Consider the following 71,251-nt stretch of genomic DNA (forward strand, 5'->3'; position numbering starts at 1 on the left):
AGCTGTCTCTCTCTCTCTCTGCTAACATCTTCCTCCAAGGCTGACTTCAAAAAAGATCCTGACAAAAGACAAAAATTCTAATGCCAAAAGATACACGCTCCCCAGTACTCACAGCAGCACTATTTACAACAGCCAAGACATGAATGCAACCTAAAATTCCACTGTCAGATGACTGGATAAAGAAGATACAGTCTCTATATACAATGGAATATTACTCAGCTATAAAAAAAGAATGAAATAATGCCAGTTGCAGCAACATGGATGAATCTAGAGACTGCCATACTGAGAGAAGTAAGCCAAACAGAGAAAGACAAATATCATATGATATCACTTACATGTGGAATCTAAAATATGATACAAATAAACTTACTTACAAAACAGAAATAGAGCAAGAGACATAGAAAAAAACTTATAGTAACCAAAGGGGGACAGGGTTAAGAAAAGGATAAATTAGAAGTTTGGGATTAACATATATACACTAAGATATATAAAATAGGTAATTTTACACTAAGGTTTTACTGTATAGCCTAGGGAACGATACTCAATATTTTGTAATAATCTATAAGGGAAAAGAGGAGAAGGCAATGGCACCCCACTCCAGTACTCTTGCCTGGAAAATCCCATGGACAGAGGAGCCTGGTGGGCTGCAATCCATGGGGTCGCTAAGAGTCAGACACGACTTCACTTTCACTTTTCACTTTCATGCATTGGAGAAGGAAATGGCAACCCACTCCAGTGTTCTTGCCTGGAGAATCCCAGGGGTGGGGGAGCCTGGTGGGCTGCCATCTATGGGGTCGCACAGAGTCAGACATGACTGAAGCAACTTAGCAGTAGCAGCAGCATAAGGGAAAAGAATCTGAAAAAGTATACACACACACACACACACACACACACACACACACACACATATGTATGGCTTCCCTGGTGGCTTGGCAATAAAGAATCCACTTGCCAATTCAGGAGCCACAAGTTCTTCCTGGGTCAGGAAGATCCATCCTCTGGAGAAGGAAATGGCAGCCCACTCCAGTATTCTTGTCTGAGAAATCCCATGGACAGAGGAGCCTGGCAGGCTACAGTCAGTCCATGAGGTCGCAGAAGAGTTGGACTTGACTTAGCAACTAAACAATGACAATAACAATATATGTACATATATAACTGATTTACTTTACTGTACAGCTGAAACTAACACAAGGTAAATCAAAAACAAATAAGCAAAAAAAGATCTTGACAAAATTATGATTCTTTTTATTATATTGATGGATATGTATAAAAGACATTTATCATTTTACCATTAGCATTTTTTGTCTGAACACTAAATTTTACTGTCATGTTGCATCTAGTTAATTACGGAAAGAACTGGCCTCTATTCCAAATGAGACTCCAGAATGCTGATCGATCCTATGCGGTGCAGGTTACGGATTTGTTGTTCAGTCGCTAAGTCATGTCTGACTCTTTGCAGCCCCAGAGAATGCAGCCCGCCAGGCTCCCCTGTCCTTCACTAACTCCTGGAGTTTGCTCAAACTAATGTCCATCGAGTCAGTGATGCTATATATACACATCTATGCTGTACATGTACACATGGTATACATACACATCCCCACAAAACCCAAGGCCAGAATGGGAAGACGAGTGCCAAGCTTGAGATGTGAAAGGAAGAAAGGTAAGAGCAGGAGTGAGGAGAGGAAGAGGATGACAGAAACCCTGCCTCAAAGACCTTACAAGAGGAAGAAGAAAGCTTGGAGGAAATCGGGGAAGGGAGCGGCTAAGGGAGCAGCATGCGCGGTACTCAGCACACTCAGGAAAAACAGGTACCTGAAGAAGTAAGCGGGCAAACCCCACAAACTACACACCCTAAAACCTGTCAGTCCCATGGAGGAGACATCACAGGGAGCAAACCAGAGCAGGGACTGGAGGAGCGGGCCTCCCACAAGAAAGAAGCAAGCTTCCTGTCCCATCGACACTACCTGCTTCCTTCTCGCCAGTCCTTCCATCCAGCATCTGTTTGTCCCTTATCCTCGGCTTCTGCACACCAGTGTTAAAGAGAATGATTTGGCCTCCAGCAAAGAGGGATCTTGGTCTTCAACAAGGCAGTCACACCACATTGTATTGGTTGTTTCCTTGTTGGAGTTCCCTGACACACGGTGAATTCCTGGGGGCCAGAGGCCACATCTTACGAGTATCTGTATCTCCACGCCCGGGAAAGCACTGCAAGTAACAGATGCCCAGCAAGCGTTAAGAGAATGTATGGATAAATGAATGGAAGTCACCCAACTACAGAGCTACCCAAACTGCAGAGGCATCCAACCTAAAGAAGAGAGAAGACCCAGGGAAGTGTGGTCCCACTGGGCCTCTGCCCAGCAGAGCGGAAGCCATAGAAACTTCTCCTCATAGAAATAAAAGTCCACGCAGAACAACTGGCTCTCATTCTCCACAGATCCTGGTTCCAATTCCGTGTGACCTCACCCGGCTGTTATGAGCTGGAAGCTGATCGCTTTCCACAATCCAACATGCACTCTTCCTCCAGGAACTTAGACTCATTCTGAATCTTTAAGGAAACTCCTCAAATTGTCAAAATCCTTGCTGTGTGATCCATGGTTCCTCCTTTGTGGACAGTAAAGGATCCTCCCTGAGTCTCGTCTTCCCAGTGTTTTAATTTCAACACCTCGCATCCCCTCCTCTGCCTGCCAAGAGGACAGCAGGCTCCCACAGCCTGGCCCAGGCTTGTTGCCACTGCCACAGCACTGAGGGATTGGAAGGGAGCTCCACCTCCGCCCGTCCAGCCCTTCTTCTGCTCTTCGCCGGGCACCCCAGAGCACCTGGAGCTCCCCAGAGCTGCTTGCCCCTTGTCATCACAGGAGGAAATATGACCCGGCCAAACCTGACCTCTTCCTAACTGCTTCCATCCCATGAAAAACACAATTGTGTGATCAGAGACAATCACACCATTTTTCCAATATCTCCAGGAGATCCAAGAAATAGGTAACTCTAAATGTACCTGTCAGTTCAAGGTCCTTTAGAGACAAAGGTAATTTACAAAATAAGTGCATTTCTAAAAACATTTAATCCAAACAAATTATATATGGCTTACCAGATGGCATTAGTGATAACGAACCTGCCTGCCAGTGCAGGAAATTTAAGAGACTCAGCTTTGACCCTGGATCGGGAAGATCTCCTGGAGGAGGGTATGGCAATCCACTCCAGTATTCTTGCCTGGAGAATCCCACAGACAGAGGAGCCTGGCGGGCTACAGTCCATGGGGTCGCAAAGAGTCAGACATGACTAAAGCAACTTAGCATGCATATATAATTCTTTTCAAATTTTAGTTTGAAAAAGCATTAATTACACCAATATTCTGATAAATATAAGCAGAGAAGCTCACACATCTGATTTAAAGGATTACTCCTGACCCTTACAAAGGTAAAGAATCTCCCTGCAATGCAGGAGACCTGTGTTCAATCCCTGCATTGGGAAGAACCCCTGGAGAAGGAAATGGCAACCCATTACAGTATTCTTGCCTGGAGAATCCCAGGGACAGAGGAACCTGGTGAGCTGCAGTCCATGGGGTTGCAAAGAGTCAGACACGACTGAGCGACTAACACAATAATTTACAAAGTAAGACAAAAGTCCCTCTTGTGTTGGCGCAGAGAGGTGGCTCCAGACTCCTGGAGCCCATGCCGGCCTCTGTCTAGAAAGCGCAGCTGTATGCTGGCGTTCTCATCTCATACTGTTTCTTCCCCCGGGAGCTCAGGAATGAGCCATTCCTAAGACTCTGAGAATGCGGCAGGCCCCGGAGTCTGTGCTGATGAGGAGGTGGGGGAGAGACGTTTGCTCTAAAGCATAAAGCACATATCTGCTTGACGGGCCTGTTAACACAGCCTCCCCACTCTCTGGCTTTGCCCTCGCAACGACTGAGCAAAAGACAGCTTCTAAGGGGTCACATCGCACACACCCCTGCTTCTGACCCAAGTGGCCACACATCTTGTGCCTAATATGCATGGCCAACAAGGCCCCCTGGGAGGGGGGAATCTAGCCCACACCAGCAACAGACAGAAGCTGTCACACTGTTTGATTGCTGCTGCTTCACAAGGCCGATCCTTCCAACAGCGTGACCTATACTCCTGCAGGAGTCCTGTTCCGAAAGTGAGCCACCCCACGAGGCGGCAGAGACACAGGTCTGTTACATTAGACCAGTGAGCAACCTTCACAGGGCATCCCGGGTAGCAGGTAGGCCAACAGCTGCTTTGCCCATTAAGAGAACTGTTCACAGCCTCTGCTCTCTCCCCAGCCATCTGACTGCCGAGCTGTGTGCAGAGGTCGAGACCCCCTTCCTTGCAGCTTCCCTGTAACTCAGGCAGAACCTGGAGGAGTGGGGCAGTGACAGCTCCCCGGACCTCAGTTGGAAGAATGAGCACAAGGAAACACTCAGGCCAAAGACCTCCCTAGAGGAACCCGGTGGTGGGAGGAGAAGGCTGGGAAAGGAGGAAGTTCAGCCCCAGGAAGGGCCCAGCTGTGCCAGCTGGGTCAGTGTGGAAGGCTCCTGCCCCAGCCCTGTGCGCACCAGTTCACCTGCATACAGCAGAGACTCAGGACCCCACAGGTACCCCGAGGGCTCCATGCCATCCCCAGAAGGCTGTGGTTATGACATGAACAAAGCGAGAGCCTGGCACTGATTCAAGCCCCAGCTCCCAGAGTCAGAGGAAGCAGGTCACAGGGACGCCCTCTTCTCTCTCAGTCTCTCACACCTGAGAAATTTCAAGACTCCGACAACACAGCACCCAGTCTATGAATCTAAAATGTCAATAGATCCATAGCACCAAAGGCTTCTCTGATCTGCTATTCTGACCTTTCTAATCCCAAGACTCAGTGTCTTTCCAGCGCTGCAGCTGGGATCTGCGCTCTGTCACTGAGCTGACTCCTTCCGCGCGGCCGGGGGCGGGAGCTGGAGCCCTCACAGGACGTGTCAGTGAGCCTGCTCGGCGGAGCTACCTCAGGGCGCCCACGTCCCCCATCCCCCGACCTGCCAACAGGGATACGGGACAATTCAGCTCAGCTCCGAGCAAAGCTCCACTCAGAGCTCCAGGCTCCGAACTCTCAGACTACTCCACCTGCTCTGAATGGGCCAGAAGCCCCCTCAGAGAGGAGCCAGACCCCGCGCTGCCCGGGGGAGGGAGAAGCAGCAAGGAAGAAGGGAATGCTCCCTGTATTTGAGTCTGTCCTGTCGCTGCAACCCACGAAAAAATCCAAACGAGCCCTCCACCCCAATCCAGACTTCCCAGGCCCAAGACGGACAGAGGACTGCAACGTGCTGCCCTCGAGAAGAACAGCGGGCGCTCAGCTCCCAGGTCCCCGAGCACAAGAAGGAAGCCTGGGAAGGAGGGCCCGGAAGGACTCGGACGCCCCCTTGAAGAAGGGCTGGACTCTCCAACACCATCCTCGGGGCGCCCCCTATCGGCCGTGCAGACCAACCGCGGCTCCGGGGCGGCAACTTCCTGGGTCCCGGCCCCTCGGCGTCATTGGCCGCGCCGGGCCAACACCTTCCGAAGGAGCGGACGTTCCTCCCACCGCCCACGTGCGTCCGCATGCACGCGAGTCAGAGCTCCGCCGTGCCTAGCGGCAGTCTTTCCCCCGAAGAGCCCAAGTGGCAGTCGGAAGAGATCAACGAAATTCAAACTCGGGGGTGAGGCGGTGACTGCGCGGCATAAAGGACATTCGGAGAGTTAAGGGCGGAGACTCCCGCCCCCTCAAAAAATGCGGGCTACCTGGATCCAAAGAGATGACGGGTCGACTCACCTGCCGGGTGAAGAGGATGGCCGTGTCCCAGTACTCCGGGTGCTTGTCACTCACTTTGTTCAGTTTCTTCTGCCACGCGCAGAAGTTGCGCAGCGTCAAGGCCGCATTGCCCGTGACCTTGGGCCCCGTGTCGCGGTCTCCGAGAAGCAGCACCTTGACCACGACGATGTTGATGGGGTTGAGGATGCTGGGGTGGCGGTAGAGCCGCGCCGCCGTGGCCAGCAGCGTCAGCAGATAGTGCTCCAGGTCCGCGCCGTGGAACTTGACCATCGACTCGTCCGCCACCACCAGCGTCTCCACGTATCGCGGAATAGACACGAAGCGCTTGGCGCGCCCGGACCTGCGTCGGCTGCGAGCCTCCCCTAAGCCGATCCGCCGAGGAGTGTAAGGGTCCAGGGCCCGCAGGATGGCGGGGTTCCAGCCTGAGCCCACCCCGCAGCGAGACGTGGAATCTCCGGGAGGCCCGCCGGGGGCGCCCCGGCGCTGGAGGAGGTGTGCGCCCTGGCTGTTGCGCTGCGTCGCCGGCGCGCTGGTGTTGGGCAGCGGGCTAATGACATACTCGGCGCCCCGGTAGCCGAAGGCTCCGCGTAGCCCCCCGCACAGGCTCAGGGCGGCGAACGAGTCTGGCTCGGCATTCACGTCCCCAGAATAGAAGCAACTTCTCAAGTCCGGAGAGCTGCGGATGAGTCCCTGGAGGGGGACGCCCAGGTGCTCAGTGGCGAAGGCGGGTGCCAAGAACTGAGCATCTGGCGTCAGGTGTAGGTAAAAGTCCTCCTGAAACGCTGTGATCTGAAAAATGAGTCCCTGATCCCCGGAGTCCTCGGGACCCTGCCAATAGTAGTGGCGGCCGTTGATGTCCGGGTCTAGTCGGATGGGGACCACCACCTCCCGCTCTGGCTCTGAGCCGCCAGCGGGTGCCCCGGCGAGAACCAGCATTAAGATGCCCAGCAGAAGCATGGCGCCGGGCAGCGCACAGCCGCGCTCTTGGAAGGGCCCGGCCCGGTTCCCCGACCGCCGGCACGGTCTCCTTGCAGCCCGCACACCGGAACCACCGACGCCCCGGGCCGCCCGCAGCTCCCAGAAAGGAGAACCCCAGAGAGGGAGACTCCTCCCAGAGCTGTGAGCGTGCACCGGGCAGCTCGCGCCTCCTACCTGTGCCTTTCCAAGCAGAGCGCGCCCTGGGAGCTTAAGTACAATCGCTGTCAAGTGCAAGGACGAAGATTTGCAGCGGAGAGCTAGAGGGAGGTGCCGGCCGCTTCTCCGAACCCCAGCGGTTCGCAGCGCAGCAAACCAGGCGCTGGGCGAGCCTATTAAAGGCCCCCTCCTCTTTGGACTGCCCAGTCAGCGCTCTCCCTCCCTCCTCTCCCAGCCTCCCAAAGCTTGCAGCCTCCTGGGGCCACCGAAGAACTCGATCCCGCCTCCCGAGCGCAGAGCCACTTGGCGGGGAGGGAGTGGCGTTGCGCTGAAGCAGGAGGCGTGGGCTGGCCAGAGCAACCAGCGGCGGAGTCTGCATTTGCGTCCGGCCCCAGTGCCCAGAGCATCAGTCCGGACCTTCGGCTGGCTGCGCCCTGGGTCTTAGCCTTTATCTCAAGGCAGTTGGGGTCAGGAATGCAATATGAAGACTGGAGGCTAACCACTTCTCCCAGACCCACCTCAGCCCTCCCGTTGCAATTTCCTCATCACTGCTGGTGCTGCTGCTAAGTCGCTTCAGTCGTGTCCGACTCTGTGCGACCCCATAGACGGCAGCCCACCAGGCCCCGCCGTCCCTGGGATTCTCCAGGCAAGAACACTGGAGTGGGTTGCCATTTCCTTCTCCAATGCATGAAAGTGAAAAGTGAAAGTGAAGTCGATCAGTTGTGTCGGACTCTTAGCGACCCCATGGACTGCAGCCTACCAGGCTCCTCCGTCCATGGGATTTTCCAGGCAAGAGTACTGGAGTGGGGTGCCATTGCCTACTCCCTTCCTCATCACAGTGTCCCCTAAAAAATCCAGAACCAAGAATTGCCCCTGTACATGTGCTACTGCTGCCAGAAGGGCACATTCTGGGGCCCATGGAGAGCTTGTTTGGAACCTATGGCTGCCCAGGCCCACCATCTGCCACGAGGGCAGACGGTGGGCAGGATGGGCTGGTACCGATGGTTAGTTTTCAATAACTTTGCTATTACACAGTCATCACTAACATTTTAGTTATGTGAACTTATAAATCATGTGTAATAAGAAGCCCCATCACATCCTAATGATTTGAGCACAATTATCTGTGCTCTGGAGCCTGGGGGATCAACAGTCCTTCAGGACAGACCCCAGCCCGCTGGGGCGGGGAGGTACAGGGAGGAGAGCAGATTGTGAGGGTAGGAGGGCAGGACTGAGTGGTGCCCATCCCACATCCCACATGATGCAGGGGCATCATGACAGAAGCTCAGACCAGGTCCTGTGGGAGTGTTCACACCGCTCAAGGGGGCAAATGCTCAGGACTGGAGAGGGGTTGGGTGATGGAGAGCCATATTTAGCACTGACCAGCACACCAGTGCCCAGGGATGTGGAGAAAAGGGTGGTCTTCCTGCCAAAGAGGGGCTGAGGCACTGGTGGACAGTGGAAGAAACATCAAGAAAAGGTACTTTCTGGGACTTCACTGGTGGTCCAGTGGCTAAGACTCCAGGCTCCCAATGCAGGGGGCCCGGGTTCAATCCCTGGCCAGGGAATGAGATTCCACATGCCACAATGAAGACCCAGAGCAGCCAAATAAATAAATGAAAATAAACATTTTTAAAGGGAGCATCCTCAAAGTATTTCTTAGAAAAGAAAGAAAGAGTACTTCCTCCCTGCCTTTCTCTCCTGTGATCCTTGACCAAGTACAGGAAGGACTCTGGAGTGAGAAGCTGAGGGTGTGCAGTGGTGATGCCATCAAGTCACGAGATCCCACTGACTTTGAGGGGAGTCTGGGAGCCCTGTTTCTGGCTCTGGGCCCCAAGGTCCTTCCTAGCTCTCAGTAAAATCTACGTCTTTCTTCTGAGAAGGAAGGAGGGCAAGTAGAGCAAGGAAGGCTCTCCTGTCTCTCCTGAGACCTAGAAAATCTTTCCAGAACCAAAGGGCTCTGGGTTGAGCTTGTAAGAGGAGGAACATGTAAGAGTGGGACAGTGCGTGAAGATCTGAAGCATGAGAAGGGGGTGTGCGGAAGAAGTTTGGAATTTTCTTAGGAGAGTGGCTGCTGGAGTCAACAACTCAGCTGTGGAAGGGAAGAGAATGCTGGGACTGGTCCCAGAAAGAGCACTTTCTGCCCATTATTCTCTCCCCATAAAGGATCTGGGCGCAAGAGCCCCCTGGGGCTTTGGAACAGGAAGAGTGCTCCGGTGCCCACTATTCTCCTGGGGCCCCACTTCAGCTGAGATGTGTGGGGCTGAAATTCATTATGTGAATGAGTAAGAGATGGTGTTTACGCTCTGGAAATGAAAGGGAGAGTGTGCATGTGGAGATCTGTGGGAGAGAGAGTTCACATTGACAAAGGCCTTCTGTGTCCAAGTGTTTAAAGAGGGGCTGTAATTAAAGAGAAACACAGACAAACAAGGGCGATCATAAGTCACTTCTTTAGGGCAGGCAATTGTTTTCCTACACGCAGCAGTTTTAATGGTGAGTTAGAAGATTTCCAATGACATTTTACATTCACTGTGATCCATGGGGTTTGGTAGGGACTGTGATGTGTCACTAGTGATGATGGGCACAGGAGAAGAAACCCTTCCCCACCTGTTGGCCTCACTTCCCCTTCCCCAGTCACACCTCAAGCACAGAAGTGGGCCATGTGGACATCGCCAAAGGCATTCGCGTACACTGAGCCCTTACTCTGCACTCAGCACTACGCTGATTTCCATGTGCATTGTTTTCTGTGACCCTGGTCTCTCCGCTATTGGGAAGCTGCACTTCTGTCCAGTTGCTCTTTCCAGGGGTTCCTAAACAGGGTTGAGGCTCTAGGAGAATGCGGGTTGAGCACACAGAACACTCAAGTCGAAGTCAGAACTCCACATGGACCCTCCGTTTCCATCACTTATCTGATTCTCTGACTCTGTATACTCTCATCTGTCAAAAGAAGAGGGACCACCCCCCATCAGAGGTCTTCAGTCAGAAGACTGCATTGGAAATCTCAGGTCTAGATCATCTAAGATCACTTCTGGATCAAATACTGAATGACCGCTGGAGGCCTGTGGAAGGCAACAGAGCGCGATGACTGAGAGCCAAAGCTCAGAGGACCCCGTGTGCATCCTGGCTGCACCCCATCTTAGCTGTGCCTGCTTGGGTAAGTTACTGTACCTCCTGAAGCCTCAGTTTCTTCATTATTACAATTAGCATACTGATACAAACCATGTCCTATATTCATTTTGAGGATTGCTGCTGCTACTGCTGCTAAGTCGCTTCAGTCGTGTCCGACTCTGTGTGACCCCCATAGATGGCAGCCCACTAGGCTCCTCTGTCCCTGAGATTCTCCAGGCAAGAACACTGGAGTGGGTTGCCATTTCCTTCTCCAATGCATGAAAGTGAAAAGTGAAAGTGAAGTCCCTCAGTCGTGTCCGGCTCTTAGCCACCCCATGGACTGCAGCCTACCAGGCTCCTCCATCCATGGCATGTTCTAGGCAAGAGTACTGGAGTGGGTTGCCATTGCCTCCTCCACATTTTGAGGATTAAATAAGTGAATTTTTAGAAAGTGCTCAGAAGTGCTTGATGCATCATAAAAAAAAGAATTCTTAAAGTTATCTAGCAGTGCTGTTCGTATTTTTATTGTTGCTGTGTTAGTTGCTCAGTCTTTTTGACTCTTTGTGGCCCCGTGGACTATAGCCTGCCAAGCTCCTCTGTCCATGGGATTCTCCAGGTGAGAATATTGGAATGGGTAGCCATTCCCTTCTCCAGGGGATCCTTCTGACCCAGGGATCAAAGCCAGATCTTGTGAATTTCAGGCAGATTCTTTATTATTATTATTACTACCAAGCCTTACTTGATCCTCCAAGATGCTTCCATCATCACCTTCTGGAGCTTCTGGTATTTCCAGTGGAAAAGAGGAAACCTGGCGGGGCCACCTTGTCCCAGCTCCCCCCAGGGGCCCTCAGGGTCACGCTGGTGGTGGCCCTGCTTTCACACTAGGACACAGCAAGTGTCAACCTCCAAGATCTTAAGATCCTTGGGAAATAAAAAACACCTCTTCCCCAGAGAAAGATGGGGGCCTGCCCTGCTGCCAGATCTGAAGACCTTGGCTTGGCCATCATGCCCTTCACCTGTTGAGCTGACCTATTCCTGGCCTCCTGGCCTCAGCCCAAGTGCCACTCCTTCAGAGAAGTCTTCCTAAACCACCCAACCTAGCAAGCCCAAATCATGATTATGAGCCTGTATTTTATTTTTCTCCACAGCATGTACTTCTATCTAAACCTATTTTGTTCACTTGGATCTTTACTCTTTAATTGACTATGTGCCCCCCAATCCCTCAACTAGGAAAAGTCAGACTTCCTCTGTCTCATGCACTGTTACCCATGCAGGGCCTGGTCCACTGCTTGGCAGTAGGAACTCTCCATAGTGGCTCAGACGGTAAAGAATCAGCCTGCAATGAGGGAGACCCGGGTTCGATCCCTGGGTCAGTCAGGAAGATCCCCTGGAGAAGGGAATGGCTGCCCACCTCCAGTATTCTTGCCTGGAGAATTTCGTGGACAGAGGAGGCTGGTGGGCTAGAGTCCATGAGGTCACAAAGAGTCGGACACGACTGAGGGACTAACACACACATATACATAAATACAGAGTGAATGAATGAATGCACCCAAATCTAACCTCAGCTCAGCCTCTCACAGCAGACAAGGAGCTCCAGATCTAAAATGGGAGTAAGGGACTTCCCTGGCAGTCCAGTGGTTAACTCTCTGCACTTCCAATGCAGGGAGCATGGGTTTGATCTCTGGTTGGGGAATTAAGATCCCACATGCTGTGCAGTGTAGCCAAAATAAAAAGTAGGAAGAAAAATAAATAAAAATTACAAAAATACAATGGGGGTCAGGCTAGCTCCTTAGAGGATTGGGAAATTGGGATTGCCTGAAATACTCCTCCCATAATTATCTGTGTCCCCTCTGTGAGGGGACCTCAGCCCAGCACCCTAGTCTCCCAGCCCAGGACCCTCATATCATAGTGGAGGCCACTGAGGTCCAGAGAAAATTCCTTGTCTAAGGCTGCCTAGAGAGATGCTTTGCTCATCTCATAACTCATTATCTTTACCCTTTTCATGAGAACCTGGCTCTGGCTAAATTAATCAATTTGGCTTCTTCTGCTCCAAAGCTGTTGCTTCAGCTTGCCCCCTCCCCAGCGTGGGGGTGCCCTCTCAACCTCACTTCTGCTCGCCTCTACCTCTGGCCTCCTGTAGGAAACCACTTCATTTAACTCAGAAAGCTTTGATGGCTCCTTTTGTCTTAGCTCCTTCAGCATTTGTGTATTCCATTTCTAGCAAATGAGTGTTTGATTTGAACTTGCTTGTCTTTCATCCAACTCAATGGACATGAGTTTAAGCAAGCTCCGAGAGTTGGTGGTGGACAGGGAAGCCTGGCATGCTGCAGTCCATGGGGTCACAAAGAGTCAGACACGACTGAGTAACTGAACTGAACTGGACTGCTTGCCTTTTGCTAATTAAATGCTACACCTTTTCCTGGGACTGGGCTACAGGCACCCTTGACTGGAAACTCATCAAAACCGGGGCTTCCTTTCCTTTCACATGAGTCTCCATGACAGTCCCCCGAGCAGGTGTGGATGGTATGGCTGAGCCAGGTGGGTGCAGAAGGTTTCAGGTAGAAGATCAGCCCCAGAGGGTGATGCCCTGAAGCTGGAGAGGGGTTCTCTTAGGAGATTCAGAATTCACCCCTTTCAGATTCTATTCACCAACATCAGGACCAAGGGTGACTTCTGCCTCTTGAAAAAATCAAGCATCCTGGCATATCTTCTCAAACAGGAAATAAGAATTAAGGAGAAAAGAGTGGAGGAGAAAGGTGGAAGAAGTTCTATGGTCCAGGCAAGATTTCAGTGGGCAGGGATATCTCTCAACTCCTCAGATCAGGTATTATTAATTCATTGTGGCTCAGATGGTAAAGAATCTGCCTGCAGTGCAGGAGACCTGGGTTCCATTCCTGGATCAGGAAGAGTCCCTGGAGAAGGAAATGGCTACCCACTCCAGTATTCTTGCCTGGAGAATCCCATGGACAGAGGAGCCTGGCGGGCTACAGTCCATGGTATTGCAAAGATTAGGACATGACTGAGCAAATAATACTTACCATGTTCACATTTAGATCAGAAAATACATTTAAGAATGTGCCATTTTTGTGCTGTATATCTGTAGCATTCTCTGGCAAAGATCCCTGAAAGTCCCAAGTATGTTTAATCTGCTTTTCATGGACACCATGCCCCAGAGTTAGGCAAAGCAGACAACATCCACTGAGGCATTTGGGAACTTCTTGGAAGGCTCAGGAAGTGTTAAACTGTGGAGACATCAGCCACGGGCTCCCAGCAGTGCCGGAGCTCTTGGCCTGTCTTCCCCCAGATGTGGAGACAGCTGAAGCAGCTGGAGATTCATCTAAGGCTCCATGAATTATAGCCCTGGGCCTGGGTCCATTCTTCTCTGCTCAGAGGAAATATTTAACTCTATTTTTTCCCTCTCTGCCACCCACTCTGTTTTCTCTCTGGGGCTCAGTATTTAACAGATGTCCCTTTGGTACTTAAGTCCTGTATCTGTTCTCTTGGATGCTAGGGGGCTAGAATAAAGGGTCCTGACTTGGCCTGGGGACACTCACCGGGCAGTTCCAGGCTGCCTGCTTCTTGTACCCTGAATACCTCTCCTACCATCTTGAATAGCAGCCACCACCCTCATATCTCAGGCCCAGCAATTTAGTGACGTATTCCATAGATTTACACACACATATACACATCAGTGTGAATGACTGGGACTCTTAGCTGTTTAGGATCTCACTGGTGTTCGAACTGGTACAGGAGGAATACCTAGACGGAGACAAAACGTGTGCTAAATCCTCAACTCCTGCTTGGGGATTTAGAAAGCAACTTGTTCTTTCTGCCAAGCAAGCTTCTCTCTGCTCTGCTCCTCTCAGTGTACAGTGTTCTCTTTCCCACCACCATCAGCATCCAGAATAGTAGCTTCAAGATCGAGCCTGGACCGGAGCCTTGGGCCCCCTGTGCAGTGGGAAGCACCACCTTTACACAGGATGTCAGGATGTCAGGTGAGGCCCCAAATAAAATTCATCCTTTCTCCCAAGCGCCATGTTTTCTTTCAACAACCCGTTCTCCTTCTTAATAAAAATAGTTTGCATACACAAAAACAGCATACGGTTTGTAAATAAGTTCATATATATTATCTGACTTCATCCTCACAAAACACTGGGGGCAGTGGGGAGACAGGAATTATTAACATCTCCACTTTGGGTAAGAAAAACAATCAACCTGATGGCCCTAATGTATTTGGAGTTTTTACAGAAAGTCACAGAGAACTCCCTAACATAGTAGAGGTGTGTTATTTGATTTGTATTCAAAGGGCATTTTTTTCTGTTGTATTTAAATATTTTCACTTCCTTCTAAGCTACAGCACTAAGGGAACTCAGCTCAGTGGAACTCAGTTAGATTGCAGTTTGCTCTGATGCAGCGATCCTGAGCCACTTCGGGCCCCCAGAGGATGCTGTAAACACTGAGAAACCCGATCCTTGGAAACACCCAGACACAGACACACACTCAGAGCTTTGCCCGTAACTTTGGGAGATTTGTAGACCCCCCCCGATGCGAGTCCTGCCTGTGCCCAAACAGAAGGAAAAGCCTCCTCTCACACCTGTTGTTGGCCAGTCCAGGTTCGATGCACGATACTGGATGCTTGGGGCTGGTGCACTGGGACGACCCAGAGGGATGGAATGGGGAGGGAGGAGGGAGGAGGGTTCAGGATGGGGAACACATGTATACCTGTGGTGGATTCATTTTGATATTTGGCAAAACTAATACAATTATGTAAAGTTTAAAAATAAAATAAAATTAAAAATAAATAAATAAATAAATAAAAATCAAAGGCCACGGGATTAAAAAAAAAAAAAAAACTACATGGAAAAAAAAAAAAAATGCAGAACAGCAGGGAACCTCCCTGGTGGTCAGGTGGCTAAGTCTCTGCACTCCCAATGCAGAAGCCTGGGTTTGACGCCTGGTCAGGGAACTAGATCCCACATGCCACAACTAAAAGCTTGCAAGCCGCAGCTAAAGGTCCCACATGCCTCAGAGAAGATCGAAGATCCTGCATGCTGCAACTAAGACCTGGTCAGCCAAATAAATAAATGTTTTAAATACTTGAACATCAAACATGGGACCTGGGCAGAAAACAGCAGCCCTTATGTGACTGAGAGTAGCTCGCTGCTCCAAACTGCAGATCTGCAAGCTGGAGCCCAGCCCCAGCCCTGCTTGGCTGTGGGTTGTTCGGGGTGCCAGCTAAGTGGCCCCATCTCCTACAGCTTAGAATTCCTTCTGTATGAAAGAGGAGGGCTATTTGTACCGTCATTAGTAAGGACACGCAGAACCTACGAGTGAAGAGCATCATTTAGAACTCTTGCAGTTAGAAAATACAATATGGTTCTCACTTGAGGAGTTTGCAAGAAAAACTGGGGTGAACTGCAGGCTCTGGCTGCCTTCCTATGGATAAAGCCAGGTGGGACATGTGGCCTGTGGAAGCCAGGGCCGTCAGCACCTCATCTTGGTGCCGGGCCCCTCCCTCTTCCCTCTGCTTCCCCATTTGCCTCACCCTCTCTCCAGCTCTTCTCCTGCACCCTCTCCCCATTCTCAAAGTGTGCCGCTGCCAGCGGCTTCATTTCCACTAAGGCCAAAACAACTCATAACCGCATTATAATGTTTCCATTCACGTATATTTACACCTTAAAAGAATCCAAGCCTTTTCCAAAACAAAGTAGACAGTAGACTCTCAGACAGCAGCTACCAAGGCAGGTGCTTATACCAGGAGAAAACCATCATTCAGAAAGACACACACACCCCAGTGCTCACTGCGGCACTATTTACAGTAGCCAGGACATGGAAGCAACCTAGATGTCCATCGACAGAGGAATGGATAAAGAAGCTACGGTACATATATACAATAGAATATTACTCAGCCAGAAAAAAGAATGGAATTGTGCCATTTGCAGAGATGTGAATGGACCTAAAGAGTGTCAGGCAGAGTGAAGTAATCAGAAAGAGAAAAACAAATATCGTACATTAACACACTTATGTGGAATCTAGAAATATGGTCTAGATGATCTTATTTGTAAAACAGAAGTAGAGACACAGACATAGAGAACAAATGCATGGATATCAAGGTGGGAGGGGTGTGGGATGAATTAGGAGATTGGGTTTGACACATATATACACTATGTATAAAACAGATAACTAATGGGAACCTACTGCATAGCTCAGGGATCTCCACTCAATGAGGAAATGCAAAAATGAGGGGATATGTGTATAAGTATGGCTGATTTGGGCTTCCCTCATAGCTCAGCTGATATAGAATCTGCCTGCAATGTGGGAGACCTGGGTTCAGTCCCTGGGTGGGGAAGATCCCCGGAGGAGGGCATGGCAACACACTCCAGTACTCTTGCCTGAGGAATCCCACGCACAGGGGAGCCTGGGGGACGACAGTCCATGCGGTTGCACAGAGTCGGACACGACTGCGTGACAAAGCCCAGCACGGCACGTGACATTCGTTTTGCTGTAGAGCAGAAACTAACACAACGCTGTGAAGCGACTGTACTCTAACAAAAATTGTTTTAAAAGAGGGCAGGAAGGTGAAGGGGTGGCACGAAGACCTTCCCAGGCAGGGCCACAGACCCGCTCTGAGGGCACGGTCCTCACGAACCAGAAATAAACCGCCTGTGCAGCATCTGAACCCGCGTCCCCACACTGCTGTCGCTCATCTCACTGCTCTCCGGGCCCAGCACTGGAAAGCTACCTGCCTCGAGTTTTTTTCTCTGGCACCTCATATAGAAATGCTTTGTGAACTGCTTCTCTGGTCTGTCCGGATCGCTGAGTAACCGAGTCCATGCCCTCTGCCTCAGCCCAGGCTTCAGGAACTCTCTGCCTTACGCTGGAAGTGGAGAAGTGAGGGGAAAGGGGCCAGGTCTGTGGATGGCCAAGCGCAGAGCAGAAGCCAGAGCAGCAGAAACAATGCCCGCCTGAGACCTCCATGCTTACAGGACATCAGAAATTGAAGGGCTGACTGGGAATTTCCTGGCAGTCCAGTGGTTAGGACTCTGTGCTTCCAGGGGTCCAGTCCTTGCTTGGGGAACTAAGATCCACGGTGTTGTGAAGCTTGGCAGAAAGAAAGAAATTAAAAGGCAGAAAACCCTGGTGTTTAACCAGAGAAGAATATAGAATGAGCCCCTGACCAGGCCATCAGGAGAAGAAAAGTTACTCTGGCTCCCCTGGTCCAGGCCCCTTCCCACCAGAGTGAGGGTCCCAGAGCAGAGCCTGCTTGCTCCCACTCTGGGTGCCCCAAAGCTCTTCCGGAGCCAGACGTTCTCTCCTTCATCAGAGCCCTGCATACTCTGCCTGCCCTTGCCTCCTCCCTGCACCTCTGCATGGCCTCCCTTGTCACCACTGAGAGCCAAGAGGTGATGGGATACAGCAATGTCACTGCTTAGCCAACCCGGCAGGAGCAATCCAGCAATGCATCCAGTATTTTCCAGCTGGGGTTGGTAAGACTCCAGAAATCGAGTCACTCCAAGTAGACATCCGCCTTCCTTTCCTGCTCTCTCCAGGCCAGCCAGGAATCCCTTCCCTCACCAGGACATCCCACCCTGATGTCTGAATCAGGAAAGGACCAACCAGGAGACACCTGCAGACTACAGAGCCCAGGTGGGTGCAAATCACCGCATTTCATAAAAGAAGACAGAGGGTTCTGGCTCTTGGGGAAAGACCCCAGACCAGCAGGCTGGCCTTGCCTGTGCTCTGGAGGAGGCGGGGGTTGAGAAGAGAGGACAGTGAAAGAATGGGAGATGCTGAGAAGATGAGTAGAAACTCAGGAGGAAGCGAAGAGAATCCTGGACTGCACATGTACTTGTAGAGCAGGGCACGCACACCGTTTCAGCCACTGTCCCCGCAGCCGGCTCTGCAGCCACATACTGGTGCCATCCCTGCCTGAGCCGCGAGGGTGCGCGTCCATCCACACCAGCCATCCCAGAAGGTGCTCCACAAGCCTGGACACACACGTGCTTCTCCCTCCATGCACGTGCCCAAAGCATCCTGCTTGTACATGTACACCTTCGTCCTTGTACACGGCATCTCCATCCACCTCTCCTCTCCGCAGGCACCTCAGCCCCATCTCCTCTTTCCCCACGGCCCCAGAAGCCCCAGTTCATTCCTGCCCGTCTCCACCGCCCCTTCCCTCAGGCTCATGCCGCCTCTGGAAAGCGTGCACTAACAGGTCCCCGTCACTCCAATCCCTCCCTTAACGCCACCCCGGTTCCATGTAACAGCTGAAAAAGTCATCCTTCTAAAAGAAAAATGCAGCCGTGTCGCTTCCCTGCATACAAGTCTTTAATGAGTCTGCACGGCCTGCTGGAAGAAAAGTCAAGTGCCCAGGTCACAAATACAGCCTCACACCTGTGCCCAGCACCTGCTTCACTGCCCACTCTCCAGCACACCCACCTGCAAGGCACACCCAACTCCATTTCTTCTCAAGTGCAAAAGCTTCCTTAATGTCCTGTGTGTGTGTGTATATATGCTAGAGAGATAGAGTGGGTATATGGGTATGAGTGGGTGTGCGCGTGCGCACGCACACACACACACACACACACACACACACACATATACAAGATGTGGAAAAAAGCCTTTGACGTTTCCAAGCTTCAAAGCTAATCAGAAAGTTTTCCCTCACCAGGGCACCAGCTCTTCGTCCCTGTCCTCTTCCCCTTCCTCTCTGGCCATGCAGCTGCTCTAAGGCCCACTTTCTTCCTAAGTCCCCAGGCCTTTCCTATTTCCCCATCTCCTTTTGAGGCATTCGGAAGACACCTCCACATTCTTAGTATCACTCGGGGTGAAGCCCTCCTTTGTAAATCATTAAATATGGCTAAAGTCTAAATACTTGGAATTCTTCCTCAATGGAAGGCTCTTTCACTGAAGAAAAAGCAAACACCCGTGGAAGATTCCATGTGGAAGGTGGCACGTGGGGTGATGCAGCACATTGAAACCCTCCAGCTGGCCCTGCTGCAGCCCAGGGACCAGGGCTCTGGGGCCACATCCATCTTCTAGAGGGGCTGGGCCTGGCTGGAGTCACGGGAACCGTCCAAGTTCAGGTCTGGCTCTGCAAGACCTGATGGACACACGGCCTCAGATGGACACAGAACACCAGGCTGAGAATGCACCTTCATACCCTGAATTGCCTCTCTGTCAACCAGCAGTGTGACTCAAGGAGAAGGATGGCCTTGCAGGTCTCAACCTCCCCATCTGTCAAGTGGGAGAATGGAGGAAAGACCTCCTGCCATCCTCGTCCAATGTCTACACGCCTCTTTAAATTCTCCAAGGCAGTGAGCTCAATGAGACGGTGAACAGAGAGGACTGCATGGAAGAATATTCTGAAAAAGAAATTAGTCCTGTAGCCTGAGGAAATGGGATCAGTGGACAGTTTGCACTAGGCCCAGATGTCTAAGAGAGAAGAATCTGGATTCTTTAATCCAGAATCAAGAGAATGCTTGTTTCCTCCACTTATCTGAGGACACCCAGAAAGTAGAACAAATGGGGCTCTAACATTCTCATAACATCATTTCTCACCCAATTCAAAAGTCCTCTTTTACCTTGAAAAAGAATGGAACATGTATATGTATAACTGAATCAGTTTGCTGTACACCTGAAACGAGCATCATGTTAATCAACTATGCTCTAATATAAAAGTTTTAAAAATCTTCTTTTAACACCCTTGCAGGTGCCTCCATCTGTCACTTAGGAGCCCTGACGCGTGTCCTTGGCCCCCAGATTTCTCGCTCAGTCTAAGGCAACCACGTCTGAAATTCCACCATTGGTTGTTTATTTCTTTTTGTTTCCCTTAGTCGAGACTCTTAAAAGTCAAACACTCCCAGGAGTACTTGCTATCAAACCAAAGTGTTAACGACTTGGATTCCCTTCCGTGAATGACAGCAAGTCAGGGAAGCACCCCGATGACTCTAAAGAAGAGATACTGAGGATAAGGGGAATGAGGCGAGGTGAACTCCAGAGACTTTATGACTAGTCCACCAGGGTGCAGGTTGCGGGGTAGACGACTATGATGCCGTTGTGAGGGAAAACAGTGACCACTTACGCATGCCTACTGTGAGTCAAACACTCTTCTTGGCACTTCCCATCCTAACTCACTGGGAAGATATTTATAAAAGGTAGATCATTTCTATATGAAGTCCCTTGATGACCTAGAACAAGCACTTCACATGCCCTGAAATCACCCTCCATCCTGAAATCTCCTGCATCCCTCTTTTCTTCCCCCGACACAAGGAGAAATGGTATACAGCTCTGCAAGTTAGTACATTAAAGTATATACTTATACATATGTGTGTGCCTGTGAGTGTATAATTAGAAGTGATTAATTAGGAGCATCCTTTAGAGCGATTTCAGACCCCACATAATCAGCTGTAAAAAGTAAATGTGACAAGACTCCCACCTGGTGGTTCGAGTCAACCATGAAGATATGAAGGAAATGTTCTGTTTTCACTAAAAATTAAAGGATGCACCAGAGCCAAATCATTCTCACGATTAAGGTGGTCCCGGGCCTGAAGACACCTCAGCTTGGCCAACTCTCCAAGACTGCCAGATAATTTGAGTTGAGAGACACTCATCTGATGAAGACACTCATCTAATTCTTTACTAATTACAGTAAAGAAAAGTAAAAATGTTAGTTACTCAGTCATGTCCGACTCTTTGTGACCTCATAGATTGTAGCCCACCAGACTCCTCTGTCCATGGGATTCTCCAGGCAAGAATACTGGAGTGGTGATCCCTGAGACCCCTCAGGGATCGAACCTGGGTCTCCCGCATTGCAGGCAGATTCTTTGGATCACCAGGGAAGCCCCAGTAAAAACTGGACAGTGGAAAAGGGGAAAACACGGGTCATGCCAAGCACAATGACCACAGGACACCTCCTTCAACATTCTCCAGGGACTGGGTGTAAGAAACAGAGTGAACACTCGGATTTATATGTATAATTTTGAAAGATTGCTATCTCAGACTTGCATGCTGTGATAGAAATGTCTAACTTTTGAAGAAGTTGCTCTGTAAGAAAAAAAAAAAGAAAAAAAAAACTAAGCAGATACATACCAAGCTGAACATTGCCACCTGCTGGCCATTTGGTGGTACAGCAAGCATGACCCAAGTCAGCGTTGACTTTTTGTGGACTTTGTTAAGACTCAAAATGCGCAAGAGACTGAACGGCCAGTTACAGTACTGACCACAGATGTTCATCACAGATATATCTCAGTTGGGGTCAACCTTATATGGGGGTGCCCAACAGTGAGCCCAAGACTTGGCAGTTAGTCGTTGAAAATACAAAGTAGGAACAAAAAATTTTGTTTGCTGCAGCTCCGGGTACTAAAATCAATCAACATCTGGCCAGCAAGAAAGGCTACGTCAATATCAGACTTAAGTTTGTGCTAGAGCCGGTTCTCAGTGATATAAATAACAGAACTGGGAGTGTGCCCACTGAGACTGTAAACACCAGACAGCCAGATGAAGATAGGGAAAATAATCAGAGTAGCTAGTGCTCCACAGGAACTGGGACACTGAACTTAAAACAGCCTCAAGAATATGAATTAATGATTTTCCGTATACTGTGTGAAGTTCCAAAGGCTCCAAAAGACGGAATATTTAGGACTAAGGGAGAATTAAACAGATAAAAATACAGAGGAATGCTTGTGTACAAGTGGTGATCACAAAACCCTGCACACCAAAGGGAGTACAAAGGCACGTCAGCACAAAAGTGATATCAAAACCAAACCTTGACAGCTGGGATTCTGAGCTCACTAGTGAGAGACAGAACCAGGAAATCCTTCCTCTGTTATAGGCAACGTGGGGCCACAGCAATTAGCCAAAGTTATAAAAATGAGCATGAATTGCAGCAAAAAAAAAAAAGATATTACTTTGTTTAGAAAAAAGAACTCTGTTTATATTTAAATGCCTTCACAGGCTTTTGAGAAAAGCTGTTTATTCCCTTCTTTGAAATCTTTAAAAATGAAAACCTAGAGGTCCTTCCAGCTCAGTAATACCATGATTTAATCATTGGTTCTAAACAAAGAAACACTAAATCAGTGTAGGATGATGTCACTAGAAAAATATTATATTTAATTGGTAGTTTATGAATATGACCTTTAGTTAAGAATGCTGTTTCCACCGCTTATTAACTGAGTGACCGTAAGCAACTTATCTAACCTCCCTAAACCTATTTCTTTATCTATGGGACGTCTTTTCAGAGGATTGTCATGATGATAAAGTGAAATCATGTTTGGGGGCTGTTCAGCACAGTGCCAAGCTGTAGCAAGCAGTCAAAAGGTGGATGCTATATTTACCCAAGACTTAAGGAAAATTAAATCTAAATAAGCCTTTAGAACAATGCCTGGCCCAGAGTAAGCACTCACTTTTAATAAAAAGGTATGGATTACAAATGAAATTTGAAAGCAATAAACAGGCTTTTTCTTTCCTTAATCGTCATACAGGGGGTACCATAGTATTTTAAGAAATTTTGTTACCACTAATTATGTGCCTTTGGATAAGTCACTGAAAACTCTACATTTCTGCTTTTACACTGAAACTTCTACATTTCTGTGGAAGTGGATTAGATAGCCACTAATGGATCTTCCAATTGAAAGGAGATTCTAGAGAATACTAGAGCTTAGGATATATTAAAAATTTATAATATATACTCTATAAAACCCTAGTGATAAACTGAGAAATAACCAGTTACTAATAGTTATGAGTTAACTAAAACGTCAATATGCACGACAGATCTGTAGTATTGCTGTGTTCAGTTGCTAAGTCATGTCTGATTCTTTGTGACTCCATAGACTGCAGCAAGCCAGGATCCTCTGTCCTCCACTATCTCCTGGAGTTTGCTCAAACTCATGTCCATTGAGTTGCTGATGCTATCTAACCATCTCTTCTTCTGCCTCCCCCTTCTCCTTTTGCCTTCAGTCTTTCGCAGCATCAGGGTCTTTCCCAGTGAGTCAGCTCCTTGCATCAGACGGCCAAATTATTGGAGTTTCAGCTTTAGCAACAGTCCCTCCAATGAATATTCAGGGTTGATTTCCTTTAGGATTGACTGGTTTAATCTCCTTGCTGTTCAAGAGTCCAAGACTCTTGAAAGTCTTCTCCAGCACCATAATACGAAAGCATCAGTTTTTTGGCATTCAGCTTTCTTTATGGTCCAGTTTTCACATCTGTACATGAGTACCAGAAAAACCGAAGCTTTGATTATATGGAATTTGTCAGCAAAGTGATGCCTCTGCTTTTTACTATACTGTCTACGTTTGTCATAGTTTTCAAGGAGCAAATGTCTTTTAGTTTTATGAGTGCGGTCAGCATACACAGTGATTTTGGAGCCAAAGAAAATACCATAAACATAAAAATTCTTTAGTTACTTAAGGACTAATTAAATAATAAATAACTTCTAGATACAGGATTCAAGACAGACACAGATATTCTAATTTTCATTTTTAATGTTACCCTTCATATTCAAAGTAAGAAATCATGTAAAAACTTCCTATTCCATATTAATCACAGACACTGAGTCTAAATAATCCCACATTCCAAATTTAAGCACTCCAAATTAATGCTGCTTTACTGTAATTCAGAGGTCAGAAAACTATTTCTGTAAAAGGTCAGATTGCACATATATTTTAGGTGTGCTTAACCCTGCTCTCATAGCATAAGAACAGCCAATGCATAGACCATGCACAATGCAGTCGTCTTTCAATAAAACATTATGTATGGACAGTGATATGTGAATTTCATACCTTTTTCCAGCATCATGAAGTTTTCCTTTTCCTTTTCATGTTTTTCATCATTTACAAAATGGGAATAGGAAACATCTTTAGTTTGCAGATGATACAAAAACAGGCTGTGTGCAGGACTCAACTCATGGGCCGCAGCATGCCTCCTCTGCTGTAATTATATATGTGGGGAAAGAACATGGTAAGGTAGGAAATCTGCAACTGGCAGATACCCACCTGGGAATTTCACTGGCTGCTTGTTGCATTCATTTTCTTGTACTGTGTCCACCTACCACTCTCCTGGGGCTTTCACCACAAACCAGGGAACCCCCTTCTCAGTCCCAGTATCCAAGGCACTAGATGGAAGCCTGACACCTTGAGGACACAGTGCCAGTGGCAGGCTGGCAAGGCCCATATGGCTGTGGGAAGGGTGAATCCTGGAGGGCAAAGAGAGGCCAGCCATCAGGTTCAGACCCACGTCCTCAACCTGACCTCTCTCCAAAGAACTGTCTTTGGGGACATCTCATTCTGTTTAAAAACAATAATTTCTAGAGACTTCCCAACTGAAACCTGGGGGCGCAAGGATGTCTAAGAATTTCCCTGATCTGGTTAAGACTCCCACCTGCAGCCTTTGGATTTGCTGAAAGTTTTACTTTCATTATAGGTTTAAAGGATTTGCTAACAAAAGAAACCACTCATTACATACAAACAAAACAATTTCAGTTTCTTATAGAAGGTTGGTTGTCTGAGGAAACCTTACAAAATGGTTGAGGAGGCCTTACAAAGAGCTGAGAAAAGAAGAGAAGTGAAAGGCAAACGAGAAAAGGAAAGATATATCCATCTGAATACAGAGTTCCGAAGAATAGCAAGGAGACATAAGAAAGCCTTCCTAAGTGAACAATGCAAAGAAATAAAGGAAAACAATAGAATGGGAAAGACTAGAGATCTCTTCAAGAAAATTAGAGATCCAAGGGAACATTTCATGCAAAGATGGGCTCGATAAAGGACACAAATGGTATGGACCTAACAGAAGCAGAAGATAATAAAAAGAGGTGGCAACATTACACAGACGAACTATACAAAAAAGATTTTAATGACCCAGAAAACCATGATGGTGTGATCACTCACCTAGAGCCAGACATCCTGGAGTCCAAAGTCAAGTAGGTCTTAGGAAGCATCACTATGAACAAAGCTAGTGGAGGTGATGGAATTCCAGCTGAGCTATTTCAAATCCTAAAAGATGATGCTGTGAAAGTGATGCACTCAATATGCCAGGAAATTTGGAAAACTCACCAATGGCCAAAACTTAGTTTTCATTCTAATCCCAAAGAAGGGCAATGCCAAAGAATGTTCAAACTACCGCACAATTGCACTCATTTCACACACTAGCAAAGTAATGCTCAAAATTCTCCATGCTAGGCTTCAACAGTACATGAACCAAGAACTCCCATATGTTCAAGCTGGATTTAGAAAAGGAGGAACCAGAGATCAAATTGCCAGCATCCATTGGATCACAGAAAAAAAAAAGAGAATTCCAGAAAAATAACTACTTCTGCTTTATTGACTATGCCAAAGCATTTGACTGTGTGGATCACAACAAGCACTGGAAAATTCTTCAAGAGATGTGAATACCAGACCACCTTACCTACCTCCTGAGAAATCTGTATGCAGGTCAAGAAGCAACAGTTAGAATTGGACATGGAACAACAGACTGGTTCAAAATTGGGAAAGGAGTACATCAAGACTGTATATTGTCACCTTGCTTATTTAACTAAGATGCAGAGTACATCATACGAAATGCCAGGCTGGATGAAGCACAAGCTGGAATCAAGATTGCAGGGAGAAAAATCAATAACCTCAGACATGCAGATGACATCACCCTTATGGCAGAAAGTGAAGAGGAACTAAAGAGCCTCTCATTGAAAGTGAAAGAGGAGAGTGAAAAAGTTGGCTTAAAACTCAACATCCAAAAAACAAAGATCATGGCATCCAGTTCCATCACTTCATGGCAAATAGATGGGGAAACAATGGAAACAGTGACAGACTTTATTTTGGGGGGCTCCAAAATCACTGCAGATGGTGACTGCAGCCATGAAATTAAAAGACCCTTACTCCTTGGAAGGAAAGTTATGACAAACCTTGACAGAGTATTAAAAAAGTAGAGACATTACTTGCCAGCAAAGGAGCTCTGGCAAAGGTCAGAGCTATGGTTTTTCCAGTGGTCATGTATAGATGTGAGAGTTGGGCCATAAAGAAAGCTGAGCACCAAAGAATTCATGCTTTTGAACTGTGGTGTTGGAGAAGACTCTTGAGAGTCCCTTGGACTGCAAGGAGATCAAACCAGTCAATCCTAAAGGAAATCAGTCCTGACTATTCATTGGAAAGACTAATGCTAAAGTGGAAATTCCAATACTTTGGCCACATGATGGGAAGAACTGACTCATTTAAAAAGACCCTGATGCTGGGAAAGAGTGAAAGCAGGAGGAGAAGGGGATGACAGAGGATGAGATTGTTGGATGGTATTACCGACGTGATGGACATGAGTTTGAACAAGTTCCAGGAGTTGGTGACGGACAGGGAGGCCTGGCATGCTGCAGTCCATGGAGTTGCAAAGAGTCAGACATGACTGAGTGACTGAACTGAACTGAACTGATAGAAGATTATTGTTATTTTTGTTCGGTCACTCAATCATGTCTGACTCTTTGCACCCCCATGGACTGCAGCAAGCCAGGCTCCTTTGTCCTCCACCATCTCTCTGAGTTTGCTCAAATTCATGTCCATTGAGTCAGTGATGCTATTTAACCATCCCATCCTCTGTTTCCCCCTTCTCTTCTTGCCTACAGACTTTCCCAGCATCAAAGTCTCTTCCAATGAGTTAGCTCTTCCCATCAAGGGGCCCAAAGTATTGGGAGTTTCACCTTCAGCATCAGTCCTTCCAATGACTATTCAGGGTTGATTTCCTTTAGGATTGACTGACTTAATCTTCTTGCATTTCAAAGAACTCTCAGGAGTCTTCGAAAGCATCAGTTCTTCAGTGCTCAGCTTTCTTTGTGGTCCAAATGACTACTGGAAACCATAGCTTTGACTCTTCGGACCTTTGTTAGCAAAGTGATGTCTCTGCTTTTTATAGATTATTTGACTTAATGTCAATATACAGTCATCAGAAGAAGAGAAATAGAAACAATAGAGAAAAGTAACAGCACAAATATCATCAAAGTGCACTGACAACCTACATCCAGACTTGAACAGTGATGGCAAGTCCCTGGTTATGAGTAATCTGCAGTCCCAGTTGGGAAAGGGTCTCAGGCTCTATGTTCACTCCATGGGTGAGACTTCAAATTGTAGTTTTAGGGGCTCCTGCTTATAATCCCAGACCACAAACTGATGTAATCATCAGTTTGTGCCCCCAAAATACAGCCCTGGTCTTACTTTAACTTATATAATGGTGTTTGATTCACCTTGTGAGTCAGAGGATTTCTTAACACCTTGGGGATAGGCCAGGCCCTTACGGGTTTAAGCGATTCCAAGACCCACTCCTTTTCCGATCTAAAGTGCTGCCTGACTTGCTGTGCTTGCAGGGGGGCAGAGCATCCCACTAGCGTCCAAGCAGCTCAGAAACAAGGAGAGGTCTGCTCTCCTGCTTCTAAAAACTGAAAACATCCTCCATTTTAATTTCCCTAACAGTTGGCCTCAGCATTGTTTAGGCTGAAGAGCATAGGAATAAGGCAAAATAACCTGAGCTGTCTTCTTAATTCTCTAACTCAAATAACAATTCCAGATAGTCCATAGAAATAAAGTGATCAAAGAAACAAGTAATGGGATAAACAATGCAGAAAACAATTTTTGAGCAGTAGGGGATTTCCTAACGAAAAAGTGCCACCACGAATGAGAAGTATACTCTTGTATATCAGCTCCTACATGCATCAACTTATGGGCAGCAATAGTAGTAACAACAGCATGTTCTATCAAATTACAATTAGGTTTATCTATGAAACTTTGTAACTCTTTGGTTCCTTACAAATATTACATAAGATTTCTAAGAGAAGACTAATACTGGGAACAGAAAGAGTAAAGAATAACATTTGAGTTCACAACACCTGAGTTCTCATGGAAAGAAAGTAATAGGTGGTCCCTTTCCAATATAAAGGATCAACATGTGTCAGGCATCAGAAAAACAGGTTTGTATCTGATACAAAGAAGTCATTTCTACATTATTGTTTAAAATACATAAAAACTGAGGGGTCATTTTCAAAAAACAATGTAGTATAGAATTTAGGGAAGATAGTCCCTTCACAAGAGTTGATGGAGTTCTCCAATGAGCAGGATTCCCAAATGCGAGACATTGGTCCACATAGCCGTCCCTCGGTAAACCTTGTCACAATCGATCAGTCAATGACTGTGGCTATCAAAGCCCAAATAACTCCCAGTGAAACGAGGCAACCAATGTTCTTCTCCAAATACACTAGGTAAGACTTGACAGTGGCACACGGTACCATGTTAACGGCGCCATTATGACAGAGTGCTACTGGGCAGCACATCTTAGTGCGCTTTGTAACGCCATCAAGGATAAGCGCTCAACGATTGTTAGCAATCCGTTCTCTAAATAAGTTTTGCCATGCACACACATTAGTAGACATGACAATTCCTTGGGATTATCCTTTCAAGCAAGGTAATATAATAGATGCTTAGAACAAACAGTCCAATCAAATATGTCAATTAATGACTTCGTTTTGTGAAGCTGGACTATTACTGAGTCATGGAACAACTGTACAAAAGTCTTTGTTATAAATCAAGTTGAGGTCATGGGGCTTTTGCATTATAGGCATCCATTTAGCACTGATAGTTAAAACTTGAGCTATATGTTTACCAGTGCTGTCTAATCTAGCAAACAGATCAATTTTGTCCACAGAGCATCAAGGTGAAGAAAAACAGGCCTTGTTTGCTGGGCAGGTGAACTTGTTCCTGAGTTTGTGTCCAAATTGTGTTTCTCCAGCTGGAGATTCCTCAATAGCTTTCTTCATAATTTTCTTTTAATTTTAGCATATCCTTGAAGGTTGAGGCGTGAATGACAATCCACATTACAGTCAGAATTCCAAGAATAGTCCATTCACGAGAGTAATAGTGGCTGATGGCACATATTTCCATGCTTCTGGTCCAGGAATCATCATTAATACGGTCTTATCCTTCCCCTGCACAGTGAACCAGTGGGTACAGGAGGACCGCTAAGTCTGGGTGAAGCTGCTTCACCCAGCCTTTAGCTCCAACTGCATGTATTGCATTTGCAGAGCCAAACCCTACACCACCTCTAACTGCTAGATAGGTTGGAAGTTCTCCTTTTTCTACTTTGCCAATTACACATGGAAGAACCAGAAATTGGGCAATTAGATCATGTTTAGTAATAAATAGATCATCCTTTCCTTCATTCTGTTAAATTACTCAAATTTCTCCGTGGTAGTCTGGCTCTATAACTCTGCCGTGGACACAGACCCCTTTGAAAACTGAACTGGAGCATTCTTTGATTAATCCAAAGTGTCTGGGAGGCATTTTAATTCTGATACCAATTGAAACAGCACACATCAATCTTTTAATAGGTCTGTGTTCAGATACAGATACAAATCCAGTCCTGCGACCTCAGGAGTAGCCCAGAAAAGAGAGAGTGCCCCAGGCTAATTTCACAATACTCAGTTGTCTCAGGATAGAAGTCTATTTTATGAATCTGTCAGTTTGGAATAATCATTCTCATCAAATGAGTTTCTGATTCTCCTGTAGGTCTATTATATAAAATGTTGAAGGCAGTATTCAAGTTAGTCCTCCAGTTTTCCTAACAGTCCTCTTCAAGTTTAATTAATTGTTTAAGCAAACCATTCATTCTTTCAATCAAACCAGCAGCTTGAGAATAATAATATGAAAGATCCATTGTGTATTATGTTAATGGGCAAATGCGTGTATAAACCCACCTTTAAAATGTGACCCCTAATCACCCTGAATATAAAGTAGAACACAATATAAATTAATTATTTCCAATGTTTTAATAGTATTAGTCTGATTGCCTTTCCCAAAATGAATTACCATTGACTATCCAGAATAGGAGTCCATAGCAGTACACGCATATTGGCATCCTTTATCTTGAATTAATGGACCAATATAATCAACTTGTCATATTTGCGCAGGCAGCCTGCCACGTGCCAATTGTCCTTCAACTAATATGCCAAGCTTCTCTGCTTAATATGTTGACAAACTGGACATTGTAAAATAACAGATTCAATGAGATCCATAGGCAAGGAAACACCTCAATCCCGAGCCCACCTGTATGTTGCTCTTGCTCCCAGCTGGCCACATTTTTGGTGTGCCCACAAGTCAAACCTTTTAAGTCACTGGAGTCTGGATCAGCTTCTACTGCTTGGATTTGGGTTTGTTCATCTGTAATTGAGATAGAGCATCGTTCATAGAATTTGGAAGACTGAGAGAATCTACTAAAAGATTAGTAGCTCAAACAATTCCCAAATGTCAGACCATAATTCCTTTCCACATAGTTCTCTGGAGAGAATTTGCCAGTTATTCTTTACCCACAGGGGAAGCCAAGTAGCCAGTCCACTGGCTACCAACCACGAATCTGTATATGAGGCATTCAGTTAAACTCTCTTGCTTTAATGTCTGGTGAATAGCATATAATTTGGCAGATTGGTTACTTTTACCTTCCCCAGTACTTGGCAGCAATTTAGCTGTGACAGAATTGTTTGCAATCACTTTTCAATAGCAAGTGCATCCTATATATTTACTGCATGCTGTTTTTCTTGCACAGTTAAAAGAGTCAAATGACTTTCCCCATTTTATAGGTGATTCACATAACTAGCTCGTGCTTAATTATATCCTCTTGCTCCAGGCCTTCCATAGAAATCCTTTCATGTAAGACAGCGACCCCATGTGGTCCAGGTTTGGCTTGGTCCTAAATACAACATTTTCATTTGATTATGCTGGACTCCTGGGCTTGCTGAATGCTGTAGGTTTGGGGCGAACTTTGTACCCATAGCATGATTGTCACTTGAGGTCTTAATATTACAGTATAATCTATAATCAAATATTACATATCAATCAGAGCCCAGTAACAAGCCAGTAATTGTTTTTCAAAGGTAGTGTCATTTCTCTCGGCCTCTCAGAATTTCCTATTCCAGAAGCCCAAAGGCACTCTCTCACCTTGTGTTTTTGCCACAAGATCCGTTAGCATACAATTCTCTTACAACACACAAAATTCTACAGCACTGGGTTGTACTGGCCAGAAGTCTAAAGCATGTTGAAATGGACTTTTAGTGGCCTCAAACGTCTATTATTGTTAATCACACCATTGAAATTCGTATCTATTCCTAGTTACTTTGTAAAGCGGACTCAATATCTGACCCAAATGTGGAATACACTGTCGCCAGATACCAAAAAGCCCTATAAATTTCTGAGCCACCCTTTTTTGTCTGGGGACTTCTAAATTACATTGTCTATTGTCTATCTGTAGGTAAAATCTCTCTATGTCCTTTAACCCATTGTATTCCCCAAGACTTTACAGTCAGACTCCCTCACAGCTGTTACACCTTTGTGTCCTGATGTGTTTTGCTCATTTTGGGCAAGGATTGAAGAGGTCATTCTTTCCATTCCCCTGCCTCCAGAAGTGTGTTTTCCCACACTGAGTTATTCCTATCTTGTAAATTACCCAGGAAAGATTAGGCAGCATGCTAGGATAGAAAGCTCAGCCTTCTGTGTTTCTCAGAAGCAAGGAGCAGGGACCCCTGGAAAGGATTTGCCAGGACTTGCCCTGGTATGCTGTGATCACTAAGGAACGTCTGTGTCTGTGGGGGCCTCCTCTTCGAGAGTAAGAAGGCCTGAGAGGTCACATTGACGCGGATCCTCCATAGATGGTGATGGAGTGGGAGGACTGAAGTGAAGGCACCATAACCCAGCCGGAGAACCAGGCAGCTGGGGCAGGGGATCAGGCAAAGGACTTCAAGGCCCTGACCTCCAGGAATCTCCCCCAAGGACATCTAGGAGCGCATCCTTAGAGAACAGGACCCTCAGGCTAGCTCAGACCTTGGCCATTAGGACTGGGGTGTCATCAAGTGCTGCATTTTGTGCTCTTCAAAGAGGTCTGTGGACCATACCATTCCCTTCTCCAAGTCACAGCGCCTCTCACTCCGAGGAGGTGATGTTGCAGGACACCATAATCCACTCGCATCCACATTGGAACCCACAGCCACAAGCAGTGGGGGGAGGGTTGCCACCATCCTGAGGTCCAAGGCAGCTGAGCACTATTCCAACTATTCGTCAGGGCCAAAGACAAAGCTGCAAGCACTTACTGCCCCAGGGTGATCCCACCTTGCTGCCACCTCCCTTCTGGTAACTTACCGTCTTGCTGAGTTCTGCTCCCCTCCCCAGCCTCTGAGGAGGCAGTAACAGAGTCCTTAGCTGTGTGAACCAGGGTATTGTTTGCCCTGATCCCCAGTTTGGGGTGAAAAACGTGAATTTTAGCAGGGAGCTTGAGTTTAGTATGATCTTTCTCACCGCTCTCCTTGGGTTTACAATGAAAAGCTCTGGAACCTTCTCTGGAGACCTCGTTTTTGCACAGTCGGATCCCCAAGTGACACTGTTGCAGGGACCTGTGCAAGGGTCTCCTGGGGGTGTGTCCTGGGCACTTGACCGGAAAAGAGGGAGCGACTGGGGCCTCCCCAAGATCGTTGACTGAAGGGCACGTCCAGCGTTGGAGGAATTAACGTGGCACCACGGAAAACGAGGGGGAAAGAGTTGGCGTTGACTCTTACAGGAGGGGCGGGGGAGTCAGTCTCGCTGACTCCTGATTGGTTTTACATTTCATCCAGAATTTTTTTCTCTCCTCTCTTGCTCTCTCTTTTCAGTTTCTCTCTCTGATCCCAGGGGAGGGGAAACGGGAATAGTGAGAGATCAAAAATAAACCTCTTATGTCAAAGCCGGGAAGGAAGTATAAATACGAAGAGCTCGGCAGCCCACTCGGTGCTTCCCGGGGTGTGGAGGAGGCGGGCGTGAAGGGCGCGCACGCGGCCAGGGCGCCAGCTGCTGCAGCTTCACTGGCCCGGCGGGCGCGAGCCGGAGAGGCTGCCTGGGGACCGCCGCCGCTAGACGCCCACCGGACACACGCCCGACCAGCCGCCAGCGCCTACCCGCGAGGACAGCGGCCGGGCCACCCGCACCTGCCCGCGCCGGGCCCCCTTCCTGCGCCTCCCGCGCCGCCGCCGCAGCCCCCATGCCCCGCGCCGCCCCCCGGTGGCCGCCGCTTCTGCTGCTGCTGCTGCTGCTGCTGCCGCCGCTCGCCCGCGGCGCCCCGGCCCGGCCCGGAGGCAGGAGGCCGGCCTCCGCGCTCGTGGTGCCCAAGCGGTTGCAGAGCATCGCCGGGGAGGTCGCGCTCCACCTGTCCGCCTTCGGCCGCGACTTGGAGCTGCGCCTGGAGCCCGACGACAGCTTCCTGGCGCCCGAATTCAAGATCGCGCGCCTCGGGGGCTCCGGCGGGGCTGCCAGGCACGAGAGGGAGCTGCGCGGCTGCATCTTCTCGGGCACGGTGAACCGGGACCCCGAGTCGCTGGCGGCCGTCAGCCTCTGCCGCGGGCTGAGCGGCACTTTCCTGCTGGAAGGCCAGGAGTTCACGATCAAGCCCCAAGGCGCTGGGCGCTCCCTGCATCAGCCACACCTCCTGCAGCGCTGGGGGCACGTGCACCCTGCCACTGCAGCCCAGCCCCTGTCCAGAGCGTCTGAGAGGGAGGCGCAGAAGGGAGAGGGTGAGAGGCAGGAGAGAAGAGCCGACACAGCGGAGGAGGAGGAAAAGGAGAAACAGGAGGAGGACGAGGAGGGCCAAGAAGAGGAGGCAGAAAGTTCCAGCGAGACACCACCAACCCTGGGGGCCAAGAACAGGACCAAACGGTTTGTGTCGGAGGACCGCTTTGTGGAAATGCTGCTGGTGGCCGATGCATCCATGGTTGCTTTCTACGGAGAGGACCTAGAGGTAAGACCTGCTGTGCGGGGACACCCTGATCACCTCCCAGAGTCTCCAAATTGTCCCCTTTCCTGTCCCTCTGAGAAAAATCCTTCCGGCTCCTCACCCCAAACAAGGTCCTCTCCTTTCTGAGAAAGGGAAGTAACTCTTTTCATGACCTCTGACACCCAGGAGACCACCTGCTCCTGCCACTACCTCCCTTCTAATTGGAGGGGAGGCTCTGGGCTCCCTCCTCCATGTCCACCCCCATCCCACACATGCTGAGCTGAAAGTGGGTTTTAAAGCACCCCCACCCCAGACACCTGCCTCGCCCAACAGAGACGATAAGTGAGCATTTGGGAAAAGCATCTACCCCAAGCCCCATTTCTCAGCCCCCTACTGTCTCCAGACCTGAGGGGCTCCCAAGGAAAGGCCGATGGGATGCAAAGGTGTCCTTTGCCTGCAGAACTGAGGCTGCCTTAAGTAAAAGACATTGTTTGCAGGGAGTTGAAGCTGGAAAGGGGCTGCCCAACTTCTGTGCGCCCAGCTGGTTCTGATCAGGGGCATGGATACCTTGCCAACCTGGCGCTCAGCCCTGGCAGAACTTGGCAGCACCGGCGTCAGCACGAGAAGGGAGGGGAACAGAATTTCTGCCTGGGGACTCAGCCCAGGAACCTGAAGCTTCAGGGGAGAGAGAAGGAGAAGACGATGGGGATCTGACCTCCTGTGGTGAGTGTCCCTGGTGGAGCCACAACTATTCTTGGCCCACCTGAGCTGCCCTCCGCCTAGACACAGCTCTCTATTGAGCTGGGGCAGGGAACTGAGTCCAGGGGACAGTTCCTGCAGCCAGGCCGATTCCAACTAGATTTACTGATGCTGTGGACTCCGCAGGAGGTGTGTGTGTCCCCCTACACCCCAGCACCTCCTCCAAGGACCAGATGAAGCAGAAGGCTCCAGGTGAGGCCGCGCTTTCTCTTATCCTGGGGAGCACAGAACCAGAGATGTGCCCCATGGAGGACTGACCTACCCAGAGGGCACCGATTCCTGAAATGGGCACCCTGGCCACAGCTGCAGCTCAACTGCTGCCATTTTGGTGATGGCAGTCTTGGCTGTCATCCTATTCTAGCCTCAGCCTGTGCCCAGCTGATGCCTGCCTTGGGGGCTCTGGCACCACCTGTGCACAACAGTCTACACGAGGCACGGCGGGCCCTTCTATTACTTGCCCCAGCTTTCTCAATCTGCCAGTCACTGGGAAATGCATTCTAGGTGCAAAGATGGGAAGAACTGGAGGTGAAAGGTCCATGTGGCTGCCCCCCTGGATGCTGCCAGGGTGGTTCAAACCCATCAGGCCCCGTGTTGGCAGTCTGTATTCACTCCTCCCAGAGCTTGGGATAGCAGCTTTGACCCCGCAGTCCAGTTCTGCCCAAGGACTGTGGGTCTGCACTGACCAAGTAGCTGCTCCCTGGCCTTCCAGGAGAGCAGGGGAAGGTGCCAGCCACCTCCTCTAACTCCTGCCCCAGCATGTCCTCCAGAAGGTGGCAGGTGGGGCTTCTCCCATCTCAGGTTGAGGACAGCCACACCTGGCTACCAGGGGACCCCTGGCAAAGTCCATCCATCTCAAACCCAGGGTGCGGTGCTGAGCCCTCCCACACACGATTCCTTTCTGACAGCTGCCTGACAACCGGGAGTCGGAAAGCCCACAAGAACAGGGAGAAGCAGTGGGAAAAGTCATTGCTTTTCGGTCTTCAGAGTCAAAATGTCCTCCCTAATGTTTCCCTACCCTCTCAGCTCAGCTCAACGCCCAAACACTTAAGATGCTGTGTATTTGCCTCCAGCATGTACTTGGCAGCTCCAGCTGTCAGAGCCACCTGAGAGCAGACATGCGGGCTGCCAGGCACCAGGGTTCCCAGGCCACTGAGGCAAGGGCAGGACTGGGTTCTGCCCCCAGGTCTGCTGCACCAGACAGCTGGCTTCCTCTTTGCACCCAGGGGCACTTGTACCTTCATAGGACTCTTGGCTGGATGACCCAGCATGCGTGTGTCCCACATGGTCCCCTCCACACACACAGGTTTCTGGACATTCAGACAGGATCGCTGCAGCAGCCCACCACCCCCCTGGGTCAGGAGAACACCCCAGAAGAGCTGTCAGGCACCTTGAAAGCTTAGGTCCTTCCCTGGGTGGGTAGGGTTCCCTCTGCCTTTGAGGCCAGCCTGACCCCTCTCCCTTGGTCTCATCCCGTCACTGCCTGCATTCTGCTGTCACTGCCCCAGGTGGGGCCGAGGCTGAGGCACAGCTGTTTCTATGACTGACCCCTGGCCCCTCTGCTCTGACTGTTTACCCGCTGTGGAGATGCCACAGGACAGACCTGAATTTCTCAGCTCAATCCTCTTGACTGGCCCATGAGCTCAGCCAAGGTACAAGTGAATGTCAAGGCCAGGTTCCCTGGCCTGCCCAGACACACCTCCTCAAATATAACCTAGTTCTCTGCAAGTAACTCTTCAAGGAGTCCCCTGGAGACCTCATTCACACAGATGGAAGTGCTTTAGGGTGTCCCAGCCACCAGGGTGTGTAATGAGGATAAACAGATGCTTCCCCCTCCCCCATGAAGAGACGCACCTGGACTTGGCAATGGAATCTAGTCTAAGCATCGCTGAGGCTGCTTCCTAGTGAGCCTTCTGGAAAGTTCAGCACCTCGTGGCGAAGTCACACGCTGAGAACATTCAATCTGCAGAGTGGTTTACAGGGACCACGCAGTGCGAACACCTGTGAGGGGGCAGAGGAAGAGAATGAAGGCTACAGACGATCTGTGACTTCCCCCAGGTCTCCTCACCCAATAGCTGTGCTGGTGTGCTGGGCCGTGCCGCCTGCTCAGCACCAGGGGGGTCTGTGACTCTGGCTCTGCCTCCCCTGACATCCTCCATGCTGTGGGAATGAGTCACTGAGCCCAGCCGCCCAAACAGGTCCAGCCACAATGGGAGGCCCAGTCCTGAGAAGAAACTGCCTTCAAGGCCAGAGAAAGAATTAACCGTGCACAAGTCTGGCTTCACTGTGAAGTGACGAGGAAGTTTTCCAGACTCTGTACACTTGAGTAGCTCAGACAAAGGGGGCTTTCTGAAAGGGGGGACCACCTCAGAAGAGACCTTTAACTCTGTCTGCACCCAGCTGCTGCTGACTGTTCGCAGATGAAACTGCACCAGGAAAGGGCGAGAGTAGGGAGCAGTGCCCCACGCTCAGTCTGGAAAATTGTCTAGCCAGACCATCAGCTGCTGAGCTTCTCAAGTCGCTGCTGAGCAGGGAGGTCCCCAGAGAAGACCAGAGGTGTCCCAGAGTCAAGCTACTAGCCAGTGGCTTCAGGGAGGGCTAAGTCACTTTGCCCCCGTTCCACTGCCCTTCGGGAAAACGTCTCCCACCAGCCCTATCACCAGAGTGGCCAAGTATCCTGGCTTGCCCAGCACAACCCCTGGCTAGGATTATCTTGGCGTAATTATTAACACTTCATCTTTACTCTCAGAAGTGTCCTGTTGTGGATAATAACAGAACAGACACATGTCTGAGTCTCCGCGGGCACGTTATATTGCCATGAAGTATGAACCCCCACTGGAAAAGACCAAGTGTTCGGTCTGTTGCCATCAGAATGATCGACCGTATAAAGCACTTCCCAGTTTAAAAAGGCCGTAGTCTTCAACGGTCCTTGAGTCTCCATGTACCCATCCTCCTGTCCCACTGGGAAGGCAGGTAGGACAGAGACAATGTCAAGGGCGCGCGGTCTTGCTCGCATACTTTGATCTCACTGTGTTGCAGTTGTCCTTGCAACAGCAAAGGTGGGTGGCAGTCAGTGCCATGAAGAAGAGCATAGACTTTGACAGAAAATAGAAATGCATGACTTGAGTAAGTTACCCCTTTTTCTGAACCTCAATTTCTTCACCAGCCTGACAGGCACTGTTATACCAAGGATCTGGCCGTGTCTGGAGGAGATAGTAAAATACAAAAGGCATCTGACCCAGGGCCTGACACATAGCAGATGCTCAGCAAAGCACAGCTAATACCAGAGTTGCCTTAGATGGCACTTTTGGGCCTGGAAGTCAGACCTGCCCTTCTGGACCAGGAGATAGGCCCAGAAGTGGGGTTCACGATCTCACAGCTGCCCGCCTGCCCAGGCCTGGCTCCCTGCCCCCAGGGTCAGTTAGATGCACAGGCATCCGAGCCACCAGTCCTCAGAGGAACTTCTCATCCTCAAAAGCTCAGTGATTGAGAGAAAGGGTAGGTGGGCCAGGCCAGGACTGCGGACTTTAACAGACACTTTGGACCATACAGGCCTGGCAGCCCTCTTTTGATGGGAATTATCTTAGAAGAGAGCATCCAAGGGAAACTTCAATGTCCTCCCATAAAACCCACTGCCTAAAAGGAAAACTCTCAAGCCGGCTCAGCCTGCCATTTGCATGATGTTTGGAGAGGAAGCTATGAGCTCCCTGAACCCCAGGGAGAAGAATTCATGAGCCTCGGTGTCAGGTTGCACATCCCATGCACTCATGTACCTTCGGTTCACACTGGGGATCAACCCATTGACAGTCTCTGCTAGTCTGACAGAGCAGCTTGGGAAATAGAGCCTTGTTAAACCTTAGATCACTGGTTCCTTATTCCAAACCTTTAGGGACTGGTTGTGGGGCAGCTGGCGTTTCTCGCCTACATGTCTTCTTCATCAAACATCATCTCCCTAGTTTTGAGATTGTGATGTTGGAACTTGAAGGGAGTTCTCTTGTGAGGAGGGTTGCAGGTTGTTGCAGGTTGTTCCAGGAGTTGGCCACTGGTCCTCATCAGGGGTGGCGGGGGGCACCCTGGAAGCAGCGGATAACTGGAGGGAAGAGCCTGACAGGCTGCCACTCCTCAGCCCTCACCCCCAGCTGCCTAATGAGGTGGTTACTTGTTTCCCTCAGGAATCTGACTCCAGGAGTGGGTGCCAAGTTTCAGCTTTGTTGATAAGATGTTTACATCAGCCTAAACATAGCTGGAATGTCTGACACACTAAGTGACCTGCCGACCCCTGTTTATAGGCTTACCAAATATCTGGCCCGTTGCCGGCAAGATGAACAGACAGATCCCATTCACAAGTAATGGGATTCATCTGGAACTCCCATACGTGACCTCAGCCCCGGAATGTCCCTCTGTAGCCTTTCACCTTCGGTTCCTTCCTTCCGGTCCCACCTTCCAGATCACAGGAGGGCAGAAAAAGAGGCTACAGGGGAGTGGAGCCCTGAGGGGCAGGGAGCAGGACTGGCCACACTCCTGGCGGAGGACCTCGGTTTCCTGTTCTGTAGAATCATCCTAGACGATGCTCTTCTGGAGGTCCCAGAGGCAGGAGAGTGACCTGATCTAGCCTCCTCGGAGGCCTTGGGAGCTGTTGGCAGCCCAGGGTTGGGCAGAGGCCAAGCACCGATGTCCACTCTTCCTCTGACCTTGATGGGACCAGAAGCAGTGTGAGCCTGAGAGCCTGGGTCTCACCAGCCCATCTGGTTCTCTCCTGACCCAAGCTGAGGAGGATTAAACCCCCTGGGCTGTCCAGGCAGAAGCCAGGAAGCCAGGTCCTGGGAAGCTTAATGAGAAGAGTATAGACCTCAGAGGCAGACATGCCTATGCTACATCCCAGCTTTAAGAGCTGGGCGGCTGTAGACAAGGTATTTGACTTGTGAGAACCTCCACTTTCTTGTTGGAGAAATGAGGATGACTGCCCAGATCATTGTGAGCATTTCCTGAGGTGACGCGTATCCAGTCTGCGACTGGTGCAGAGGAGCTCCTGTTAGGAGTGACCATTACAGCAAAGTTTCCTTCCTGAAGAGTAGGGGTTACCGCAGCAGACTGAGGACAATTCTCCATGGACTCCATAACCTTGAGTGCTCAGACAAGTGCTTCTGGGCTGAGAGCATGAGGGGAGGGGTGGCTGGCAGGGAGACGGTGGGTGTCCAGGTTAAGGTAGATAAATCGTGCAGTCCAGTAGAAGAACTTTCTGTGACGATGGAAATGTTCTACAGCAGCCATGAGTCTTATGTGGCTATTGGTGCTCTTGAAATGTGCCTGGTGTGGCAGAGGGATGGTGATTTTAATTGGATTGAATTTTAATGGATTTAGATGTCCATGGCCATGTGTGGCTGGGCAGGATGTTAAACACACAAGCTTTGAAGCCAGGCCTTCAGGGTTCATGGGCTGGCTGACACACTAGCTCTGGACCTCAGGCCACTTACTCAGCCATGGATTTCTAATACGTACAAGGAAGGGAAATAATGCCAGTGCTTGGGGTGGTGGGGAGGGGGGTTAGGAGCCCACCCAAAGAGGCTACACACCAACGCCCTGCAGTGAGGAGTGGGCACTGCTGGGAGGTTGACCCCTCCTTCTTCACCCCTGCTCGCCTCAGAACCACATCCTGATGCTGATGTCCATGGCTGCCCGCATCTACAAGCACCCCAGCATCGGTAACTCCGTCAACCTGGTGATGATGAAGTTGGTGATCCTGGGGGACGAGAAGCTGGGCCCCGAGGTGTCAGACAACAGCGGGCTGATACTGCGCGACTTCTGCGCCTGGCAGCAGGACGTCAACCAGCCCAGAGACCGGCACCCTGAGCACTTCGACACGGCCATCCTGCTCACCAGAGAGGTTGAGGGCCTCCAGACACTGCAGGGGACGGGGCAGACACTGGGCGGGTCAAGGAGGGGGTGTGGCTCAAATGTGGAGCCCACCCAAATGTGGGGACTGGCTCCCTGCTGGCCCTAGCTGGACAGAGAGCCGTGAATGTGGACGAGGGGGCGGGGGAGGAGGAGGTCATGAGGACAACTATGAGGTATTTCAAGGGAAGCAGAGGAATGCGTAAGGGCTCTTGTCCAGAAGTTTGTGACCAGCTGTCTGCTGAGGTCATGACAAGATGAAAAGGGCTCAAACTGCCCTGAGAGACATGTGGAGTTGGAACAAAGTCCAGAGGTGCAGCTGCAACCCGGGTTAAACCCCGGGGGCAGGTAACCAGGCTCCTCCCATAATGTCTCCAAATCAGGAGGCCCACCCACCTTCCTGGGGAGATTTAAGCAGGTGGTTTCCTACAGCCTAGCCAGAGTCATCATGGGTTGAGGCCTTGCTCCCCGCCCCCCAGGCCTCAAGACAACCCCGAGGTCAATGCTGCGTGTTTAGCCCCACTTCACAGCTGGGGAGCCCGAGGTCCAAGGGTCAGGGCCCACCCATCTCCCTATGAGGGGGGTCCATAGCCTCACCACTCCTCAGGCTATCCTGCCTCCCAGGACAGGCTTCCCAGGCCCACAGCCTGACGTCTTGCTGACGTAGATGACAAACGTCCTTTATGAAGAAATAGAGATTTGGCTGAAAACATCTCCCTCATCTCGGGAGGTGCAGGAACATGCAGTTCCAGTCCTCTTTTTGTCCTCACATCTCGCTTTCTCCTGAGCAGAACCTTTGCGGGCAGGAGGGCAGGTGCGACACCCTGGGCGTGGCCAACGTTGGCACCATCTGTGAACCCAGCAAGAGCTGCGCCGTGATCCAGGACCAGGGCCTTCAGGCGGCCTACACTCTGGCCCACGAGCTCGGTAAGATCCCCCACTCCCAGAGGCTAGGTGCTGGGTTGGGGGGACCTGCCTTCCAGAGTCCAGTGGTGCAGCCCCCCAGGGCTGTGCCATGCTTCCTGGTTGTCACAGAGTAACTGTGCCCTCATGCTCTCCATCCCCACCCTGAGTGAAGGGCCATCCTCAGGGGGCACAGGGAAACAAACACCAGTGCTCAGATAGAGCCGTGAGGGGATGTCCTGGCTAAGCAGTCAGGATTCAGGAGGTCATCTGCAATGACAGTGAGAGAAAGTGAGCAAACGATTAAGGGGAGTGTGAATCAGGAAAGGCCCCAGCAGAAAAGAGAGGGATCCCAGTGCTCCCAGTTCCCCTGGGAGAGTGGGCTGAGAACTGTCCCTGAGGAATAAACAGGTGGAGTTCCTGGATGAGCTGGCACTGCTTAGGCCTTCAGAGCACTGTGCCCCATGGATGGACGGCTGACAGCAATGGAGGCGGCAGGTGGACTAGGGGTCTCGTCCTCCCCAGGGCACGTCCTCGGCATGCCCCACGACGACTCCAAGCTTTGTACTCGGCTGTTCGGGCCCCTGGACAAGCACCACATGATGGCGCCGCTCTACGTCCAGCTGAACAAAACACGGCCCTGGTCCCCCTGCAGCGCCTCGTTCCTCAGAGAGTTCCTGGACCGCGGGTACGGTAGGTCCCCGCTTCTCCTTGGCCGGAGGCGGGCACCCGCATTCGTGAACCGCGGGTACGGTAGGTCCCCCGCTTCTCCCTGGCCAGCAGCGGGCACCTGCATTCCTGGACCGCGGGTACGGTAGGTCCCCGCTTCTCCCTGGCCGGCAGCGGGCGCAACGGGCACCCACATTCCTGGACCGCGGGTACGGTAGGTCCCCCGCTTCTCCTTGGCCGGCGGCGGGCACCCGCATTCCTGGACCGCGGGTACGGTAGGTCCCCGCTTCTCCCTGGCCAGCGGCAGGCACCTACTTTGCTTGAGTCTCAGGACGGGAGACATTCGGCAGCTGTGTCCTCACTGCCCTCCAGGGCTGAGGTGCTCTACCCACTCCTCTAGCCTGCTGTTCCTCAGCCCAGCTTCTAGCGCCAATGAGATTGTCTACAGAGCAGATAGAAGTGGTCTGAGAAGGTCTGTTGGAGAAGGTGGGTTCCCACAGACCTTGAAGGAATGGAAGAATGTTTGTCATACAGAGCAGAGAAGGGAGCCTCCGGCTGGAGCCATACATCACTTTGTAGCGTGAAAACAGCACAGGCAGGAACGCCCCCTGAGAGCAAGGAGTGGGGCGAAGTACCTGGTGCAGGCAGCCTGGCTTGTGGAGTAAAGAAGTGAAGACACAAGTGATTCTTGATGCAAAAATAATAGATTGTTCAAACATCAGTACTTTGGCTTTAATTCTCTGGGCCTGGATTTAACAGTCTATTTACATCCCTAATTATACTGTGACTTAGATTAGTGCTACAATTAGCTGGCCTTCCCTAGGTAAACACTGAATACATATAAGACATTCTGGATGACAAAGAAATTCAATCCTTTAAATAAATGTGCTACTGATAGTCAAAACGTGGAAGGAATTTCTCTAGATGATGGAGTGTTGACAGTTTGTGGATTGAAGTCAAGGAGTCCTTGAGTGTCATGTGAGAGGAGGGAACCCCTGGCCCTTATTCCTGTTTCTCTGCTTCCTTCATTCCTCAGGGGACTGCCTTCTGGATGCCCCTTCCTGGGCCATGGCCCTGCCCACAGACCTCCCTGGCCGCAGGCCCCTCTATGACCTGGACCAACAGTGCAAGCAGATCTTTGGGCTGGGCTTCCGCCACTGCCCCAACTCCTCTGACCAGAACACCTGCGCGCAGCTCTGGTGCCGCATTGATGGCCCCGACCCCCTTTGCCACACGAGGAATGCCAGCCTGCCCTGGGCTGATGGGACACCCTGCGGGCCCGGGCACCTCTGCTGGGAGGGCAGCTGCCTGCCCGAGGAGGAAGTGGAGAAGCCCGAGGTGAGGGACGGCTACTGGGGTGTCAGGGAGAGGGACGGGGGAGGGCTGTTTCCATGGAGGAAGCTGCACTTGAGAGCTAGGAAGCAGGAGGCTTGGGGCCAGATGCAACTATGAGTAGAGCCACACATCCTTTGACACACAAAACAAAGCGTATTTATTCAGACACAACAGGAGCCCTTTGAGGGTGTCCTCAGAGCAAACGGATGGAGCTATCAGGGCTTGGGCGTTTGGAGAGCTTGCCTTTGGAACAGCTGTGGACTTGACTTGGAGGACTGGTGCTAGGTGTGAACACTCCTGAGCGAGACTGTCATGGCCACTCAATAAACAGAAGCCATTATGAATTCTATTATAAATAGAGTGAGTGACAGCAGAGGAGGGACACCCCATCAAGAAGGAGGGGAAAGTATTCATGCCCTACCCGTGTCTGAGCTGAATTCATAGCTAGGGGTCGGGACAGTGGGAGGTAGTGTGGGGACCCCTTGTTCCAGAAGGAGGGAAGAAGGAAGGGGAACCACCTCTGAGCCAGCAGAGAAGACTTGGCAGAGTGAACCTGCAGGGAAGGCAAGGCAATGTCGAGAAGGGGTTTTAAATGGCTGGCTCCTTTGCCCAGCTCTTTGTATTTCCAAACTGTGAGGCTCGTCACCTTTCTCTAACTGGAGTCACTGAGCCATCTCTGAAACAATGTCCGATGGGTCTCAGCCTGGGTCTGGCCAGCTCTGAATCACCAGGGTGGCCTGCGCTCTCACCCTCTGGAAGGCTGTCCTCAGGGCACATCCTGTGCACTGAGGCCCAGGGGCCTGTGTGGCCAGGTAATCCACACGTTCCTTCTAAGCTTGGGCCGGGATGGGCGTCATGGATTCTTTCTAAGCCCCCTCCCAGCCCCTGCCCAACACGTGGCTTTTCCCAACCCTGTCCTGCAGTGTGGGCTTCACACAGTCCTGAGGGGAGAGGTGGGAAGGGGGTCCACTCCCACCTTCCCCAGCAGCGCAGCCAAGCTCCACACAGGAAAAAGTGGCCAGAAAGTGAACCCAGGCTAGTGCTTCTAATGTATTTTTAAGGGGAAAAGACAGATCGGAAATACTGCATATATTGACAGAATCATGTCTCTGTAAAATAAAAACACTGTACCTTCATGACGATAGTCAGAGCAAAGGTACAAAGGGATATTGATGAAAATCATGTCAATGGCTTCATCTAGGTAGTGGTATATCTTTAAGTGTTACTTTCTCTCACATTTTTCCTATTTTTCATTTTTTATAGGATCACGTATGACTTCTGTAACCGTTAAAAAATTATTTTCATTTTGAAAACTCTGTACCCACCCATCACAACTGCTTGACCTCAGAGTCAGTTGTAAAGTTGGATGTGACTGTTCCCAGGATGTCCTACTCGCTCCTGGACCTGGAGGCTAGTAGACTAGCAGCCTCACCTCCCAGAGATCCTTCCTTTAGGTCCGAGCTGCTCAGCCTCAGCAGTGGTGGTGTCCGGGCTGTGTGCACCCTGGCTGTATAGGCTGAGCAGCTCCCCGTCCCCGACTCATTGGAGGCCAACAGCGTACACCCTGCCCAGCTGTGACACAGTGTCCCCAAACACTGAGGGAGTCTCAGCCCCCACAGGAAACCACTGTGTTTTCCTCAGCCCTATTCCCATAAAAGTGTTTGATTCTGCAACTCCTACTGAGCACCTTACAAAGGGTGAGGAATGGTTCTAGACCCCTGGCTGCTTGGGGGGCAGCCGAGGGCCAGGCCCGCACAGACTCTGTGGTCAGCTGCAGTCACACATGCCACTGAGTCACTGGGAAAACGAATTGAGCAGTTAGCGAACTCCACCCACCAGCACAAGCACAGCTAGGAGAGGAGGTCCCACCGAGAGCCTAGGCCCTCTCCCCTCCTCCCACTCAGCGCGGCCTTGTGTGTTGCAGGCTGTGGTGGATGGAGGCTGGGCCCCGTGGGGACCCTGGGGTGCATGTTCACGAACCTGCGGAGGAGGAGTACAGTTTTCATACCGTGAGTGCACCAACCCCGAGCCTCAGAACGGAGGGAAGTACTGCCTGGGTCAGAGAGCCAAGTACCAGTCGTGCCACACCGAGGAGTGCCCCCCGGACGGTAATGACCAGAGCAGCTGCTACGGCGACTGCAGCTCATCCCTGGAGGAGGGTGGTCTCCCGGGCTCAGAGCTTTCCGGGGTGCAGACAGAAATGAGCTCTCGAGGCACCACACTTCGGGGCAGCCTACAGTGCCCCAGGACAGCTCTCACTGTGCAGGGAGAGCCTGGCAAAATCAAAGAGAGAAACCACCCTGGTTTTTGGAGATGTTGACATGGAGGATGTCACTCCCAACCAGCTTATGCACTAGAGCTGGGGCAGGGCTCTGCAGAGGGCTCGAGTCCACAGTAATACTCCTCCTGGAGGAGTCTAAACCCTGGTCTGTGTGCAGAACAATGGAGCCATTGTCCAGAGCAATTGTCGGAGCCACCTCCAGGGTCATTCCAGCCAACGTTCAGCCCAGGGCAGAGGGAAGGTTTCTGAATCTGATCCTAGCCCACACTTCTGAGAAGGTTGCTCATCTCCCCTTGGGGCCATGGCATCTGCCTATGGCAACCTTCCTGGGAAGTGCCTCATTTCTGCCTCCCAGGCACATCCCCCAGTGCCCACAAGAAAGCACATACCTTTTTTTTTTTTTTCATGTAGTCTTCTTTAATTGGAGGATAGTTGCTTTACAATGTTGTGTTAGTTTCTGCTGTGAATGAGCTCTGAGTATACATATATCCCCTCCCTCTTGGACCTCCCTCTCCTCCCTTCCCCTCCTAACCCTCTAGGTCATCACAGAGCACCGAGCTGAGCTCCATAAAAAGCACATATCTTAACTCCTTAACTAGGAGCAGTGACGGCTACAGAGACATGAGAGGGAGTCCCTGCAGATCTTTGTTCCACCACCCTGTCCAGCTCCTTGTCACAGCTCCAGGGAGTGTGACAGGCAGCAAATGGCACACACTTTTAGGGAGGTTAGAGAAGTTCCTCCAAGCACAGAGGCCCAGCCCAGGGAGGGCAAATAGCAAGGGAGTCTGGAAGCTTTGTAGTTTTGCAAGACGAGGAGGAGCTGTAATGGCAGGAGGCTCTAGAGCATCTGCCTGGAATTGTGGGCATCTTCCTGGCACACTAGTGAAGGGCTCCTGGGGAAATGAGAGAGAGAAGAGAGGAAAGAATGAATACGAGACACGGAGGAGATACGGACAGGAGCTGAGACCAGGATTTCAGGTGCACTGGTACCAGCCATCTCCATCAGTGGGAGCTTAGTGCCTCTCATGTGCCTCAGCTGTCCTGATGCTCTCTCAGGAGGGGGCGTGGCCACCTGGGGTTTGAAGCTCCACAGACCATGAAGGTGTCCAGCTGGGTGGGGAACCTCAGCAGTAAGAGCAGCGCTAACTTCAGGACCGCGAGAAGGAAACACCCAGGTCTTCCTGTCTTGGAAACAGCAGGATGGGTGGGAGACTGGGCACCAAGTCTCACAGGAAACCCCCAGCCTTAGCTTGTGAGCAGTGGACTGAGTTGTGGAGTATGGGAAGGAGCATGCAAAACCTCAGCTTATCCTGAACAGAGGACAGGACTTAGTGACATGCTGGAAATAGCAGATGTAGGTGCTCAAATGTCAAGAAGATACCAGGGTTCCAGTCTCAGGCTAGAAGGTGGTAACATCACCCTATGAAGAGTCAACCTGGAGAAGGCAATGGCACCCCATTCCAGTACTCTTGCCTGGAAAATCCCATGGATGGAGGAGCCTGGAAGGCTGCAGTCCATGGGGTCGCTAAGAATTGACACGACCAAGCAACTTCACTTTCACTTTTCACTTTCATGCATTGGAGAAGGAAATGGCAACCCACTCCAGTGTTCTTGCCTGGAGAATCCCAGGGACGGGGGAGCCTGGTGGGCTGCCGTCTATGGGGTCACACAGAGTTGGACACGACTGAAGTGACTTAGCAACAACAATGAAGAGTCAACCAGGTGATGGAGGAACCACATGGAGTTGGGCCTCACTGAGCTGGAGGTAATCACAGTGTCTTCAAGTTGACTTCCCCAAGGACACCCAGAATTACAGCAAGTGGAGTACAGAGGCCAGATCAGAATTAGGGACAGAGGGGGCCTTTGTCCAAACGTCCAGTGTCAAGAGTCATGATTAGTAGAGGGTCCAAAATATACCTCTATGTGTCATTCTCTGCTTCCCAGGCCTACTGAGCTATCCCCATCCTCACCTAGGTTTGGTGTTGGTGGTGGTTTAGTCGCTAAGTTATGTCCGACTCTTGCAACCCCATGGACTGCAGCCCGCCAGGCTCCTCTGTCCATGGGATTTTCCAGGCAAGAATACTGGAGTGGATTGCCACTTCCTTCTCCAAGGGGTCTTCTCAATCCAGGAATCGAGTCTAGGTCTTCCTGCACTGAAGGCGGATTCTTTATACCAACTGAGCCACGAGAGAAATCTAATCAGTAAAGCAGAATTAAGACCCTCCCCAATAGAAACACTGTCTTTCCCAGAAAACCCCCCCGGGGCAGGCTGCTCCTTTCCTGCCTCATGAGTCAGCGCCGAGGTCAGTGCTGAGGAAGGATGGGCTGAGGTGACCCATGTCCTGGGACCAGGTCAAGTCCAGGAGGAAGAAGGATGCCTGGAATCTGGGCATCTCCCCCTCAGGGTCCTCCCTGCTTCAGTTCAGCATGGTGACTCCGTGACCTCTCATCCTCGTTTTAGGGAAAAGCTTCAGGGAGCAGCAGTGTGAGAAGTTCAATGCCTACAATTACACAGACGTGGAGGGAAACCTACTGCAGTGGGTCCCCAAGTATGCGGGGGTGTCCCCCCGGGACCGCTGCAAACTGTTCTGCCTAGCCAGGGGGCGGAGCGAGTTCAGAATATTTGAGGACAAGGTGAGGAACCTTCTGGAACTCAGATGCACGGGTGGGGAGGAAGGCCTCCTGGCCTGGACCATGTGCGGGCTGCATCTATGCTCAGGTCCCTTCAGACCCCGCTTCCTTTCTGCAGGTGATCGATGGCACCCTGTGCGGACCTGATACTCTGGCCATCTGTGTCCGTGGCCAGTGTGTCAAGGCTGGCTGTGATCACGTGTTGGACTCACCTAAGAAGCTGGACAAGTGTGGGGTGTGTGGGGGCAAAGGCGACTCATGCAGGAAGGTGTCTGGCTCCTTCAGTCCCTCCAGGTGGGTCTCCCAGGAGTCCTGTCCCTAGCTGCAGGAGTGGACCGGGCTTTAGAGATAGACAGTGGCGACCCCTGCATACCCGGGAGCACCAGCTGCAGTGTCTGCATGAACTCGGTATCCTCTCTGTCTCAGAGTGGTTGTGAGGGGTCAGGAGGTGGGAGAGCACGTGGCACAGTCTGACTGGCAGAGGGGCCACCGGAGGCCACGTGCATGGGGCTGCATCATCTCTGAGTCACTCGGCAGCAGATCTGCGCTGAGTAACTGGGACCCCTGCCAGAAGCAGCTCCTCCAAGCCTGCAGTGGGAAGGACGTTTCACCTGTACCCGGTGGGTCCTGCCCTTTCTGCAGGTGGATCTTCAGAAAGGGGGTTCTTGGGGACCTTGGCAGTCTTGGAGCTTCCTGAATCTGAGAGCTGCAGATCCTTTCTCATACCTTAAATCCATAAGTTCATGTGAAGTGAAGTGAAAGTTGCTCAGTCAAGACCGACTCTTTGCAACCCCATGGAGTATACAGCCCATGGAATTCTCTAGGCCAGAATACTGGAGTGGGTAGCCTTTCCCTTCTCCAGGGGATCTTCCCAACCCAGGGACTGAACGCAGATCTCCCGCATTGCAGGCAGGTTCTTTACCAGCTGAGCCACAAGGGAAGCCCTTCTATATTTAAGTGCTTTCACTTCTGATTGATTCCTAAAATGAGTCTGTCAGGGCCAGGATGGTCATTTCCTGTTTATAGATGAGGAAACTGAGGCACGAAGAGATAACATGATCATCTGAGGTCACCATGGTAGGTAACAACGTCTGAGGAGAACCCAGGTTTCTCCTTTCCTAGAGGTTTTTTCCTGCCCTGCACACACTTCGTAGAGAAGGGCAAGGGTCCATGGCCACACTGCACCCCTACCCAACTCCTTCATGCTACCTCATCTCATCAGAATCAAAGAACAGAATCTGCTTTCAAATACAACTCGCGAGTCTGTTCAAATTTAAACTCAATGATATAGAAAAAAGAACCACGGGGCATGAGGCGGTCAAAGGGGGAGTCCCCACAGTGCTCGCTCAGGCCTTAGATCAGGGGCCAGGGTCCTCTCACAGCTTCCCAGTGGGCATGAGACAAGAACAGCAAATAACAGAGTGACTGCCCTCCTCAGGCCTCTTCACCTCCCTCCTAGCCTATGAGACCAAATACTTTCTACCCCCAACGAGAAGAATAAGAATTCAGGGTTCTCCATCCCACAGAAAGCCCAAGGCCCACAATAAAGTGAAAACATTTGCCCCAGAGCAGCCTGTCGCCCCCGATGGCCCAGCTCCTGGTGCTGGCACACCCGGGAGAAGGCCCCTGGGCACAGTGTGCCACCCTGCTCCCTGCCCTCGAGCCACACAGCCACACTTCCAGGAACGGACGGACTCTGAGAGAGGAGTGAGGCATCCATCTGGTCAGATCCTGGAATGGGCGTGGGGACTTGAGCAGCAACAGCCCAGCTTTCACTTCCCTTTGGGCTGCCTTCCCCTGTGTGCTATCGTCAATTCTCATCTCCAAACACTCACAATAGAGCTGCCGGGCAAAGCAAAAATCCCAACGTACAGAGCATTCTTGCTGGCGTCACCAGCTGATTTATTGGCAACTTTATGCAACTATTTCCTGATTTGATAGTGCAAATTTTTGTCTGCCCACCTCCAAGCACTCCACACTGACCTCTTGAGTGCCTGACTGGGGGAGCCACAGGTCCTAAGGGTATCTTTCTGTTCCTGTCACAGTTATGGCTACAATGACATTGTCACCTTCCCGGCTGGCTCCACAAACATTGATGTGAAACAGCGGAGTCCGCCGGGAGTTCAGAACGATGGCAACTACCTGGCCTTGAAGACCACAGATGGCGAGTACCTGCTCAATGGAAACAATGCCATCTTTCCCACAGAACAGTACATCCTGCTGAACGGGACTGTCCTCAGGTACAGCGGTGCCTTCACCTCCCTGGAGCGGCTGCAGAGCTTCCAGTCCCTTCCCGAGCCACTGACCTTACAGCTCCTGAAGGTCCATGGGGATCCCCTCAAGGTCAAATATACCTTCTTTGTCCCTGACGATATGAACTCCAGCAAACAGAGCAGCAGAGAGAGGACAACCACCAATGTCATTCAGGCCCTGCTCAACACGCAGTGGGTGCTGGGGGACTGGTCTGAATGTTCTCACAGCTGCGGGGCCGGCTGGCAGCGGCGGACGGTGCAGTGCCGTGACCCCAGCGGCCAGACCTCTGCCGCCTGTGATGAGGCTCTGAAGCCTGAGGATACCAAGCTCTGCAGAAGCCTGCCCTGCTTCTCGTGATCCAGAGGGGGTGGCTTCTGCTCATGGACTCGGGGTGTGGGGTGCAAACAAGGTCGCACTATGGTGACCCCACATCTGGAGGTGGTATTGCCAGCCTACCCAGGCCTTACACTGCCATGGCCCTCAAGCTGGGCATGAATCTACAAGCAGAGGAGAGGAAAAGAGACAGACCGCAGATGCTGTGGGGTGGACCCTCCTTGGTTCAAGTAGAGGGCGTAAGGTAAAAGGGACACAAACAGAAGATTCGTTCAGCCTGTTTGAAAAGGAGTAGCAGAGTTAAATGAAAAAAACTATTTTCTACTTGGTTCCCTTGATAAATAATCTACCTCAGTGAGGAAAATATTAGTCACAGAGAGACGGGGAATTGGGGTAATGGTGAGCATCACGGCAAGCCCCATATTTGCACCCTGAGGCGTCTTCAGAGATGACCGGGACTATCTTCAGCATTAAACCCATCGGCTGGAGGGCTGCGAGCCCGGGACTGTGAAGAGCCCCGTGTTCTCAGGCTCCCACCTGCAGGGGTGGATCCACTTCAAGTATTTATGCAAATGTGTCTCTGAACTAAAGTGTGCTCTTGTGCCAATGCAGTGGTCTGACCTGGCTCTGTACTTCTCTGGAAGGGCAGGGGACCCGGGGCCCCAGGACAGAGGCTGAAACTAGGTCAGCTCACCTTGAGCACACCCGTAGAAGCTGGCACCTTGCCTGCATCTCTGAGACCTCCCTCTGAGTGTTCTTATCTGCCGAGTCCAGCCAGTTGAGGCAAGGCTGTATCTGCATACTCCAGACTGGAGGTTCTCCAACTTCAGTGGGCATTAGGGTCATTAAAGTCCTACTTGAAACGCAGATGGCAGGGCCCAACCCCAAGGGTTTCTGAGTCAGTGTCAGGGACTGCAAATCTGCGTTTCTAACAAGTTCCCAGATGACGTGGAGGCTGCTAGTTTGGGGACCCTGCTTTGAGAAGCCCTGCTCTAGTGGAAACTTCCAGCTCTGGGGTAACAAAGGTTTGGCGATGCCCCCAGGTTGCTTATTCTTGGGAAATCCTTTCCCATTCCATTCTGCATGTGTCCTCATCCTCATATTTACATACCGACCAGCCGGAGAAACAAGATTCTCTTAGCATCTGAGGAATGCCACACCTGTTTCTAAGGACCATCATCCCAGTGACCTCAGCTCCTTCTCTCCACGTTGAGTTCAGCCCCAACTCACAACTCTTTTGACTACACAAACTGCAGCTGTCCCCATCAGCGCTGTTACACAGAATGACCTCCCCACCAGCACCTGAAACCTGCCCGAGAACCCCCCTAATCCCACCTTACTCCAGGTCCCCTCATCTCTGCCTGGCTCTGAGCAAGCCCCCAGCTCGTCTTCCATGTGGTCTGGTGTACAAGGAGCTTAGGCCCGGGTCACAGTGGATGGAAAGGAACAGACGACATCAAGAGACGACACTCTAATGAAGATGGGAGAAGTCTGAATGAGGATCTTCCTTTTTCTATCCCCTTTGACCCCTTGGTCCTTCCCTTTAGCTATCTCCTGAGACCCCTTCTAATGAAAAGTGGGCTCAGCAGAGAGGATGCTGCACGGAGCCTGTGTGAGAGGAAAGGTGCCCCTGGGAGGATTTAGTTGTGGGGCGCAGGCAGGCAGATGGGATTCGGCTCCAACCCCGCCTCCGAGGGTTGTCTTGACGTGGTGCGAACTCCATGTGGCAGTCATGGACGCCACTGACCACTTTTCCCTGACTGCCATGTCCTTGGTGAGTGGGAGGCCGGGCTTGCCTCAGCATAAACAAGCACACACAGGCATGTTGATGATGACCAGAAGTGCCGTATTTGTCCTTGTTGCGCACCAGCTTTGTTGAGGTGGACCGTGTATTTCTGCAATTCTTTGTCTCTTTCCGTTCTCTTTCTCCCCCAAATAATCAAGGCCAAGTGTGTCCACAGTAACTGCCCACACGTGCCCAGCTGTGCCTTCCCTACAGCCTGCATCATTACCAGGCACAGAGTCTGCCTGGCACTCAGCTGGCAGCAGAGCTGCTGGTGCGCAGAGCAGAATAATATCCTGCTTGGCTCCTCCTTGCTGTGTGGGCTCAGCGAGGCTCACAGAAGACAGGCTTGTTTGTGTCTGGAAACTCAGCAGCTGCAGCTCAGGGACTCTGAAAACAGATCTGCAGGAGAGACCAGGCTGTTGCTCCCCCAGCCCACCACGACCACCCTTGTTGCCCAGAGGAGGGAAGACTGACTTTCCTCTGCTGACAGCTTGCACCCTCAGCAGTGGTTCCTCACCGAAGTGGCACCGGTGCCTCCCCTGAAACTCCGTGAGGCCCTGACTTGACAGGTAACTTGGTCATTCCTCTGGGCCCTCCAAGCTCCTGGCAGAAATATTTCAAAGGTGGTCCATTAGCCTCAAAGTTTATTTCCAACCTTCCATCCTTGAGATAAGTGAGTCCTTGTCTGGGGTTATTCTCTCCCCTTCATTCCCCTGTAGCTGACCAGAGGGTTTGTGAATTCACAGAAGTATGCTATGTCACTGTCCCCAGCCAGCTTTGGTCAACCACCCCTCTCTCCCAGGGTGAGGGGCTCATTTTCCCGCCAGCTCCACGTGGTGCTTTCCGAAGACATCCGCCAGGTGTTACATCCTTCGTTTCGGGGCTTTTTAACCAAGTTTGCCCTTTTACTGAAGACTGTTCCCCCTTTGCATCCAAACGTTTGTTCTTCTTGCTTTCCTCTGGGCCCCTCTTCATTTTTACCATGCCTTCCCTCCACCAAAAAGAAAAAAATGACAGGAACAATAGGAAAGTCCTTCAGAGTATGTTGTCTTCTGCTTTGTCGTGTGATCTCCATGTGGTCCAGGAAAACCGAGTGGCTTTGTCACAGCTGTGTTCTCAGATCTGCAAAGTAAGCTGGTGCCTCTGCATACGGCCCAAGAACCCCATGTCCGAGTCTCCCCTGGTCTCATGGAAAGGGGCTCCGGAGCCCCAGCGATATCTGCTGTGTGGGCTCTGCCTCAGATCCCCAAACCCCTCAGGAGGCAGCCACCTCCCTTGACTATTTGGGAATTAGGACCGGTTTGATTACAAGAGTGAATACAAAGTGGAATTTACCAAAGAGAATCAGGTGCAGTGGTATCCTTGGAATTCGAGATTTCTCCTGACACAGCTGCATCACTGCCTTTTGCCTCTTGGGTGAGTTGAAGCTAAATTATTAAATACTCAGCCAAAGTCAAAGACAAGACACCATGAGCATGATGAAGGCCGCGAGGACAGAGTTCTAGGCAAGAATGCATCCACGCCCCGACCCCTGTCCGCCTCCACCCTCTCCCAGTGCAGAGTGGAGAGACCTGTATCCACAGCAGTATCCTCCACCCCTCACTCCACCGGGGGACTGGATCCTCAGCCACCCCAAGGCCCGGAGCAGGCTTCCGTGTGTCCTGGGAGGAAGGAGGGGAGGGCACAGAGGCAGCACCACTCTGCCCTGTAGAAATGCAAACCAGGGTTGGCCCACCTGTGGGGGCTGTGACTGCAGGACAGCATGTCCCTGAGAAAGGTCCCTACTAGCACGGCACGTTTCCCCACCCCATCCCGCTCCTCTGGCTGAGCTTGTAGCTTCAAGAAAACTGCCCATGGAATGTGAGAAGGAACAAGGGCACCAACCTAAGTTGATGTTTTTGCTGGCTCAATCTAGTTGATCCATGGAGACATACTGTGGTCAGATCGACCTTACATAAGAAACACTTTCAAACAAAACAACGTGAAACGCGAGGGGAGCGAGAGGTTGACAGCGCTGAGCAAGCAGGGCGGTTGGGCTGTGCCCCTGCCTAGAGGGCACCTCATGAGCCCCTCTCAGGCACCTGTCTGCCTTCTAGTTCAGTAATTCCCCACAGCCGGGCCAGGCTTATAAAACAGGAGCACCCTGTGAGAGCTCAGTTCCTGCTTCTTCACAGGGGGACCTCTCTGATAGCCCACTGGAAAGGCAGTGGGCCTTCCCGGCTGAAAACTGAGTGTCCACCAACCCACAACCCAAAACTAGACCCTGCTCAAGTACTGGGAAGAAAAGATGAGACCCAAAGCCCAGTGGATCCTGAGCTGAGATGCTAGAGCTGGGAGAAAAGTCCTCAGATGCACCTGTCTCTTTAGGACACATGTTCCCTCAGGCCTAGGCCTCAGCAACGAGAGACAGGAACGTTCCAGCTGACTTTCCACCTCCACCAGCTGCCCAGCCCATCCCTGGCAGACGCACAGATGCCCCCAGGAAAGGAGAGAGAAGAGGAGTCTTCCCCAGCCCTCGCTGTTCCTCATTCCAAACATTCTGTGAGTCCCAGCACACTGGAAGAGTGTGTCCTCAGCCAAGCACAGCTCCCTGTTTCTAAGAAAGGGAAGAAAAAATAGTTGAAAGGGTTTTTGGACCATGGAGAGCTTAAGTTTCTGGTAACATAAATGAATCAGACACAGGTAAAAGAATTTTCTCCAGAAGTAAAGAAAGATGCTGTGAGTTCCTCTTATTGGACCAGAGAGTGGGGAAAAGATAGCTGAGAAGGGAGAGGCACCCAAAGCTGAAAGGAGGAGAAAACCACTGTGAATGGTAGATCAAAGAGAGGGTCTGGTGATGACAAAGGTCAGCGTGGACCTCCCAAGGCCACATCCTGAACTTGCTTATTACTCAACTTCTTCACCTCTAAAGTTATAGATTTAAATATCGTGTCCACCAACCACGACTTTCAATCCTTCCAGACCTTTCATGCTCCCTCAATACTTATTCTAGGGACCCCAGGTCCTTACCACCCACCATACCCACATCCCCATCTTTATTTCTCCTCCATCTCTACTTCTTTCCCTGTGCACATGGAGTCCATGTTCCAGCACTGCAAGCTCCATCTTGCCAACATTCTTGTCTTCCTTGCCCCACTGACTGACTGGGGCCCCACAGCAGAGCCCACGGAGACCGCTGCACCCTCTGCCCCAGGCTTACCATCATGGTGTTGTCTCTGAGAACTAGGGTCCATGCCACTGAACTCAAGGGGCCACCATGAAGTTAGCACGTTCAGTGGAAGCTCTGACCAGCCACCCAAGCAGGCCTCCCTCATTAGTTCTATCGCTGATCCTGTATAAAATTACCTTCCACTTTCTTCACTCTCCTGATGAGTTCCTGATCCCACCATGAGTGGAAGACCTCACCTCTCCCAACTCAGCAGAACTCAACCCTACATCACCCATGATTTGAGGAGAAAGGAGACACAGTCTCACTGCTGACCAGTCAGGCTACAGACCTCAAGCTAGAGGAACACCCTGATTTTATCTTATTTTAGAACCGAGAAGCATATTCCAGTAACTCTCAAGTATATAGTAGACAGGGTATTTGGGACCTTATTAAACTAATCTCCCAGGTCCTCCGGGCATAGCGCATAGGCTTCCAGGACTCCCCACCCCGTCATCCTTGCCTGCCCCTCTTTCTCCTACCACCCACCCAGAGTCCTGCCTTTCCTTGTGCTTGCTCCCTGGCATGATTTATCACTTAGTCCACACTGTCTGCTGTCGCTGCTGCATGGACCTGGACCTTCAGATCTCAGGGTGGATGAGGGGAAGCTAGACAAGCCCTCGTGGGGACACAATCAGGACAACAGTGCCAGAGGCCTCCCCACACTTGCCCGTCTCTGGGGCGCTGTGATGCTGGAAGAATGTGTGCTTCTGCTCCATCTGGAGTTATGTTACCAAAGATCCCTCTATTTTTCTAGTCCCCAGATGTGCTAGATCTCAGAAAATGGATGGAATTTTTAAAAACAAAAAACCCTGCCCACAAGAGAATGAAAGTCATTATACAAGAAATCACAATATCTTGCCACCGGTCTTAAGGTCTGACCCATAGCTCTACTTAGTCTTTTAAAACTATCGTCTTTTCCTGCTTCTGTTACACATTGAGCTATTTTCTCCAGGTAGAATCAGTTCCTTGCAGACACCACAGCCCTCTCCATTCTCAGGTCCTCAGTCCACATCTATTCTTCCCTCTTCCTGAAATGACCTTGCTCCTTGCTTTTTCTACTCCCCCAACTTTAGCAGTGCCCTCAGTTCAGTTCAGTTCAGTCGCTCAGTCGTGTCCGACTCCTTGTGACCCCATGAATTGCAGCATGCCAGGCCTCCCTGTCCATCACCAACTCCCGGAGTTCACCCAAACCCATGTCCATCAAGTTCATGATGCCATCCAGCCATCTTATCCTCTGTCATCCCCTTTTCCTCCTGCCCCCAATCCCTCCCAGCATCAGAATCTTTTCTAATGAGTCTTATTCATAAATTCCCAGATTCAAGGTCACTTAGTCAAAGAAGCCCTCCAGTTAGGTGCAACACCCCACGGCCTCATGTACTTTGCTTTTCAGACACTAAGCTGGACCACAGACCCTGTGAGGCCAGGACCACACCCTGAGTTCACTGCATCACTGGCGTCTGCTGCCTGTCGTGCAGCAGGCTCTTAATAAATAAGAAAACAAATGATTGAGTTATTTCTGTCTTACAATGTGTTTACAGCTCCCCACATCCCTCTGTTCCTTCCACTCTCCTAATCCGCTACCAAGTCGCTCTCCCCACAGCCCCCCACAGGACTGCTCGCGAGGCCAACAATGACCTTGCTCAGTCCCACAGACGTTCCTCTCTCCTGCCGCCTGAGTCCTCGCCTCCTTTGTGGTTCCTGTCCTCCAGTCACTCCTAACTCGTGGAGACCCTCAGGGTCCTACCCATGCTTCCTGGGGTTTCTCATATACTCTTATGCTCATGGTTTTTTCCAACATGCAGATCATTCCCAAATTCAAATCCTGAGACTGTGTCGGGGTCCCCAAGGTCACCTCATCATCAGAGATTCGCTGGAATGCACAACACTCAGTGCAAGTTGTGTTTACAGCTAAGATTTATTACAGAGACACAGGGAGGATAGTGGCCGAATCGTAAGGACAGAGATACAGGTGGGTCCAGAGGAGTCACCGTAAGGCTTCCCTGTGTTCACTCCCCCCACCTATGAGGGGTCACACGGAGCTCACTCTTCCCCAAATACATGCCTGTGAGGTGTCAGCCCAGGGAAGCCCAGCAGGGACTCAGAGCTCAGGGCTCACCCTGGGGGCTGCTCACATAGGTACCCTCTGCCTCATACACCAACATTCCAGACTCCCAGAAGGAGAGCAGGTGTTCAGCATAAACCACATGGTCTGCACAAACAGTCCAGGCACCGAAAACCAGACTTATCAGTTAACTGGTGATGTTGACAGTTTGAGAGCCAAGTTCCCAGATGCCAGCCAAGGGCCAGCCTTGTGACAGGCCTCTCTAGGGACAGTGGCCTGTGCCTGATGTGTCCCTTCCTTTCTGCACAGGCTGGATCACTCTCCTGAACCATGGGTCTGTATGTTTACAGCTCCCCACCAGACTCAGTGCCTCAAACTCACCCTCTCCCAGCTGCTGTGCCTGTTACCTGTCTTCTGTTCCCCTCCTGCTCCTCACCCATCCTGTGCACCAGCTCCCACATGAACCATATAGCTCTAATCCTCCTGCTGCTCAGGACCCCCAAACCTAAGTCAGCATCCACCATGCATCCCACCCCTCCCATCTGATTCTCACATTATTCATAGTTTTCCTTGGAAGGAAAGCTATGACAAATCTAGACAGCATATTAAAAAGCAGAGACATTACTTTGCCAACAGAAGTCCGTCTAGTCAAAGCTGTGGTTTTTCCAATAGTCATGTATGGATGTGAGAGTTGGACCATAAAAAAGGCTGAGCACCTAAGAATTGATGCTTATGAACTGTGGTGCTGGAGAAGACTCTTGCGAGTCCCTTGGACTGCAAGGAGATCCAACCTGTCAATCCTAAAGGAAATCAACTCTGATTATTCATTGGAAGGACTGATGCTGAGGCTGAAGCTCCAATACTTTGGCCATCTGATGCAAACAACCAACTCATTGGAAAAGACCCTAATGCTGGGAAAGATTAAAGGCAAAAGGAGAAGGGGACAGCAGAAGATGAGATGGTTAGATAGCATCACTGACTCAGTGGACAGGAATTTGAGCAAATCCCGGGAGATGGACAGGGGAGCCTGGCACGCTGCAGTCTATGAGGTCGCAAAGAGTTGGACAGGACTTACTGACAGAACAACAATAACAGATCTTTTAAATACAAACATTGGATCATTTCACTTCTCCACTTAAACCCTTTCATGGCTTTCTGATGCACTGAGCACGTAAATGTAACCCTCTCAACAAGATGTGCCGGTTCCCAAGTGACTGCCACCAGAAACTCCCAGTGACACTGTGTCTTGTCAGCTTCTCCCCAAACCCTGTCACCCCAGGCCTCGCACGCCCTCCCCGAGCCTACAGTGCTCTTTCTTCTGCTCAGCCCGCTCCCTCCACTTGTCCTTCACGTTGAAAACTGAAGTCACATCCTCGGAAGTCCTCCCCCATTTTCCATAGTCTAAATGAGGCCTGATTGCTCTCTTCCATAACAGTAACTGTGTATGTCTGCGAGGAGTATTCATCTGATGCCTCCTTCAAGCTCCATGGAGCCAAGACCCAGTGTTTGCCCTGGATGTCCAGAGCCAAGCCAGTGCTGAGAAACGGCTGTGTGCTTCTCCATCTGGGCAGGCTGCCATGACAAAGCCCTGGAGATGAGGGGCTTAAGGAACAGGAATCTGATTCTCACTGTTTCAGAGGCTGCAAGTCTGAGACCACGGTGCAGTCATGGTCAGTTCCTGGTGAAGACCCACTTCCTGGCTTGCCAACGGCCACCTTCCCTGTGCCTTCCTAGGGCTTTTCCTTGGTACATGCTCATGGGGAGAGGGAGAGAACTTCCTCTGCATTCCTTCACAATTCCCTCCTCCTGTAGGACAATTCTTGAGGTCCTCAGCACAGCTTCTGAGCTTGCACACACCCAGCCCACCTCTCAACATGGTGTATCTCTCGGCAGTGCCCCTGCGAGGCCCCCTCTTCTCCTGCAGGAGTAGGTCCAGTGCCCCGGCTGCCCTCACATCCCTGCCTCCTACAGGGCAGCGCTCTCTGTGGGGCCAGCAGACTGCACCCACAGCTCCTTCACACCTTACTCTCCTGCATCAGGGGTGGTGCATCCAAGGAAGCCTGGTGAGCGGATGCAGCAGAATGGCCCAAACCTGTGCTCGTAGGAGCCAAGGCACTGCCAGAGACACATCCCAAGGGTGGAAAGAGCCATGCCAGTGAGCCAGAGGGCAGAGGCCAGCTCGGCGTGCTCACTCAGCACGGGGTCCAAAGCCCCTCAGTCCCTGGCCGCCGTGGGGAACTCCCTTGCCCACTGGAGGAAGAGCTGGCCCAGCATGCCGCCGCTCCCACTGCCTCTGGTGCCTGTCCTCTCCAAGTTCCGAGCGCGGCCATGAGTGAGGGAGGCACACAGTGGACGCTTCTCACGTAGAGGCCCTCCCTCCCTCTTCCTGCTGCCCCTCTCTGGCCCACCCCTGACTCCACATCACACGCGTGCCTCCTGTCCTCCACCCTCCGGCCATTCTCTCCTCCTCCTTGGGCAACTGGCATTGCCCTCACCGTGTTGTATACCACTCCAAGGGATCCATGTGGATAAACTGGTCCATCATCCCTTTTGTCTGAAGAGCCTCACTCTATCTAGTGACAGAAATAAAAATTGAGAAGAAATTGCTAGCACCTCCCCCATATTCCAAGTTGAACGCTCACTTGGATGTCACACATGTGGCAAAAGGGTGAGCATATGTATTAGAAAAGCAGTGGATGGAGTGTTAGGTGACCTGGCTTTGTGTCTGTCATTTATCAACGAAGTGAACCCGGGCAAGCCACACAGTCCCTCTGAGAAAAGTTCCTTCATGGGGAAAATGTCCTGCCAACTGCAGAGCATTTGTACAAGATTTAGATGAAAGAATGCTATGTGAAAGTGCACTGCCAATTATCACATGCTACAGAAATGTAGGGAATTCAATACGCTAAATCTTGAGAGAGTGGACTTGCTGGATCAGGATTTTGGTTACAATTAAATCCCTGGGTTGGAGAAGGATGCAGGCAGAGAAGGAGAAAGAAAAGTATGCAGTTACCTAGCTAGGGAACACCAAAACTGGTAGCATAAGTCCTCTGTGTGATGACAAGTTGATGGGGATTGGGTGGAACCAAAGAGCCAGCCTGGACATGCCAGCCCCAGTGGTCCAGGGCTTCACCTCCAGTGACAGACTGGGCAGATGTTCAGAGGGTGGGCCACACTCCTTTCCCCTCCCAGTACTGAGCCTTGGGAAATAAACACAAGCTCTGATGATCAAATAAACTGATTTATATTTTTATTACAATAGCAAAAGATTAGAAACTACCAAATGCCTGTCATATGGGACGTGTTAAACAAATTATGGAAATTCATTCAATGAAACACTACGCAGCCATTTTAAAAGGTGAAAAAAAAAGGATGCTGAACAATATAGTATGCTAGCAACTGTGGGGAAATATATGATTTGTTTGCTAATGTACATTTAAAACATGTGCAGAGGACCCTGGTGGGCTCTACAGAGGGACTAAAACGCTAAGGGGCAGGAGTGTGGGAAGATGTACATGCCCATTGTGTCTTCTGCATTTTGAACTATGTGACTGTGAGACCGCCCATCCTGTGTGCACCTGTGTGTGCATGCGTGTGTGCATGCATGTACATGTGTGTGTGTACAGTTTTATTGGACTGGATCAATGTCTTGAACCTGAAGCCAATGGACTCTCTCCTTCCTAACACTTGGGTCTCCCCCCTAATCTCAGGCCCTATGAACCGCATGTGCAAAAATCAAATCCAGACAGCAACATGCATGATAAAAGCAACAGAACATGTGCTGTCGGTTCCTGGGAAGCAGCCTAGGGCTGTGGACAGCAGTGTGGTTCTCCCAGTCTCAACAGTGGGAAGAAAGGGCTTGGACGCTTCTCCAACCGGATGGCCTTTCCCCGCCGTGTTAGTGTAAACGGTGGGCTGACAAGCATCCTCCCTAACAGTACAAGAAAAGTCAGCATCCAGTGGAGGAAGAAAAGACAGACCACATGTGCGAAACAGTTGAGGCTGGGGAGGTGGGTTCAGAGAAGGAAGTTGATCAGAGTCTGCAAAGCTAAGTCAAAGGATTCTGAGAAAAATTAAGTGGTGTCAGGGTGTCATGGGTCACAACTTCCGCGAGGCCCAAGGACCCTAATATTTTATATTGCATCTATTAGTAAGACAGAAGCAAAAAAGGGACGTAACCTTTGATCTGGCGTAATGAGCGGGTATGCTGACAAAATGGGAGCGTGATTCAGTCTGGTTCTAAGGAAGCCCCTCACTTTCCTGGTCCCTCACTGCCTTCCTGCTCCCCACTTGGTTTGGTGTTCCAGCATTCTGTTTTACATTTGGCTTTGTTCAATCCCTGCATCTGCTTAGCCAATTTCTGCTTAGAAGCTAAAGTGCCAAGAAGCTACACGAGAAGACAGGGCCTGGGCAGGATCAGAACTGCTGGAGATTTTGCCACCAAGATTGCCAGGAGAGCTTTGCAAATGGAATCAATCTGAATGCAGCTGATGAGAAACATGTGAATGAGCAAAGCCAGCACAAACAGAAACTGTTGAGTTTCCCACCGCAGTAGCCTGGAGTGGCTTCTCCAGAGAGTCTACTCATATGTGTTTGCCTTGCTGTCACAAGGAGGACGCATGCTTCTTCTTGGAAATGCTTCCAGACCCGCTGATTAACCCTAACCTTACAAAGCGCACGTCTCCTTGGGCCCACTTAGCGTTCTTTTGTGTGTAGTTTGCCCAGTAGCCGACTGGTTCCTCTGTTTGATACATGCTTATGGGAGACAGGTGGGAGGTAAGTTTTGGTCAATATATGGTGCCTCCTCTTCCCTGGAATTTGAAAAGGTTAGAAAAGCTCTCCCCTGACTAGGTATGTCCTTATCATCCCCAAATAAAAGAAAATCAAGATATCTCTCAAATGTAGTCAAAGAATTTGGGGCATTCTCCTGTAATTTCCTCAGAGAGACATACCTGATGTCAGACATTCATTGACGTCATTCACTGTGACACATCTCAGGTGAGGTTATAATAAAGGAACACGATTATTTGCCTAGAGCTGAGAAAAAGAATCAGATGGTAACACCTGAACAGAGAGGTTGTCAAGCAACTTCTGAGGAAAAAGGCACTCTGATTCCTACTAATTCTTGCCCTGGAGCCCAGTCTGCTGTGTGTTCAGAGTAGAACAATCCCAACACCCCCATAAGATATTAACCTCAGAGAAGCATCGTTCTGGCAGTGTCTGGTTTCCTTTTCCTGGTTCCATCTTCACCACACAGCCTTTTCCATCTCAGCTGAGAGCGGTTGGCCAGCTTCCATGGTCCTGACAGTGGCCATTAGCTACCCAGACGTTATGCTTTATCTCTCAGGTGCTGTGTGTTTAGCTGGCATGATTTGGGGCAAATGCCACATGGGGATTTGGCATCTGCAAAGCTTTGGTCCAGACCTGGGACTGATGGTTATTGATGGCACTGTGATTTACTATTTGGGAGTCATCTAGCCACCAGTCCAGAAACAATTAAACCACTGGTCAGGGAGTTGTTCTGCTCCTTAGGTTCGCTGAAGGATAACTTAGCTATCTGTTACTCTGAGCATAAACATTACACTGACCTCGATCCAGGAATTTAAACAGTGTCATTTAGTGTAAACGCTAGCAAATACCTTCTTGCTGAAGTGGTCTGTTTTCAGGATGGCTTAGTGTTTCTTCCCTCCAAAAGTTCTTTAGGGCAGTGGACTTCAAACTCTTCGTCAGATCTGCGTTTCTTCTCTCATTTACATGCTTGGCCTCCCAAGAGCTTCTAAAGTTGAGGGAGCCCTCTGCTGATGGCCTGGGTGTAACTTCACAGCACACAGCAAGGAGACTACGGGAAGTCTCCGGAGCTCCTGAAGTTGAAAACTGTCACCTGTCTCTAGACGCACAGCAGACTTTGCTGTGAAAAGTCTGGCTCTAGAAATGTCCTTTATTTCCTCAAAGAATCCACATTGTTTCCAATTTTATTCTTCCAGGAAGTAGAAGAAAAAAGTCATCTGTCTGTCTCTCTCTGCAGCTGCAGTGCCATTATCCACTCTAGAACAACTCTGCTCAGCATGTGTCCTGCAGTAAAGGAGTGGGAGCTGCCAGAATATATACAGAATCCCAGCATCGTGGGACTGGATTTAGAAACATTTACCCTTTGTGGTCGGAGAAGGCAATGGCACCCCACTCCAGTACTCTTGCCTAGAAAATCCCATGGATGGAGGAGCCTGGTGGGCTGCAGTCCATGGGGTCACTAAGAGTTGGACACGACTCAGCGACTTCACTTTCACTTTTCACTTTCATGCATTGGAGAAGGAAATGGCAACCCACTCCAGAGTTCTTGCCTGGAGAATCCCAGGGATGGGGGAACCTGGTGGGCTGCCATCTATAGGGTCGCACAGAGTCGGACGCGACTGAAGTGACTTAGCAGCAACTCTTTGTGGTGTGTCCAGACCAAGAATTTGATGAGGCCACAACTTCAAGGAGGAATTATTCCCAGTAGCTGTGGCCTTGATGCTGGAGGTTAACAGCTTAACACCAGGATGTGCAGCCCAATCCTGAAGTCTGAAAATTTACAGTGATATGGGCAGGCTGCCTGCCAAGGCCTGCAGTGTGAATCCCAAGAGGAGCACCTTCTATTCTAAGACCTCTCTCAACCCAGGGCACACCATCCTGTGCTTTGATGAGTGTCCTACCTCTCTTCCTACATGCTTCTTTCTCCAACTCCTTTATTCCTAAACTTTCTTTTCAATCCACAGACAATGAGGAAAACTTACTCCCTGACCCATCTGACTTTCGGAAAAGAAGTCATGAGGTAAAGTGAGTGAAATATCTGCCCCAGATGTCAGCAGGGAGAACCAAGGTACAACTTCCCTTGCCACAGGCATCAAAAGGAAGCGTAAAGAAATGGCAAAGAGTATCAAACCTGGATGAAAGGGAACAAAAGAACAATAAGATCCTTTTCCTTGAGACGGCTCCCCTGGAAAAAAAGAAAAGTGAAATCTCATGCCTCATAACACAACCAACACTGCTAATAACCACAGGCTAAAGGAGCCGTCTCTGGAAAATCAAAAGGTCTTTGGCACTCAGAATTCTTCAGTGAGTCCCCATGGCCCAGTGCAACCTGAAGTTTTCAAGAGGATATTCAGCTTGCTTTGCTTTTTCTGCTGCAGTCCCTACCTGACCCAACACATGGACACAGAGCTCACTCTAATTTTGCAGTTAGACCATTTTCCCCTCATGTCTTCCTGTTCCTATCCCTTTCTCCTCCATTTGTCAGGGGCACAGCCCCCCACCCCATTCTTCAAGATTGAGCACAGATGTCCCATTCTCCGTGAAGGCTTCTCCAGCACTGCCAGACAAAATAAACTCCTCTCTCCCTTATCTTCCCAAGGGTTTTTGTTGACATCCTGCTCCACCCCCACCATTATCATACTGAATGTACAGTCCTGATAGTCATCTCCTCTGCAGCTTATAAATAAGATGAAGCCACACATTCATTCCTTCATCTCCCCTCGAACCCCGTCCTCCCCCAGGTTTCCTCACACCCTCCCATTCACCATCCTCATTCCTCCTGCCAAGGGACTACCATAGCATCTTTCATATTGGACATTCTCAATACTCAGCTTGTTCCATTAAATTACATTAATAACTAAGAAGATCAGGAGATTATTGTTCACTCTAAAGACAGAAGAAGGCAGTAATATGACAACAGGTAAGTGAGATATTACTTCAGATCCTAAGTCATAAACACCCTCGTTTGTCAGCTCCAAGATGGCTTATCTAGAAGTGTCTCAAAATTTCCAATTTCTCCAGTTTTCAGACCCTGCCTTCTACATGTGACCATAGAGCACTGAGAACAATTTCTGAGCAACTGTGAGTTAGGAACCACTCCCCCACCCACCTTGTTCAAGACACTTTACTTCCATCTGCTAGAAATTTGTCATAAAAATGATCCAAACATGCTATGGGCAGGGGCCAGGTGCTGACCCCAGGGCTGTGCCATGACTAGCCCTAAGTGGCCTTGAACATGACAAGTTGAAGATATCCAGTCAGTATTTGTCCTTCAAGATGATCATCACAGTGGCCGATGGACTTTGGAGTCTGACAACCCTGAATTCAAATCGAAGTTAAACATTTTAACCTTCAGTTTCCATACCTCTGAAATGGAGCTAATAAAATCCCTCTTCATCATCAGGTTGCTTTTAGGATTAAATGGGATTTTGAATATTAAGTACTTAACTACTCACAAGAAATGCTCAGTAAGTGAAAGCTATTCTTATTACAGTAACACTTCCATAATTTAATACATTTCTGAAAGTTCTCTTTTGGAATCACCTTCAAAGCCCTTTTACAAGTCACATGTAAAAATCATGGGGGGTTTTTTTCTAATTTTTTTTTATTCCTTATTTTGTGCTAAAACAGTACCATCTTCAAGCCTCTATTTTGTTAATCAGATTTATCTAAACATTTTAGAGGTTCACAAAAGTCAAATCCACTGTTTAAAGAACAAGTGTTGCAATCACTGCCTATATGTTTCAGGTACTTACGGAATTCCAAAGGCATTGTTCAAAACCCAAATACTGTATAAAAAGCATTTATATCTTACACAAACATCCCAGACCCATTCCCCACAATACCTAGTAAAAGGTTAGAACCACTGTTCCTAGCTTAATTCAAATCAAGTATTTTACTGAGCAAATATATGAAGGTTATTGAGCGATGACACTGTAAAAATCAGGTCTTTTGAGTCCATAGACTAGAATGCCAAGAAACCCCAAACTGTGGAAGCAACCCAGCCTGGAAGCTGAGTTAAGCTGCCATTCTAGACGGCTCCAGGGCACTTCAGTGGAGGGATAATTCTCTGAGCTCCCTTCGGGACCTGAGAATAACTTCAATTATTACCTCATATTCCCATTTTTCACTGCGTAGCCAAAGAATGTCCTTGAAAGGCCACTAGATTCACTCACAGACACTGCTAGAGCGCTGCTTCTTCAAGAGTGGATTATTATTCATTTAGAGATGGTTGGATGGCATCACTGACTCAATGGACATGAGTCTGCATAAACTCTGGGAGTTGGTGATGGACAGGGAGGCCTGGCCTGCTGCACTCCCTGGGGTCGCAAAGAGTCAAACACCAATGAGCAGCTGAACTGACTGACTGAATCGACAAGCACTTCCTTGGCTCCTCTTGTATATATAGCACTTAACACCATAGGAAGATAATGCATGGCCCCTGACCTCATGGGGTTTCCATTCTAGAGGAGACTAGAACCTAGAATTTCAATGTGAAAAATGTCCATTCTAAATAGAACATGAGACTACAAAGAATCTATCACAAGTAACGTAGTGATTCATTGAGTAAACAGTAGAAACAATGCATGCTATGGAGATAAAGACACCTATGAAGGGAGTGGTCCTGGAAGCCCTGGAAGGAAACTCAGCCCAAAAAGTGAGAAAGGCTTTCAGTAGGCAGAGAGAAGGGGAGTGATTCCAGGGAAGGGGACCACCACAATAAAGCCAGAGTGATATAAGAGGCCTTGGACCAAGACTCATAAATAGAGTCTAAAGTAAGGATGGAGTGGTTATAGAATGAGAAAGGTAGTTTGGGACCAGATTGTAAAGCATCTGAATGGCAGGAATTCATACTTAATCCTATAGAGTCTAGGACTTGACACTCCCCTGTTGTAGGCTGGAGAATGTTAGGCAGGAGACTAAGCTTTCGATGGGCCCTTTTGACATGAGCTCCATAATCAAAGGGTCTCACAAGCAACTGAGTCTAAATTTTCTGCCTTAGAAAAAATAGGGGGATTAGCTGTACATTTTAGTCTTCTATGTTCACTCTGGCCTCTCTGACTGAGGGTCACCAGTGATGGGCAGCTGAAGCAGGAAGAACCAAAGAAACTCAGAGCTGCTGGTGGCTGGAAAGAAATTGTCCCTGGCAGTGAAATCTGCCCCACCGATGCCTGGGCTAGAGCAGTGGGATTAGGTGGTTTGCTGGGCCCCATGGCATGGTCTGCGGTGCTGTCAGCAGCCTTTCATCAAAACCTGACGGTGCAGCAGGCAGTGGTGGCTGTTTTATGTTCTGGATATGAAATGCAGGCTTACGTGTCCTCTATTTATACATGCACCCAGGCCTGCTGGATGGCTGCCATTCCATTCAAAGGAGGTAAAATAAAACCTTCTCGTGTAGCACACTGACACGCACACCACGCATTCCTGGAAGCAGCAGGCAAGAAAGGGTTTGACCTCCAGCCACAGAAAGAGAATCCAGTAGGGGAAACCGCACAGTGGCCTAACAGACCACAAAGAAATCCATTCTCAGAGTGTGGAAAGCTGGTCTTCATAAAAGCAGTTAAATGGCAGTTTGAACAAACCAAACCAATTTTGAAGACAAGATGAAAGGCACTGGGGGCACCGCCTGTCCCATTTGCGTCAGCTTCACTGTCAGACTCCAGTCTTATTGAAATTCTTACATTGGGAGCCCGCATAGTTCACACTAGCTTCATCCCCCATGCCTCAGGCATATCCTACAGCAGAAACTAAGCCAGTTTCAACCCAAAGAGAAGCAGATTGCAGAAGTCAGCATGGTTGGTTGTGGGGGGAATGGCTAAGTGGAATTTGAAGGCTCCTAGAGATACAGCTGGGACTTCCTAGGTGGCGCAGCAATAAAGAAGCCGCCTGCCAGTGCAGAAGATGCAGGAGACAGGGGTTTGATCCCTGGGTAGGGAAGAGCCCCTGGAGGAGAAAATGGCAACCCACCCCAGTATTCTTGCCTGGAGAATTCCACGGACAGAGGAGTCTGGTGGGTTACAGTCCATGGGGTCACAAAAAGTTGGACACAACTGAGCAACTAAACAACAAGAGAGATATAACCAGCAGGCCGAGTACTCTGACAAAATCCACTACTTCATGGACCTTCCGTTCCAACCCCCAGCCTCCCCTTCCTCCTGGATCCCCCACACATGAGCGTCTATAAACAGACCCATATTTTATCAGCCACCTCCTTCCTAATGCTTCCCCAGGTTTCTAGAACTAATGCCACCTCTTCTGAACTTGTGATAATCTCATGGCACTTTTCACATACTTCATTTTGTCTGATTATTTACATATACAGCTTTTCCCCTGCTAGTTTGTGAACCCCTGTGGGTGAGATATAATCTCCCTCCTCCCCATATCACCTTAAACATCAGAGATATTCAATAAACTCTTATTGAAAAATATATACAGATACTTTTTGTATCATTGGGAAACTATAAATCATTTAGGAAAAAAATGGACACTATCAAAGATTTATGAGTGGGAGACCACTTAGGAGACAACTGCCACAGTTCAAAGGACAGTTAGTGAGCATCCAAACTTAAGGGGCAGGGGTGGTAGGCGGACAGAACGAGACTTGAGGCCTCTATACATGCTGCTGACTCCCTCATTGACTTTTAGAGCAAAGTAGCAACTTAAGCAAAGCACAAATATCCTCCAAGATGAAGATCACAGTCAGAGAGCATGCCCTCTGTCCAAACTTTGGCTCTGAACAGATAATTGGGTACTAAAACCAGTACTATTCAAATCTAAAAGTAGAAGGACCGTCAGATTTGAGGAGGTGACCACCAACCTCGAGGAAAAGAAGGAAATGTGAGTATTTTCCCCTCCAGCCTACCCTCACCTTCATCCTTCCTTCCCTTCCCCAAAGTCATCTTTTCCCTACCCAGACCTCACAGCCCCTTCTCTCCTCTACCTCCTGAGTTAAATGCTCACTGTCCCTTAAACTGTGGCAGTTGTCTCCCACCAATAAATAGTCTCTGGTTTCCATTTTTTTCTAAATGGCTTATAGTTTCCCAAACATGTCCCACACATTCCCACCCCCAGATCTCTGGTGAAGGCTTTGTGGGGCCAGCGGAATATTTTCCCCCATGTCTGCCTATCTAAATTTTATTCTTCAAGATTCAATTTAACCACTTCATCCTTCATTGAGACTTCTCTGAAATTTCCTGGAAGCAATTTCTCTTTTTCTGAACTCTCATTGCACTTGGCATCTTTTTACTGTATTTAGCACACTCCATATGACATCTTTCCATGTACATCTTCACTCTCCAATTAAAATGGAAATTCCTGAGGGCACGAATTTTATCTCCATGATATCATGCATTGTTAATTTCATATATGTCCTCAATGAGTATTTGTTGGGTGGATGATATTTGTTGTCTGAATGAATGAGGATATAAAACAATATAAATAATTGAGTGAAAGGGATGGATTTTCAGTATTTCCCAGATTTAAGGAAAGGGAAAGTCACTCCAGATATTTTTGAGGTTGAACCTCTTACTTTTTACCTTTCAGTTGATTATAATTAGCCTCATAACGCAGACAAAGCAACTGAGATCAATGTAGACTAAATGCTTATGGAAATCATACTGCCCAATGCAAGGCTCTTTATTTTATGCCATTATGCTTGAAGTTAGTCTCTATTTTTTTTAGTATCTGGCACATATATCATGGGATTATCTTCAAGAAAACAAGAAAAGATAACCTAGTTCTTTTTATTCCCTTCTCATTAACCCTGTTTTAGTTCCATGCCTTCATAGAGGGTACAGATGAGCACTTACTTACAATAGGAAGATGTCCTACTCAACAGAAACAAAACAGACATGGTCTAAGTATATCCGAAAAGCAAAAGTCTTTCAGGATCAAAAGTAATTACCAAAGAATTCCCTGGATGTCCAATGGTTAGGACATGGCACTTTACTGCCATGGACAGAGTTCAACCCAAGGTTGGGGAACTGAGATCTCACGAGTCATGTGATGCAGCCAAGACAAAACGAATTTCCAGATTAGAGTCTATGGACATGATGAGGAGGAAACTTTTATCAAAAGAAATGGCCTAATCGTGTAGAATATGAGGAATGACTCAAACACAGGTGCCTCCTTCAAGGCCAGGAAAACAGCTGGCTGCCAAGTGTTCCTGTCTCCCCTGGTCGTAACACCACCAGGATCTCGTTGGTAGATGGCTCCCTGGACTTGGGTCAAAGCCCATGAATGGAAACTCTCAGGGCAAGCCTATTCTTCTTGCTGCTGGTAAACTGCCACAGAAACATTCCACGCCCTGCGCCCACCGGGAGGCAGGCATCAGCAGAGCACCAGCTACCAGGCCCAGAGTGGCCTCGGCTCAGTAGAGGCCCGAGGCTCCAAGCAGTGGGAAGATCCCTAAACAGGCTGATTCTGCTGCAGCAGGAAGATTTAAGGCCTGCTCCTGAGAAATCTCTGGCTAACTTCCTCACAGTTTGAGTTGTGAACAGCAGTTCCTGATAAAAACTCAGAAAGAAGATAGTAGCTATTAACACCCTCTGGGCTGAGGTCTGCAACTCTCTTGACAGTCTTTCT

At 49.8% G+C, this 71,251-nt stretch overlaps 2 protein-coding genes across 2 annotated transcripts in view; one reads left to right on the top strand and one right to left on the bottom strand.

The window, feature by feature from the left end:
• The window catches only part of ADAMTS15 (ADAM metallopeptidase with thrombospondin type 1 motif 15), a 24,984-nt gene extending 17,816 nt beyond the window's left edge, over positions 1-7,168 (bottom strand). Inside the window, exon 1 of the mRNA XM_055581161.1 lies at positions 5,791-7,168. Coding sequence (XP_055437136.1) covers positions 5,791-6,747 — 957 coding nt within the window. The 5' untranslated portion in view covers positions 6,748-7,168. The remainder of the gene's footprint in view (positions 1-5,790) is intronic.
• A 25,874-nt stretch (positions 7,169-33,042) lies between these two features.
• On the top strand, positions 33,043-51,409 carry ADAMTS8 (ADAM metallopeptidase with thrombospondin type 1 motif 8). The gene is made up of 9 exons (XM_055583404.1): positions 33,043-33,795; positions 40,172-40,411; positions 41,211-41,346; positions 41,848-42,015; positions 43,028-43,329; positions 45,251-45,434; positions 48,069-48,241; positions 48,357-48,532; positions 50,284-51,409. Exons 1-9 carry the CDS (start codon positions 33,043-33,045, stop codon positions 50,846-50,848), a joined length of 2,697 nt encoding a protein of 898 aa, XP_055439379.1. The 3' UTR covers positions 50,849-51,409.
• Positions 51,410-71,251: the final 19,842 nt, after the last annotated feature.

This window comes from Bubalus kerabau, chromosome 5, assembly GCF_029407905.1.
Source record: "Bubalus kerabau isolate K-KA32 ecotype Philippines breed swamp buffalo chromosome 5, PCC_UOA_SB_1v2, whole genome shotgun sequence".
Lineage (NCBI taxonomy): Eukaryota > Metazoa > Chordata > Mammalia > Artiodactyla > Bovidae > Bubalus > Bubalus kerabau.

Coding starts and splice junctions, on each gene's coding strand:
- ADAMTS8 (XM_055583404.1), top strand. CDS start 33,043: ATGCCCCGCGCCGCCCCCCGGTGGCCGCCGCTTCTGCTGCTGCTGCTG. Junction 41,347..41,847: donor CACTCTGGCCCACGAGCTCG/GTAAGATCCCCC, acceptor CGTCCTCCCCAG/GGCACGTCCTCGGCATGCCC. Junction 43,330..45,250: donor AGGAAGTGGAGAAGCCCGAG/GTGAGGGACGGC, acceptor TGTGTGTTGCAG/GCTGTGGTGGATGGAGGCTG.